The sequence below is a fragment of the Chinchilla lanigera genome, unplaced genomic scaffold (assembly GCF_000276665.1).
Source record: "Chinchilla lanigera isolate Chin_1 unplaced genomic scaffold, ChiLan1.0 scaffold00112, whole genome shotgun sequence".
NCBI lineage: Eukaryota > Metazoa > Chordata > Mammalia > Rodentia > Chinchillidae > Chinchilla > Chinchilla lanigera.
The window spans coordinates 3,872,995-3,942,926 of NW_004955513.1; the positions used below are offsets into that span (position 1 = coordinate 3,872,995).

General features: G+C 56.0%; 1 protein-coding gene and 2 long non-coding RNA genes across 4 annotated transcripts; 1 reads left to right on the forward strand and 2 right to left on the reverse strand.

The window, feature by feature from the left end:
• Nucleotides 1-5,656: 5,656 nt before the first annotated feature.
• On the forward strand, nt 5,657-7,859 carry LOC102026902. 2 transcript variants are annotated; one of them, XR_264469.1, is made up of 3 exons: nt 5,657-6,609; nt 6,731-6,938; nt 7,771-7,859. It is a non-coding gene; the product is annotated as an uncharacterized LOC102026902 (long non-coding RNA). The 2 variants fall into 2 exon arrangements; XR_264470.1 differs by lacking the exon at nt 7,771-7,859 and adding an exon at nt 7,070-7,242.
• A 26,105-nt stretch (nt 7,860-33,964) lies between these two features.
• On the reverse strand, nt 33,965-36,709 carry LOC102024835. Its single transcript, XM_005408645.1, has 5 exons — nt 36,661-36,709; nt 35,990-36,307; nt 35,735-35,837; nt 35,164-35,360; nt 33,965-34,669 (listed from the first exon to the last, which is right to left on the reverse strand). The coding sequence occupies exons 1-5, from the start codon at nt 36,707-36,709 to the stop codon at nt 34,350-34,352; spliced, it is 987 nt and encodes a 328-aa protein (XP_005408702.1). The 3' UTR covers nt 33,965-34,349.
• Nucleotides 36,710-39,975: 3,266 nt separating this feature from the next.
• LOC102027217 lies at nt 39,976-42,178 on the reverse strand. The gene is made up of 3 exons (XR_264471.2): nt 42,097-42,178; nt 41,860-41,916; nt 39,976-41,389 (listed from the first exon to the last, which is right to left on the reverse strand). It is a non-coding gene; the product is annotated as an uncharacterized LOC102027217 (long non-coding RNA).
• Nucleotides 42,179-69,932: the final 27,754 nt, after the last annotated feature.

Consider the following 69,932-nt stretch of genomic DNA (forward strand, 5'->3'; position numbering starts at 1 on the left):
CAATTTAGAAACGAGGGATGAGGTTCCAGGAAGCAGGAGTGTGTCCCCTGCAGCAGAACCTGGCTTCAATCTGCGGGCCCAGTGCAGCACCCAGCACCTCGGACACTGGTGCCTAGCAGGGCGGCTGGGGAGCTCTTGGCAGGCCGGTGTCTCACGCCCAGGACCTGCGCGGGTCAGAGGTGAGAAGCCCCTGCCACCCTGTCTTGCCCCATGGTTATTGTCCGGTACCCGTTTTCCCCCAGCAGTGCTGAGGTTGGGGCTGCAGGGACCGAGCAAACCCATGGTCACGTCGCCACGGAGCAGCATCATTCTGAGGTTGACGGCGCTGGCTTATTGGGGTAGGGACGAACAAAGACTGACACTCACCAGCGTCCTTGCAGATGGTGGGAAACCCATCAGTAAGCATTTATGGACAGCTCACTGCGTACTCAGCCCCGGGTGCTCCCTGGGTTCTGTCCCGAGCCTGGTTACACGGCCCGTGGAGTCCACAGCAGCAGGCTTTCCTGTTCGGGTCTGAGTGCAACATCTGATTACTGATTTCTTATCCTTTCAGGGCTTCAAAAGCCCGGGCCATCGGGAATCCAGGCTGGGCCAGGGGGACTTTGGGAGCGCTGGTCTTGGGCACCCCCTGCCTTCTCCTGCCCCACTGAAGGTCCTGTGTGAAGCGCAGATTCTCCCTGCCGTGTTTGCAGGAGGGGACACTGCCCATGTCCACATGCCTCAGGACAGGTTGCCACTGTGGCCCCCGGAAGGCTTGGAGGGGCTGTTTGTTGGTGAGCTATGACGGTGCCTTGTCTGCAGGGGAGGACAGTCGCTGCGGCTGTGGCTGGGGCTGGGGGAGGCACTGATCTGGACCCCGCCAGGAAGCTGAGAAGAAAACCGGCACTATGGGGTCACCTGGAGCTGGGTTGAGTCTGCTCAAAAACGCCTCCGCACAGTCCCCCACTGTCCCCCGCCCAGAGCTCAGAGCTGGAGAAGCTGTCAGGGGCCGAGCCTTCCCCTGCCCATCGCAGGGCTCCCTCCTGAGACGTCCTCTTCCTCCACGGTGTCCCCTCTGCGATGCTAAGGACATGCGTGCCTTCTCCATGTGGCATTCTTTCGTTCTCAGCGCAAAGGATAAAACACTACAGAGGTGTCGGCAGGCTGCTAAAAATAGCCCATCTATTAAAAGGTGAGGACTGGCTGGGAAATGCAGAGGGCTGGGAACAGCAGACACCTCTGTTCGCTTCCTTCTGGTGACAGCCCACCCGCCCCAGACCTTTTGGTTGCCCTGACCCTCCAGCCTGTGAAGCCAGGCAGGGCCATCAGCTACCCACCGAATGGCTGTGCCCACCACAGCCACGTCGAGGGCCTCTTCATATGGCTACCTTGGCACACACTGGCTTTGAAATCATCTGTGTCCCCAGAGGAGCCAGCTTTTATTAGGTGCCATCTTTCCTCGAACAAAGAAGCAGTCCGGCCCATCCCACTGCCAGCGCACTGTAGTCAGCTGTGGCAGAGAAACAGGCACCTCTGGCACCAGTGCTGACAACACCAAGGGGTCCCAGGGGCCGAGAGTCTACAGGGCCGTGGGCTGCGGAAGCAGTGACACACAGGAACCCCCACGGGCTGAGGGCTCTGGGCTCAGGAGGCAGGCAGAGAAGAGGCCCAGCAGCGAGGCCAGCGGTGCCTGGGTCACCCGCCTCCCTGGGCAAACTCCTCCCCATCCTGCTGCACCCACCTGCCGCCCGCTCCCCAGAGCCAGCTGTCCGTCTGGCCTCTCTTGGGGCCTCTGCTCTCCCAGTCCTTGAAGATGAACGAGGCTTCCTCCTCTCTAGATCCTTCCTGATGACCCAGGCTTAACTCCGGGAGCTCCGGTGGCACTCACAGCCCTGGCCCTGGAGAGCGCATCTCCCTGCCCAGCGGCAGCAGCACTCATCCACCTCCCCCTTAGGACAGAGTCTCTCAGGGTGCGGGACAGCCCGCCAGTGCGCCAGACCCAACCGTCCCCCCACCTGTCGTCCTGCACCTTGACTTCCACCGTCTCAGAGTCTCTGCGAGCAGGGACCACTGCCATCCTCTCACGCTTGCTGTCCTCTGTACACCCCCTTCCCAGCCCTTGTTGTCCCCCTACCCACAGAGCCAGCCTCAGACCGCACTTCAGAACGAGGTGCCCCGACCCTGTGGGCTGAGCTGGTCCCTGGGCTCGGGGCTGACGTCATTCCAAATGTCCACACTGTGTGTTTCTTGCTCCTGGGGGTCAAGTCCCTCCTGAGAGTCTCGGGTGGAGGGAAGTCAGCGAGTTTCTCAGGGTGATAGAGCTGCCGCATGAGCGGGGTCCACTCTGCCCCCGAGCCACAGACTCCTGGAAACATAGCCAAGCCCGCTGCACCCAGGCATAAAGCGCCCCCCACAGGGCCACCCGCGCAGTCCAGTCACGCCAAAGGCTGCTTCCATAGGCTGTCCTCAGCTCAGCTCCGGAGGACCACAGCCCTCCTTCTGCCCCGGGAGGGGACGCTGAGTGAGGAGGGCAGCAATGCCTGGGCTCTGCACTTCAGCCCCACTTAGCTGCCAGCTGCTTAAAAATAGAAGGAAGAGATTAAAAAGGAGCACGCGAAGCGGCTTTGAGGAAAGCCATCAGCGGCCCAAATGTGCAGACTAATTCAATTTCCGCATCTTCCCGGCTCTGAAGTGCGTGGTGGCAGAGCCCTGGAGCCCTCTGTCAGGGCGGGAGCAGAGGAAATGTCAGGCTGAGCTCCTGCAGGCTCAACGGCCACTTGTAAATTTCCCCAACTTCCTCCAATGCCAGCGTCCTGCGTACAGCTGCCAACAACACTTCAGCCCAGTTTGGGAAAGCCCCCCGCCCCTGCCTCCGGAAGGAGCCATGGAGGGACAGCAGTGTCTCGGCCACACCTGTCCTTGGCAAAGAGACTTCTCCATGGGGCTGCTCACAGGGTGGCCGTCGCCCCGTCCGTGTAATCATACACTGAGCGGGGAAGAGAGATGGGCACCTGAAACGGGAGCGGAGGCACCCTTCCTAACCTCATCTTGGCAGGGATGTGCTCCGTCTGCTTCTGCTGCGAAACCCGAGTGAGCTCCAGGTGTAGGTCACCGGATCCTGCTCAGAGGCGGTACTCCTGCTTCATTTCATGGATGGACAAACTCAGACCCTGCAGGCTGCTTGCCCGAGCTGACAGACCCAGCAGGACAGAGGTGGCATGGGCCCTCGGACTCTCCCCTGGCTGCTGCTTGCCCACCGGGGACCTGTGGCCTTGACAAAGTCACCCAGTGACCTGGACTTCAGTTCCCTGTCTCTTCAAAGGAACAAATTCTGCACGTCACCATGGCCCCAGAAGCCCAAGGTAACGTGAGACAAAGGATGGGGAGCTTTGGGGAGGAAGATAAATGGGTCCAGTGTCTGAGGGCCGGCCGAAACTCAGTGCTCCAGATGCTGGGAAACGCCACATTTCCACTGGCCTTGGGTGACCTAGCATCTTCTAGGGCCTGTGAGACACTGCACTGTATCCGTCAGGGCAGGTGAGACTGTCCCAAAGCAGCAAACAGCCCCCAAGGCCCTGGGGCTTCAGGGAACTCAGTGTTCCATGCCCAAGGGAGGAGGCCAGAGGAATTTGACTTGCCAGAGGAGCTTGGAGACGCACGAGGTGGAATCCCATGCCTGCACGAGCTTCCTCAGCCCCCACAGCCTGCTGCACACCCCCTTGCCCGTGCCTCAGTGGACCAAGTAGCACATGGTCATACCTGCCCCTAGGCAGGGCCCATGCTTTCTTCTGCTGCTGGACAGAGAGGCCAGGGCCAAGATCCCCTCCTTGGAGCCTGCTGTTAACACCAAGGGGGCTCCAAGCAGGACCCTCAGAAATAACCCCAAAGAAAGGAATGCCCCAGTCCAGAATGTAAACCCAGCACTTCTGGAAGCTGCCACCCAACGCAAACACGTGAAGGAATACTGCCCCGCATGTCCCCGGCCACAGGCATTGGATCCACTTTTGCACGCTGGATTCGCGCTTGTCTTCCTATGGAGAATAGCTCCCCAGCCAACTGTGACACTTGGAGACTGAGTCACTATTGAGGTTCATCCTCGTCCTCCCACAGGAGATGGAAACAAAAAAAACATGTGGACACCGAGGCTTCCTTGTATGTCTCCTGGAAGCAATTGCTTAATTAATGACTAACATGAAATAAAAACAAACAGAACACAAACACACCCGCCCTCTCTGCCAGGGAGCAGGTTGAGTGCACAAGCAGAGGAAGTTAGAGACGCCACCCTTGGCAGGGGGATCCTAGGTGCGAAGGTTTCTCTGACCCACCTGGTGGTCTGGGGCTGTTGACTTCCGGCTCTGTGCCTCAGTTTCCCCATCTGGGAACTGAGAAGGACTGCTCATCCGTGAGGGCATTTAGTCCCTGGGCCACTCAAAACGCTTCCTACCCTCTACAAGAGTCGCCTTTCCTGTGTCCACCTCCACCGGCCTCTGCTGTCCTCTCTGCCAGGTTCCTGAGCCTGGCCGTATGGCCTGTGCGCTGGGACCTGTAACAGCGCCTCCCCAGGTGGCCACGCTGGGTACAAAGGATGCTGGGGACACTACACGCGAGGGCCAGTGCCCAGCAGCAGTCGCAGACTCGGAAGGCCGTGTTGTCTCTTCTTCCTGTCCTCCATGTAAACTGATGACTGCTCTAAGGAAGTAAGGTCACGGGCTCCAGGGCTGGGGAGGGCTGAGGTCTGCCGAGCTCAGGTGGGCAGCCTGGGAGGCTAACCTGAGTCACAGGCACACTGGGGCGGAGACAGAGGCTAAAGCTTGGACAGCTGTTCAAGGGCCTGAAAGCGCCCAAGCTCATTTTGCCTCTCATCCTACAGCATTCACCTCTCCGCTGTCACGCTGCTCTCAGCCAAGGTCAAGCAGTCACAGGGTGCTTAACACAGGCTTGGCTTCTGCAGGGAGCTCAGCCGCACACCATTAGCAAAGTTCGCACATGGGCTTCGGGTACTTTCAGAGCTTCCTAGGGGCCGCCCACTCAGGAAGGGCTGAGCACTTCTTCCCCTGCTTTCTGCTTTCCATCCTCACTCTGATCTCAGGTCCCCCACCCAGGAGTCTTCGCAGCTGCCTGACTGCATGCTGGAGCTCTGGGGCCAGCACCTGGGTGTGGGAAGGAGGACAGGGACAGAGCCGCAAGGCCCAGGGCCCCTTGTGCCGGGGCGCCAAAAGGCAGCCATCAGTGCTGAGCCTCAGCCTCTTCCTGAGCTTCCGCACAGTGGCAAGACTTGGTCCCTCGCGGGAGGGGACCCCACCCCCTCCGGTCCTCACCTCCTAGAAGCCAGGGCCCTGCCCTTCTTCCTTTTATTGACTGCGAATTAAGCTGGCCTGGTGGGGAACAAAGGAAATGACATCGTAGGGGCTTGATTAGGATTGCACTCTGGACACACACAGATTCAAGCAGTCTTGCTATGCTTTTACAAGATGGCGGCTGTTTTCACAGCTTGAAACCTAAGGGGCTTGGAGTGTTAGGAATTACAACTGGAGCTGGCAGAAGCCAAGCTGTTTTCAAGACAGGGGTTTGCTCGCAGGCTGAGCCTCTGGGCAGTGCTAAAAAGGTCAGCACACCACGTTCCTGGAGAAAGGGTTCTTTGTACAAAAGAATGTGTAACATTCCAGGAAACCTCGTTTGGCCCCATCCCAAGGTCAGCTGGCGTGCAGGTTGGGCCTGTCTGCAGCCCAATTCCAAGGGTCAGCTGGGAGGGTGAGTCTGAGACCAGACCTAACGATGTCTTCTGAGTCCGTTTTCAGTGCCCTGATAACTCGGCGCTGCTCCATCTTGATTTTCTACCAGGACCCTTCGGAAGACTGGTCTCCACGGCTGATTTTGAAGCCCTTCCTGCAGGGGCAAGATGGCACCTGGCTGGCTGTGTGTCCCTCTGAACCTGGGTGATGTGGACAGTATGCAGCAGGTGCTGGCTGTGCCTGGAACCCCTCTGACCTGGAGACCCCAGGACCCTGGGCTCCAGACCCCTGCCAGCCTCCGCCAAGAAAACTACGGCACGCCAGGAGGGCTGGGAGATGCTGCAGTCCATAACTCACAGGCCACTAAATTAATTACCATGGCAGAAACAGGGAGACTGCAGCCCCGTCTCCTGGAAACCACCTCCAGTTTATACAGCACTTGGATTTGTTAAAATATTGAACCTGTTAGGAGGAAAATGGAAAAAGCCAGACAAGATGCTCTTCAGCCTGGCTGCGGGGCATGTCGGGGAGGGAGAAGGCAATCTGCGGGCTCCTTGCCCCGAGATTGATGGCTTGGGGTGCTGGCGAGGGGCAGGTCTGCAAATGCCGGCTGAGGTGACGCCAGAGGAAATGCGATATTTTGCAATCTGCGGACTTGTCATGTAAATTAGTGTCCTTAAAGGGCTTTTACATGTCTGGGTTTCCGTGCAGACGCCAGGAGCACCAGACAGAGGGACATTCATCATCCTAAGGAATGGCTTGTCCAGAGCACAGTGACCGCATCTTGCTCTGCAAGGGCAAGCGTAGGGCTTCCTTCTCCTTCTGCAGGCGCAGCCACGTGACCCAGGAATTAGTGGTGACCGCCAGTCTTGCAAGACCAGCTGTAGCACCTGGAAGGGTTGGTTACCCCCCAAATCTATGGCTTTCCCTCCATGGCCAAAGGAGATGGGGAAATAGGGTCATCCCTAGGACCCCTGGCAGCTCCTTAAATCCATCTTCTGGAACGTTCTGTTGGCCAGGACAAGAAGGCTGATTGACCATGGGCCAGACATCAGTAAGAGTTTCCACTATGCTGATCCCCAATTGTGGCAAGTTTGTGATTGGCCCCCATGGGACACTGAGGAGAGACCCCAGCACCTGCCTGGCCTCCAGGGAAGCTCGGAGATCGAGGGGCCAGTGGTGGCCAGCCGTCTTTGCTCAGGGCCATCACACCTGCCAAAGCACTGGGTAAGAATCACTAAGCAGCCCGCTGCTCTGCTGAGGTCACCCGATGCAGACCCCCAGGGAGCAGCCTCCCCAGCTGCATGTGCTGGCCCCCGATTGGGTCAGGCTAACAGTTCTGAGGCACCATCCCACAGACACAGAAGGGCCGTAGAATGGACAGAAGCTGGTGCTGCTCCTGGGACAGGCACCTCTAGGTACTAGGGGATGCCCTCCAGCCCCTGCCTACTTTGGGGCTGTCAGGTGAGCCTCAGGCAGACTGGCTAGGGCCCTGTGCTCAGACCTGGTGGGGGCGAGGAGGGGGCAGTGCCACCGAATCCCGATAGGACAGTTCCAAGGGATGAGCAGGCAAGGGTGTTGTCCCACGGAAGAGAGGAGCTGAGCGGAGAGGCGGCCACCTCTCTGGGCCGCTCCATGCAGGCACAGACCTTGCTGTCCCAGCATGGCCACAGCTCTGCTCCCCATCTGAGCAGAGGGTGTGGGCAATGGAGGGGAGCCGCCAGCTGACTGGGTATCCCCGTCCAAGGGGACCTGGAGAAAGGTGCAAGACCTCAGTGAGAGGTGGCCCGGTCTGGGGACCCTGGCTCAGCTGGAGACACTGTTCCTGGACCCTGGACAGGGCATTGCTCCACCAGCCCCCAGGACCTCTTCCCCCTCTGTCTGTCGCTTGGTGTAACACTGGCCTGCATGGTTCCTAGTGATTTATAGCAGCCACTGCACTTTCTATAATTTGGATGGGGTGCTCTGTGGTTAAACACACTGATGTCCACACAGACTGCTGAAAGAAAGGGATCAACAGAATTAGAAACTAAGGTTCTCTCCATGATGAACTTATTAGGACCAAGGTATGAAGTAGTTTCTGAAGCTGTAAGCTGAATTCACCTCTGAGCTCCCTGGAAGCCAAAGGAATAAAACTGTGGAGGAAACACTGGATTCAATAGCTCTCTGTTTGCTAAATGTGAGCAAAAGATTCCACAGAGGACAACATTTCTTTCCGGTCCCACATCCTGGAATTCACAAGTACCTATGAGGTGCTGACCGCTGCCTTGTTCCACATTCCAGCTGGAGCTCAGTCCAGCGTGGGCCACTCGGAATCCCAGCCCTTCATCCTGGCGACCACAGCTCCCTACCTGGACTCAGTTGCCCGGTGCTGAAAGGTGGGGACGGGGTTTTCGGGATGTGCTTAAGAGGACACCGGACTGTGCATGAGTCAGAGCCCGTAAAACAGAGGCCAGCACCAAGAATGACCCCACCCACCGTGTGCTCCGCCTTGCGGAAATGGTGATGTTTGGGTATCGGCTCATCATCTGTGGCCAAAGTCCGCACGGACACAGGATGGGCTGCGGCAGCAGGCGCGGGTCAGATGGGTACACTGTGGCCCTGGTTATGCTGAGGGATGGATCAGTGTGCCCTAACCAAGGTCACACATGCACCCTGGGGGCACTGGTGGGGGACGCTGCGCCCAGGGGACAGAGGTATGGGACATCTCTGCACTCTCTGCTCTATTTTGCTGTGAACCTAAAACTACTCTAAAACATACATTGTTTTAAAACACTGGAGAAAAAATCCTGGTGAAGCAAACTTTAAGGTAATGATAATCTCAGGAAGGCCAAGCAGGGTGCTGGGGCCGTGTACAGGAAACCCGTGCTGTGCTGGCCAATTGTTCTGTAAACCCGCAGATTTTCTTAGGGTGGGTTAAGAAACGCCCAACGCCTGGGCTGGCTTTGTCTCTATTGTCTGTGAGCAGCTGGGAGCCAGGGTTGCCGGGGCTGGCAAAATGCTCGATCCAGTTACTAATCCCTTCCCCTGACTGTGGTTTCACTGGATCCTATAGCTGGGTCTGTGACCTAGAGCTTGGGGCTGGGTGTGCATCCCCCAGTGACGACACTGTGGGTGACCAGGCACCGTGTGGTGGAAGTTTGCTCCCTATGTCTGAGCTCTGCATGGAAATCTCACTGCTCTGGACATTCTGGGCTGCCCTGGTTTGTTATAATCATTGGAAATGCACAATTGTCCGAAGCTGTGTAGTATTTCAGTTTGTGAACTTGGGAATTTGGGCTTCTGTTCTCTCGAACCACAAGAAGGGAGGGAGGAGAGAGCACAGCCCAGCTGAGCCAAAGGGTTGGGGCGGGGGCCTCAGGCTCTGTGTGTGTGGCAGGTGGGGCTGAGAACGGACCTGCCTGGAGCCCCTGGTGGTAGCCGCAGGAGGCTCCCCTAAAGCCAGCTGCGGGGTCCCGGCAAGGTTGCAGTCTGCTTCCTCAGTGTCTGGCCCATCTTCCAGGTAAGAACCAGGCCGGCCGCCTCCCTTCCTGTCTCCTTCGCATATGGCCCCGTGTAGTATATGGTTGTAAAAGCCCAGTGCCAGCTTCCACGAGCTCCATCCCGAGCTGGCTGCTGGGCCCCAGGGCGGCTGCAAGGAGCAGCGAATTCCCATCTACAGAAGGGGCTTGGGGCGCTGGGAGCGCCTGGGCCTCCCCTACCCCAACGATGGCCTGAACTAGGTCCGGGCGGCACGACATCTCCTCAGCGCTCTGGGCAAGTCCCCGTGAGGCTCACCTCCCACCCGTTCCCTGTCCCCAGCTACAGATGTTTTGGGCCTGTGTCCTAGCAGAGCTTGAGGTCCATGGGCTCTACTCCCTGCCTGAGCCCATACCCGAGATTGGTCTGAGCCCTTTGCTCCCTCAGAGCCTGACCTGAGAACCAGGGGGAGGCAGGAGGGCCCCGAATCCAAATGATAGCTGCCAGCTCTCAGCATAGTGCTGCTTTGGAGTGCTGGCCAGCTGCTGGCCAGGTGCCCCTCCTACCAGTGGGCGCCTTGGTTGCAAGTCCCTTTTATCATGGGACCACAGTGCACCCTGCTCCTCCGAGAGCCCACTGAAGGATCAGCTGGACAAGTTGGTGGACTGATCCATTTCTCCAGTGTTATGACTAAATGCCTGACAGGAAATGGTTCACCGGGCTCGCGGTTTCAGAGGCTGCATCATGGAGCACCATGGTAGAAGGGTGAGGGGTTTGAGAGCTGGGGAACAGGGCCAGTGGGGAAAGGGCTGAGACCAGACATAGTCCTCAAGGTCCTCAGGACTCACCCAGACATACCCTAAGTGTGCCCTACTCATCCACTAGGCAGCTCTCCAGCCAGCCGAGCTAACACCCAAGCTTAACCACCGCCCTTGGAAACAGAGCAGTGGGCCATCCCTCACGGTCAGGAGGGGCCACCCTATAGGTGGTTCCTGAGCACCTGATGCTGTGGCCAGAGACCCCCACTGCCGCCCAGTGCATGACCTTTTGGAGTCTGTCGCAGTGAGATGAAGGACAAGTGCTACGGCCCTCTCTGGAGTGGGGTCTGTCTGCAAGTAGCTTGTCCCCAGCATTGCCAGGCAGTGGCAACAGCCCCTGCTCCTCAGCAGGGACTTCCTGTTTCTGCTTGGTCTCCTTCCTCCCTCTCCATCATCCTTGTTGAGACAGCCACTTCCGCCTTCCCCATTAGGTCTTACCAGGTGAGGGGGCCTCCAGTAGCTGCTGGGACAGAGTGGGGAGTGTGGCGTCTCCCATATGAACTGGCAGGGCAGCGAGGGCAGGAACAGCATGCTCCGGCTATGAGTGCCCACCGGGGTGGGTTTTCCTACGGCATTACAGATGCACCAGCTCGATGTACTTGTGCCAGAGTGAATAAATACACATGGACACGGCCCCCGCCCCGCCCGTGCAGCTGCGCTCTGGCCCGGCGCTGACTCTCCTGAGCTCCCCACGTCTTTAATCTCACTGATTCATTTTCCTGCCTCCGACGTGGCATATTAATGTTAGGTCAAAAAGTAGTTCATCAGTTATGCTGAAGGTCTTATTTCATTTTTATTCAAGAATGTGTAATCCTGAGAAAAAATAATTACATATGAGATCAACAGAACAGCTCTGGCCTGAATTCACAGACTCACAGTCTGAAAAACCAGGAAGGGAAGTTAGATCCAACTCTGATAATTTACAGATGGAAAACTGAGTAGGAGAGGGAGGGAGGGAGCGGGGAGAGAGGCAGACCCTGGCCTATGCAGCTTGTGAGTCTGGCACCCAAGTTGGTACCTGCTTCTCCTGATGCCTACCCTAGTATCCTCCTGTGCAACATTTGTTGGCACTTTTTACCTTGAGCATCTCCTAAGAGGCGGAGCTTCCTTGGCCTGGAGGTGACTCAGCAGACCAGACAGCCACCTCTCAGAAAAGCAGTGACCATCACAATTACTGCCGTCGGCTGGGCATTCATCAGCCAGGCCCTGTGCTAAGTACTTTACTGTCTACCACTTAATTAAATCCTTAGCGGCTGGATTGTTCCCATTTTATAGATGACACAAAGTTTGGGTTTGCTTGTCTTCCATAAGCCCATGTTGAGGACTTGGCCCCCCTGCCATGATGCTGTTAGGAGGGGGCAGAACCCTTAGGGGGTGGGGCCTAAAGGGAGGACTTTGAGTCATTTGGGGTGTGTCCTTGCAGGGGATGGTGGGGCCTCATGCCCTTCCTCTTCCTTGCTGTGCATCCTGGCCAGGAGGTGGCTCTACTCTACCATGTGAGTGGGCATCAGGATTTGCCGCCCGGTGTTCTGAGTAGGAACCTGTTCCCTTGACCATCGCTGTGTGGCCACAGGGGCTGTGGCACTGGACAACACACACGGCTTCCAGACCATATTCAGCCAGGGCGTCTTGCAGTCAGAATGGATGGTACTCATTTTCTGATGTGCTGGGGCCACAAATCCAGGCATGGAGACAACATAGGCAGGACATCATGCAGCTCTGCCGGCCAGGGTCCCTGTGGTTTGGCTGGCTTCTTCATGCCGGTCCATGGGCCCCAGCCAAGCTGTCACATGGCTATGGCTCTTCCTGGTGTCCCTTGGAAAACTCTGTTCCCTGCTCACTTAAGGGACAGCCAGCCAAGAAACAGGGAGGTGTCCTGGGTCACACGCACAGGATTCGGCAGGATTTGGGCCTGTGCAACCCAGGAAACCTCCCTGTTTCTTGGCTGGCTGTCAGCTAAGGCCATTCCAGGGGTCAGTCATGATTCCCGGCCCCTGGCACCTCCTTTTCAAAGTCCCTGCCACACGTGGGTGGGCTCCTTTTGCCTCCTCCTGGCTCTCTGACCCTTCCGCTGCCTCTTCCACATCAAAGGGTCCCTGTGATTGCATCTGCAGCTCAAGGCCAGGCCTTCATGGCGAGGTCCGTGGTGCCACCGGTGCTGGGATCAGGACGTGGCATGCATAGGGGCTGTCACTCCCCTCAGCACGTCAGCAGAGGGGGGCTTCTGTCCCTCAGCACCACAAAGAAAAAGCATATGCATTTGTTTCTGTGAAACTTGGTTACAGCCGGGCTCCAGGGCAGTTGTTTTTGCTAAATCTAGCAGGTCTGTGGGGAGCGGAGCACGGAAGTGGGGTAGAGATGGGCTGGCATTTTGAACCTGGGCTTACAGTGACATTCCTGATGCAGATTTTAAAACCACTGAGAAGTTGGCCACATTTAAATAGACACATAAGTAACAGGTCAAAGGATTTTCTAAGGTGAGGATCCCTTTCTTAGCTACCCCACAGACCCCCAACACGCCAGACCCTGAGTGCCACACGGTCTTTGGGTCTCTGCAGGACCCTGGGTGACCGTGCCAGCACTTCACTCTGCCACTGTCTGCCACACGAGGTACAGCAGCCCTGCCATCCCCAGCTCCTGGAGCATCGGTCAAGCATGCTGTCACCCCAGCAGAAAACACTCCTTTCCTTGCGGGGACCCGCAAAGTCGGGGCATGCAGGACCCAGTGCCCTTGTTAATCTGCAGTGTCTAAACAACAAATCCCCAAGCCCCAAACGCAGACAGGCCCAGAAGCTAGTCATCCCAGAAATCCTATTCACAGAGCCCCATGCTCCCAGCCCACCCCCAGAAAAGAGTCACCCTACCGCCCTCACCGAGAGCCAACACCGGCTGGGGTCTGAAACTACTTCCACTGGCAAAAGAAGACTCTGTCAAGGAAGTATTTGTGTTTTGATTCTTTTCCTCGACTGCCTTTTAGATTTAGATTCATACTTGGAAAGACCGAATAGGAACCTCTGCTTTCTGATGCATCCTGCATCTTCCTTCCATCCTCTTCCCTCTACACCATCTCCTCTCTCTGCCCAGACAAACCTGGGGACAGCCAGGGGACCTCGGACCCAGACGGTGACCTTTCCTCCTGGGGCCCCCAAGGAGTCGGGTCTCACAGGGTGGCGGGCTCTGGCTCTTGTCCTCAAGTCAGGTTCGGCCTACTCATCTGTGGGTCAGGGGACTGAGTGGGAACCCTGGGTGACATGGTTAACCTGTAGGGACAGGGCTCTGTAGACGAGAAAATAGAGCAGGGGCCTCCTCAGTCTTCCAGCTAATCTCGACCAGAAGGAGTCAAAACAAACTTTACTGGAGAGACTCCCCTGTAAGGCAGGTCAGAGATGGTCGGAAGAAGAGAGAAGCCAGGTAAAGAGAGGTGCAAATGGCCGTGGGACCTCCACCAAGAGAGCCGGGAAAGAGCGGCAGGCAGCGCACGGGGAAAAGCAGGGCCCAGACCTACGCCACCCCACCTCCCATAAAATACACGGAAGCAAGAGGCTGAGTGACTTTAAGGCAGTGTGTGCTCACACCCGTGCCCTGACATACACACTTACATACGTGTGTGTTCACGCTACCGTCACGGTGCGTCCACTCTAGCGTCACTGTGGAGTACAATTGTTATCCACACCCGCTTCCTAACTCTAGGCCAACCGTGAGCAGGGCGCCCCTTGCCAACCAACTACCCGCCCACCCCAGAGATAAGGCCTTTCCAGGTGCATCAAGGGCAAGCAGACAGACAGACAGACAGACAGAAGCTGCATGCAGACCACTGGAAGAAATCACATTAGCAGAGGCGCCTGGAAGCCGGTCCAGCTATGGCAAGTTCCAGATGGAAGGGAGCCGCCCCCCCTAAAACAGCTGAGAACCAAGGGCCCCGCGTCCTCCGTCTCTCCGGAGCCCCCTACCCTGACCCTTTCTTACCAGGGCCACTGTCTTCTTTCTCCGTTCTTTTCCTCTTTACAAGGCAGGTGTCTTCCTTTCCGTAAACCTTCTCCCTCTTGTTTGCTATGGGGGTTGAGGTGGGGTCTCAGCAGGCCGCCCGGACAACAGAGCAGGGTGCTGGTCCTCCAGGTGCAGCAAGCCCAGCCTCCCCGCAGAGTGAAGAGGGAGAGGACCATACTGGAAAGTAACCAGCTTGGAGAAGCTGAAGGGTGCCGTGTCCTCCCCCGCTCCTGGGTGGGTGACCAAGGAGTCTGGCTGAGGCAGCACCACCCTGACGGGGCTGCCTCCAGCAGGACATGCGTGTGTGCTCCTCAGTGTGCCTTTGACTTTCTGTGTGCACAGCCTGTGTTGTGAAAATATCGGTAGTGCCATTTCACATGTAAGACTAAACAAATATAGTATGATGCAGGATACGACAGTGCAACACAAACAGGGCTGGAGGCCGCCTGGCCACACTTGTCCTGGCGGGGAGCCCAGGTGCTCCAGCTTACACCCACACTCTGAGTGTGGGACCCGCAACAGAGAGGCCACACAACAGCCCTGGTAGTGTGAGGCCAGTTCCCTGCAGATTCAGCCCCTGGGGAAGGCGGGAGCTTCCAGAGCAGGGAGCCCCCAATTGCATGCCCTAGGACTTTGCCTCCTATGCTCCAGCCTGACACCCCCCGTGTCCTCAGCTGCTGCTTGTCTGCTATCAGACACCCTGAAGCTCCTGCTGTCAGAGCCCAGCTGCCCCAGAGGTCAGCTCAGCCTGGGGCTGGAGGCAGCAGGCGGGCAGCAGGGCGGCAGGGCAGCAGGGCAGCAGGCTAAGCCCTTAGGAAGCATCCCAGAAGTGCCAAGTTCAGTTCCACTGCCCTGAATCCCTACTGCAGGCACACAGATGGGACCAGGGAAGGAGGCCATTTCCCCATGACCCTGCCTACCCTCCCTGCATGTTCCAGAGGCTTCAGGGCGGTGCCTGGGGTCCTGCCCTGGCCAACCTGGCCCAGCCTCTGTAAGCCGTGTGGCTGTGGGCAAGTTTCGGGCCCTCTCTGGTCCTGGCTCTGTATTTGAAGTGGGAATTGGCCACCTTGTGTGGTGGAGGAGTGGTGGTCTGGCCCAGCACCTGTCTACTGTTTATCCGGTCATCACAGATGGAGGGGGCCCGGCGGGGACAGGACGCTGGAGCTGTAGCACAGCTGGGTGGCCCCGGGTTGGGCCTGGTTTGCTTCCTTCAAGACGGAGCCCAGCCATGAGCAAGGAGAGGCTGCATGGAGGCTGCGTGCGGGGCACACACTGTGCTTTGGCGATGTCTACAGGGTGCCAGGGCTGAGGTGGGTCCAAAAGGCAGAACGTCTCCAGGTCACAGACAGCGCGGGTGCCCACATTTGCAGTGTCTCTGAGCGGAGCTCACAGTTCTGCCTCTGAGGGTCACCCTGGGCTTGGAATCCCTGTGGAAAACCAGCTGGTCACCACTGGTTTGCTGCCGTGTCCTCTGGACACTACCCACCTGGACTCCAATGCCAGCTCCTCTCACTTTAAGGTTCATCCTTAGGGTCCCTGAGCCCCTGCATCCTTGCTTACGAGTAGAATTACAACATTTCCTGCCATATGGGGCTGCTGTGAGGATTACAGTGCAAACGGTGTGGAGCGAGGGCTCACTGTCCACCACTGTTCTTGCAGCTGGTATTTGAAATCCACCCCGCGGGCTACAGGGAGCAGCTCACCCCACCCCGTGAGGCAGGGAGGAGGGAATGTGTTGTCTCTGAGACACACGACATGCACTGCCCAGGCCTTGGGCTCCAAGGCTGCCTGTGGCTCCTGGGGCTGGGGTCCCACCCTGCTGGCCCCGATCTGCAGCGTGGGGAGGCGTTGCGTGAGACTGTGTGTTCTGTGACCTTTCCCATCAGCACTCGGGAGCTGGTCCTCAGGACAGACCCAGGTTTCACGCTAGAGACTCCTCACCCCTAGGCCTTTGAGGGACAGGTGGCTGCCACCCTGAGGGCCAACAGCTGGCAGAGGAAAGACAAGGAACCGCAGGTCACGAGCAGAGGGAGCAGAGGGGCTCGCTCGAGCTCCCTCTTGTGCTGTCACCCTTTCCTACTGGCAGCGGAGGATGAGACTGCTGGCTGCTCTGGACGGAGGTCTGGCAGGGTATCTAACCTGCGGCACCATCCTTTAGGGCAGGCTGTGGGCACTGCGTGGCCTGGAGAATCCAGCGGGCACCTCTGAGTAGCCCTGTGCACGGAGCAAGCCAGGGAGTCCCCGCCCTGAGCCCTGGGGTCCCGGGTGTGAGACCAAGGCTCGTAGAAGACGGTGTGTTCCCATGCTCTGGGGGCCTGGCCCCGTGAGGCTTGTGGTGGTGGGGTGAATCCCCAAGTACCCACACCCTGCACAAGCTACTTCCACTGTCGCAGAACCAGGGGGGCAATGGGGACGAGCCCCTCACCACGCCCCTGGTAAAGGAGGCCCTGGAGTGACCCACACAGAGCGCCTCCAGCACCAGCCTCCTTCATCTTAATGGACAGGAGACGCTTTGTAGCAATAAAAATAGATTTAATAACCAGATAGCGAAATTGCATTTTTTTTGAGGAAAAAAAAACAAACAAACAAGGTAGTAAATATTCATTGATGTTCCCTCTGAGATTGCTGGGGTCATGTTTCAGAAATAGATTGCGATGTCCACAGACGTCACGGCCGTCTCACACACACACACACACACACAAGCACTCTCAACACCAGCCCGGCCTGGCTCCATGGTCCAGAGCCATGCGATCCCCGGCTACGTGAAGGGGGGCTGCACCCTGATTCTTCCGCCCTTCCTTGACCTAGATTCCTGCTGGCTGGCTGAATCACATTAGAGCAATTTGCCTCTGTGTGGAAGCTGAGGGGAGCCACTGGGTAGGCGGCACTGGAGAGGGGGCTGGGCGCTTCCGGGGTCCAGAGGCCTCGCTGCTGCGGTCTTCTGTCCATTAGATCAATAGGAGCAGCGGTGATGGCAACAGACCCACCCAGGGTGCCTTCCGGCAGGCGGGCACTTGCTCAGGGCTCCCTTGGGCCACCCTCACGGAGCCAAAATTGCTAGAGGAAAAATAATCCATCCTATCTGCAGCCGCTTGCTCCTCACCTCCTGGGGAAATGCAGTGCATTTGTGATTAGCATTTTCATCCATTCAAAAAATCCTCCCCTGCGCCTCTGCCACATGGGCGCTATGAGGATCTGTGGGCCGGCGGAGGACCTTGGACCAGAGGGAGCACAGGCCTAGGAGCCCAGGCCCTGCCAGAATCAGGGTGTGAGCAAGGGAAGAGTCGCTGGTCTGCAGAAGACCCAGCAAGGACACCAGATTTGGGCTCCACCCTGGAGGCAATAGGGAGCCAAGGAAGGTACAGGAGCCGGATGACAGTGCAGGGTGTGCTTGTGGAAGGACCATTCCCACAGCACCACCTGGAGGAGCTGGGGCTTGGGGCAGGGGGCAGAAGGCAGGGAGCACCACTGTGGGGTAAATGCCACCTGCGTGAGAGAGGGGAGAGGGTGAGCCTGGAGAGGGAGCTCCTGGGCAGCTGCTTCTCTGAAGGGGGTGCAGAGGCATGGGTGTCCCTTGGGCCCCTGCAGGGTGAAGAGAGGCCAAGCAGGAGATTTGTCCTCACCAGGGTTTGCAACTCGAAAAGCAATCACAGCTGGGTGTGGTATGTTGAAGTGACCCAGGGCAGGCATGGTGGGTGCAGGGCAGTGGTGTCCACCTCCTGGACAGCGAGTCTGGGACGGATAGGACCCCAGACCTGGGGAAAGCAGGGCCTGTCCTTACCGAAGGCCCCTGCCCTGAGCTCCTGCAGTTTGTCCTGGCCCCCAGCCCTGTGCCCTGCTCCAGCATGGGGCCTCTGCACGCCCTCTGCCCCCTAGCAGTCTCTCCGGACCCCTGGGGCTCTGCTCTGAAGACCAGCATCCCCTCCCCCACGACAGTGAGAGGCTGGGACCTTCCTCTCACAGGTGCAGTGATCCAGCACAACTCCAGGGGGCGCTGGCAGGAAGCTGGACGGAAATGGGGTGGCAGAGGGGCGCTCCTGCCCTTCACAGAACTGGTTCACATCCACCCATCCTCTTGGCAGACAGGAAGAGGTACTGTAGCGGCAGACTGGCCTAGCGGGGAGCCCCAGGCCCACACTTGAAATAGAATCATCACACAGGGATCGTGGTGTCTGTCGCTCCTGGTGAAGGCCCTGACATTAATCTGCAGACCCTCCCTGTGGCCCCTCGCCCCCACCAGCTGGCTCCGGCATCAGTCTGTCCCACACTCGGAACTGCTTAATTAAAAGCCCGAGGAAGCTCTGACCCTACCTGGCCTGGAGCCCCTGCCTGGCAGCGCACAGAGCAGCCCGGCACGCAGCAGTTTTGTTTTAAAACCAGCCAGCACTCCGGCTTCTCTGGAACGCACTGAATAAATTTCCCTTTATTAGACACAGACTCGCCCATTACAGCCTCTTTCCCCTCATTATTCCTGCATAAGCTCGGGCATAATGGGCCTCCAGTCCCCGTTCACATTCAGAATCCCGGTCCCTGAAGGAGCCCAGTCAGGCGCGGCTTGGTGCAATTTATAGGAACAGGGGCTGGGCGGGAGGGTGCAGGGCAGGGCCTGGGGCGCTGCGGCTTGCTTCCCTGAGCCTCCTCCTCCGGTCATGGCCTGGGCTCCTCAGCCCCCAGCACTGGATAACCCAGCTCCAGGGGGCCGGGCCCCGGGGTGTGGAGGGAGAGGGTGGGGTGGGAAGGGGCTCCTGGTAGACAACAGAGCGGGCAGGAAGGGGCGCCTTCGGTTCCCAGGCCCCTCCTGCTCTATGCACCTGCACACACACACACACGCACACACACACACACGCATTCTCACTCACCTGCACACTCACACACAAACACACACTCTCCCATCTCCATGCCATTTGCCTGAACCCGATTTTCCCACAGAATCCAACACTTGGTTGAAGGACCCCAGGCCCTCGGGGGTCGCAGCCCCCGATGCCCAGCCAATCAGTGGTCTCCCCTTTCCCCGCAGCCCCTGCTCAGCCGTGTGGAGTCCACCCTGAGCCACACAGCTGCCCAGGAGCCCCCCGCCCAGGCCTGTGCCTCACCTGTCCCCCAGTTCCCTGTGAACACATGTGCCCCCGTCTGCCCCACATCCTTGCACACCCAGCCCCATGTGCCCACACGCCACACTCTGCCTGGATCTGTGCTTCCCTTACACCCCTTCATCCCTTCCATCTGACAAAGACACTGTCGTATAGAAGGGGACAGTGCCCCACTCTGGTGTAACTGGGCCCCTGACCTGCTGTGGTCCAGGCCTCGGTCTCCCCTCCTCTACCGTGGGGGGGGGTGCCGCCCTGGTCTCCAGACCCCCACTGCTTGGACTCTGGCCTCGTGGGGCTCTGCCACAGCACTGAGGATCGCACGGCCTCCCTTGCCGTCCTCCTGCCTTGCCCTCCCTAGCCTGTGACACCTCCTGGCCTTCTCGCTTCTCCACTGACCCCTGGCCCGGTTCCTGTGTGAGCAACCTCCCCACAGCTCTGCCCATGCCAGCGCCTGGAGAAGGGCAGGGCCTGTGCCAGGAGGGGGAGGGCAGAGGACACAGGGTCCCCTGCTGCCAGCTCCCACTGCCCTTTACCTGCTGTTCCAGAGCTGCTCCTTTCATTCAGAGGCCTCTGCTGACCCCTGACACGGTCACAGCTGCTCCCGGTCACCCAGGGCTTCCAAGTGTGTCCAAAGCTGGGCCAGGCAGGGCAAGGGTCATCCTGAGGCATAGCGGGCAGGGACGCAGAAGGCTTAGCCCCTAGAGAAACTCCAGCTGGCCCAGCTCGGGGGTTGGGGTCTCTTGTCACCTGGGGGAATAACTGGGAGCCGCAGCACTGACAGAGCTGTTGACCCGCCCACCCGTCCTGGGGCCAGCTGTGCAGTCACCTCTGCACAGGACGGGTTGGTCCGGGGCCACCAGGTCCAGTGCACCCCCTGTCCGATATACTTCCGGCACTTAGGTGTCCCCTGTGGGCCCCCACCCCAGCCAGGCAGCCAGGAGACAGCCACATGCCATCAGGGCCGCCCGCAAAGGCACGGGGTGCTCCACTAGGGCCAAGGAAGGGAGCAGTGCCTGGCCTACCTGGACAGAGGACCAGGGGACACCGCCTGGCCTGGGCAGACTGAGACCCGGCAGCAGCCCCTAGGAGGACCCCAGAGGCAGGTGCAGCTCCATGTGGCATCTGACTCCATGTGGCATCTGAGTTGGCAGAAACTGGAGAAGTCTGTTCCCCTGAACTGAGTGGGGGCATCTGTCAAGGGCTCAAAACCTCCAGGCCTCAGGCCGTCACCTCCCTGAACCTGTCCTCCCGGCACTTATTGAACACTGACTGCAGGGCTGCTCTTCCCCTGCAGACTCTGTGTAGGGAGTCATGATGCAGACTGGACATAGCTTCCAAGAAAGGGGCCAGGGCAGAGGGTGGGAACAGAGACCATGGCGGGGCTGTCTCAGGGCTAGGGGCCCAGGACGCCTGTCCTCGAGGCCAAGGTCATGAGAGAGCAGCCTGGGAGGGATCCTGGGCAGCACAAGAGCGGGGGACGCCTGTGGAGGCCAGGGCAGAAGCAAGCTGCAGACTTCGGCAAGGAGGGAGTGTGGTGGACGCTGACAGTGCAGGCAGCGAGGTAGAGACAAGGAGGAGGAGGTGCGGCCCTGGGGCCAGCCCTGAGCGGCCAGTCCGCTCCCGGCAGCCCCACTAACGCAGATGACGGGAGCCGGCCGCCTCCCACCCCCGACACTCCGAGCCAAGCCCTCAGCTCCCTCTGTCTCCTCTGACCGCTCTGAATCCTCCTTAATAAGGAAGGCAGGAGAGCAACCACATCAAAAGGCCTTTCCTCTGCCTCTTCTCTGTGGGTTCCTGGAAGAAGGCGAGGTCCGGGCCACAGCCAGACCTGGCGCTGAGAGCTGGAGGAGAACTCACATCTTTCTTCCTGGGCATAGAAGTGTCTCTCCTCTCCAGCTGGGCTCTCCACTTTCTTTGCAGGGCCTAAGAGATTGGAGCTGGGAGAGCTGGGCACCATTCCTGGAGGGCTGGGCCAGTTTGCATGGGCCCAGCAGGGAGGATGGGAGGCCGAGGGTCCATCCTAGCCAAGCGGTCCTCAGGCAGAGGTGTGCAGGTGCACCCAGGATGTGTGCCCCGGCTGCAGGCCTTGCTGTCCCTCCCCGAGGTGGCCTGGCCTTCATGCTGCAGCGCACGGCACTCTCAGAGGCATCCTGGGTCTGCAGCCAGTGCCGCTGAAATGGCCAGTCCCACCGTGGCTTGGTGTTGCCCGTGGTGTCGACGCTAGCAGAAGGAAGTTTGGGAAAAATAGCCCAGGGGCCGAGACTCCACCACAGGGTCACTGGTGGCCTCAGGTGAGCAGCCCCTTATCACCCCCAGTGCCCACCACAGCCCAGGCTTGTGGATCCAGGGAAGGAAGCAAAGCCTGGGGCTGAAGTCCTGTAAAACAGGGTAGCCAGTGCGGCGAGGACCAGGGACAGAGGCACGGAGACCGGGAAGGGAAAGCGAGAGTCCCATCATGGGCCTCAAAGCAGCATCACCTGCAGATCTGTATCATCCATGAGCTCGCCGTGTTCCCAGGACACGGGTGTGCTCAGCCACCTCTGCCAAGTGCCACACCTGGGGGCTGAAGCAGCAGAAGCGCATCCTTTCAGCATCCTGCATCCTGCACAAGTCCAGGACCCAGGTGGTGGCAGGGTGGCCTCCCTCTCCGTGGCATGCAGGTGACTGTCTCTCCTCCCAGCTCCTGTGGTCTTTCCTCTGCACCGTCTTTGTCTAAATTTCCTCTTAGTATAAACACAACAGCAATACTGGATCAGGACCTACCTTAATGACCTCCTTGTAGTTTGATTACCTCTTTAAATGTCCTGTGTCCAAACATAATCACACGCTGAGATGTTAGGGTTTAAAGTCCACAGCATGAATTTTGGATAGGAGGATACCATTCAGCCCGTAACAGTCCCCATACAAAAACCAATTGTATTTTGCATGCTAGCAACAATCAGAAATGAAGATTGTTCATACTGCCTTTTTTGTATGAAAATTTCACAATGAAATCAATGTTCTGTATAACTGATGTGCACTAATAAAAATAAATAAAAGTAAAAAGAAATTCAGTGTTTTTAAAGAAGAAGTTAAAAAGAGTGCCAGTGAAATATAGTCGGGAACAAATATAACAAAATACATTCGAGTTCTGTACACTCAAAAATGACAAAAATATTGTTGTAGGAGATAAAATAAATATTTAGGAAAATATGGACATGTACCATGGTCATGAATCAGAAGATCTGATATTGTTAAAATGTCAGTTTTCCCAAATTGATGGGTATGTTCAGAGCAATCCCAATCTAAATCTCCATAGGCTTTGCCACTGTCACTGACAAGTATATTCTAAAATTTACACGGAAAAGCAAAGGATCACGAATACCAAGGAGAAGTTTGGGGTGGGAAGAACTACAGGACCTCACCTCCAGACTTACTGCGTTGCAGTAGTCAGGACCAGGAGGTGCCCCATAAGTATAGACATACGGATTAATCAGTTGTGGTTTAGATCTAGAATGTCCCCCACAGTCTTGTGTGTTCAGAGTTGGAGCTTTTAGAAGGCGATAGGTTCACAGGGGCACTGAACACATTGGTGGATTGATCCATTGGTGAATTTATATATCTAAATATGGCACCAGGAGGTGGCCTGGCTGGAAGATGTGTGTCACTGGGAGTGTGTCTTTGGAGGGTCTGTCTCCCCTCCCTTCTCTTTCTGCTTCTGGGCTGCCACGAGTTTAGCAACTTTCCTCTACCATGTTCCTCTGCTGTTTCTGCCTTGGAGCCAGCCAACCTGAATCCTCTGAAAGCCATGAGCCAAAATAATCCTCTCTTCCTGTAAGTTGTGTGTGTTGAGCGTTGTGTCTCGGCAATGAGCAAGCTGACTAATACAATGAGACAGACTTAAAATTCAAGGTCAGCCACACACTTATGGCTATTGATTTTAGGAAAAGGTAGTGGGGAGCCAAATCTTTTAAACCAGTGACATAGAGGCAATTGACTACTTATATGAAGGCAAATAAAGGAGATCCCTATCTCACACCATTCACAAAAGAAACAGAAGAAGAAAAAAGTTAAATATTTTAGTAGACTGTAAAAGTTTTAAAGGAAAATAAAGAAGTACATTTTACATTCTTTGGGAAAGAAAAAAGTGCAAAGCAAAACATGAAACCCAGAAGGTGTAAAGACGAGGACTGACAGCTTTAACCTGAAAAGTTGTTCTATGTCTTTTGTTTGACCAAGGACACTACTATAAAAAAGCCAAAACACAAGTGACAGACTGGGAGGAAATATTTACAACCCTTAATATAAACAATCAATTATTACTTAGAAAAAACACAGAGTACTTAGAAGTTCATAAGCAAAAACTATGACAAACCCAATAGAAAAATAAGTAGAGATTACCAGCAGGCAGCTCAGAGGGCGGAGAAATGCAATTAGCATAATGTAAAGAAATGCAAATTAAAGCAGTGAGATAATATTTTGTCTCCGAACTGACAGAAATTGAAAGTCATGAAAATATTCAGCACAGGCTCCAGGGCAGAGGCAACCACAGCCTCCCACACACTGCAAGTGCAAATTGGTGAAGGTTCATTGTTGGGCAACTTCCCAGTGTCTGTAAGCGTCCCCGAGGAGTGCACTTTCCAACTGTGCAAATACATTTCTAGAAATCTTTCCCTCAGAAACCACCAAACATGGTTACAGGTGGAATGTATCGGTTTCCTATGGGTTCTGTCACCAATTTCCACAAACATACTGGCTTAAAAAAATACAAATTATTTCCCTACAGCATGAAGATCAGAAGATTGGAGTCAGGGGTGGACCGGTGATTCCATCGCGCCCACTGATAATCCGGGACAGTCTCCCATCTCCAGATGGTTCACTTAATCCCATCAGTGAAGCCCCCTTCAGACAGTGCAGTCAGAGATTCTGGGGATTGGGGTGTGTACATCACTGGCGAAATGGGGGTGTTATTCTATTGCACTGTTCCTTCAGGGTGTTTATCACAGCATCCCTTACGAAGTGAACAACAGAATCACTTGAATGTCTGCCAGTAAAGAGTGGGTCTTCAGAACGATGGGCACAGCTTCCACACACGGACACACCGTGCAGGTGCTAGGAGCGATGAGCACCACTCATGCCCCCTGTAAATGGATTGGGGCCCCATCCGTTGGCAGGCACCACTGACAGCAAGACCCCATTGATGTAAAGTGGGAGGATGAGGGTGATGACAAGCTGGTTAACAGTGGTGACTATGCAGCAGACAGCCAGGAACCAAACGTGCCTGTAGATATTTCTACCTGAATATTTCAGTAGAAAAACGGGTTTATTTACTGGCTGTGTAATGACAACATTGAAAGCAAATAGAGGATATCACTTGCCTCCCCCACGTGTCAAGCTCGCCCCCAATCCCGAGAGGACAAATTCCTGCCCCCACACGCTGGGCTAGAGTGAGCGTGGGGCAGGGCTGGCCCTAACAGCTCTCCTGTCTCTGTGGCCCATGACCTGTTCCCTCTCTGGGACCCTCACCGCCGCCGACAGCCCAATCCTGCTTCCTGCATTGCTCCCCGCTCAGCAGGACGCCCTGGCCAGGAGTCCCTCTGCTCCCAGACACGAGACAGGCTCCCCCTCGCCCACCTCACCGTGAGCCACATTCCTGGGCCCTATCTTTGGCCTGCACAGCACAACTTTTGCCGAAGTCCTGACTGGTTCACAGCAAGAGGCTCCCCGTGGACACGGGCTTAAATCCTTCATCCCCACCAGGCGCCAAGTCCGCCTGCCTTGCCAGGAGTCTTCCCTGGACGTCCACCCAGCCTCCTCTGAGCCACTTCTCAGCCTCAGAGCCCTGCCTCCGCTCAGCGCCTCCGCCAGCTCAGCACCCTTGCACTGGGGCGTCGGGCCCATCTCTGCCCCCTGTTGCCTGTGCCCTGGTCCTGAGTGCCCAGTCCTGGTCCTGCTTCTCCACAGGCAGCAGCAGGACGCTTTCTTCCTCAACAGCGAGCCCAGCAGACGCCGCGGCAGGACACGGCACACTGAGTGCACACGGACTCGAACCCAGGTCAGCTCCGAGCCGCCCACTCCCATCTCCTGGGGGGGGCGGTTCCCAGGGGCTCCCACGAAGGGGATCCGGGCCTTCCCAAGAGTGCTCCTGTCTTGCTGTGTAGCCAGTACTCGACCCCAGAAGCTTACATGAGGTTTTAGCATTGGGCGAACCAAAATGTTCATCAAGAGAAGGTAGACAAGCCCTACCCTCCTGAGATCCCCAAATGTTGGGGTCAGAATTCATGAGTTTTCACTCTGCTCAGTTTTCAGCAGTTTTTGCCCTGGTGATCTGAATACTTTTTGTCAGCATTTTTTCAAACCCCAAACCAGCTTGCCAAAGGGTAACCCACAGAAATCTCAGCACACAGCTCCTCACACCTGTTCTCTGCACCCCCCACTGCAGCTGGTGGTCCACAGGTCAGTCCACTCAGCCATCCACATCTGCCCACCCAGGACAGTGTCTAGGGCTCTGAAGGACACAGGAAGCCACCTGCAGGCATCACCCTGTCCTCAAGAGATGCTCCTGTCCACAAACCGGAGAAGGGGGTGTCCATACCAACTCCTCGCCTGGGGCCCTGGGGCTGCCGGTCCCGAGCTCAGGCGCCTGTGTGACTGCCCTGCATGCGGATCCTGTCCCTACCACGCACACACACACACCCTGTGGACCAGGATCCTGCGTGGGAGAACAGGGGGTGATGAGGGCTCCCGCATCTCATCCCTCTGTCCTCTGGGTCCCCCATGGGAGGGCTGCGAGCTGCCTCCATGACCGGCGTCCGGCACCACAGAACCTGACTCAGCAACAGCTTGGGTGCCCAGGACAGCCAGAGGCCGAGCAGGGAGCCTCAGGCTGAAGGGGAGTCAGCAGCACCTTCTCGGTCAAGGCCATGGGGGCCCGTCAGCCCCAAAGTCCCCATCAATGTGGGGAGCAGAAGCAGATGGGTGCCAGTTGCAATGCAAGGGCCAGTTAGCCCACTTTCTAATGCGGGAGCAGGGAGCTGTTTTCTTATCAGAGACCGCAGCAGCAGGAAGCAGGTGGAGGAGGTATTTTGGGGCTTGGAAGGGGCCCCCAGAGCCTGTGAAATCACACCAAGTGGGCGGCCACCTACTCTACCTAAATATACAGCCAGGCTCAGCTGCCTCCCAGCTAGCCGCCCCCACCTGCGACGCCCTCTCAGCGAGGGTCCTTGAACACCCCCAAGCTGGAGCCATCCCTGCTGCCATCCCCATGTCTGCGGGCTCCCAAGGCCTCTGTCCTCTCAGGTCATGGAGCAGGAGAGTGGAGGGCGCAAGATAAGCCGCCTGTAGCCCACCCTGACACTGGAGGTGCCTGGGGTCCTCTGTGTGGCTTTCTTGCTCTGGGGCTTACTGGACCCTCTTTGTCCCTGGCCTCAAGGATGGTCAAGGTCACCTCTGGCAAGGCTCCAGTAACAAGTGAAAGAAGCACAGTGGCCTAGATCTGAAGGTCTTGTCCCGGGCCTCTGCCTCCTTCTGCTAAACAGGGGCGGAACACAGATGGCCCCTGAGCCCCTGGGAGAGAGCAGGCATCACAGCCCCCAGCCTGGTCTGGGAGCCTGCTGGCCCGACTCATTTTAAAGCCTGGTGAATCAAGGCCATGTGAAAGGGCACTTTCTGTCTCGGCAGCCTCTGTGTCCAGCCGCTCGGACAAAACATGGAACCCAGAGCTGGAGGCTGGGAGGGGATGGAGGGACGACTGCTCAGCATCCTGTGTAGGTCTTATCCATGTAACAAAAAAACTCAGGTGGCAATTTTCTTGGGACTGGGATCCACGCAGCTGAGAGAGGCAGATGTGTCAACCCCAACCTCAGCCTCTGTGGAATTTGAGTGCACTGATGGACGAGGGAGCCCCGTGGGCCGGCCAGTGGCTGTCCCGGCCCTGGAGGCAGGGGACCCACCATCACGGGGGCTCTGGGGAAAAGACACCCGAGGGGAGATTCAGCTTTATTCCGTCTCCCACAGAGCACATAGCCTGTCACTCTGCGGAGAGAGTCTGTGCCCGAGGAGCACGTGCCGGGCACTGGTGCCGGGCCAGCCTCTCTGCTGGCTCCACGTGGGGTGGGGGACCAGTTGGTTGTGGGTTTTACATAACGCTGCAGGCTCTGCCAGGCTGCTTGTTGGAGGGGTGGGCGGGGATGGAGCAGAGGCAGGAGCCCCGCAGAAAGCAGAGCTGAGAGACGTCTGAGCGCATGGGGGCTGGACACAAGTTTAGGGTCTGCAGGTTAACGTCAGGGTAGGGGCTGTGGGACCTGAGGGCTGGGGTTGACTCTCAGTGCCGTCCTGACCCCAGACGTCTTGTGGACCTTCTGGGCCTTTCTGTCCCCCAGTATCCACTCTGGCTGTTATTGCCTGCCCCCTTCCTCTCAGTCATCAAATCCCCAGTCTCTGCACTCTCCCCCTGGGGCCTCTGCCACGCTGGCTGTCATCCTCATGACCGCCAGGCCCAGTAGGTTAGTCCCTTCCTAACTGTCTCCTCCCAGGCCACCCAGCCAGCCCATCTCCCTAAGCACAGGCAGAGGTGGCCCTTCCCTCACGGCCTCAGGACAGCCCGTGTGACTTCCTCCCAGAGCACACCCAGGCTGTGTCCTCGCTGGGTGCGCGCGGCTGCGCATGCTCCAGCTCTCTCCTCTGCTCTGTCCCTTGCATGCCATATGCATTCATCCATTCATTCTTCATTCATCATCCCTTAGCCCCCACTCCTTGTCCCCCAGAGCCCTAAGTGACCAAGGAGTGGTCTCCCTGTACCCTGTACACCCCAGGGTGTGCCTGGTCCCTGCCCTACTGGAGTCCTCCTGCATCTCCAAGGCAAGAGGGGACAGCAGGGAGTGGCCAGGTGGTCAGCCCCCAGGTCCCAGCCGAGACCCCAGCTCAGCCACTCGGGGACTGTGGGACCCAGGCTCCTCTCCCCTCATGGCTCCGTGTCTTCCTGAGAAACGGCTAGACGAGAGGGCAGAGCACAGCATCTGGCCGGCGGCGGTGGCCACCGTGTCCAGGGAAAGCTCTGAGGCTCAGCAGCTGTCAGGAAGCGGCCCCTAAAGGCCCTGTTCTGGGCATGGTGCGGACCAGACAGCCTGATAGCAGCTCAGCCACTTGCAGGAGGGTGGCCAGGGCAGCCCCGCCCCTGCAGGCCCTGGGGGGCAGTGCACTGGGGCATCCAGCAGGCCTCAGTTCCTGTCGGGAGTCAGCATCTAGTCATGGGCTGCAGCGCACTTGGGGGGCCTGGGGAGAGTCCAAATTCCTCCTGGGGGTGCGGGGGTCATAGCTTTCAGCCCAGGGTCCTCGGTGTCCTGGTGCTGCCCTATACTCTGTACAGAATTCGCCTGAACACCCTTGTGATGGGCGCTCTCTCCCTCCAAAGCCAGCCCCTGAGCCTTTGCAGATGACTCTTGCTAACCTAGCTCCTAGTTATAACCCAGAGCGGTACCCACAAACCGTCCTCTGTGGGGTCCTCGGTGACCTCTTCACCTCTGCAGGACCTCGCTGGGACAGCCCGGGAGGCTGGGAGCCATGACCGCATCCGAGGGGTCAGCCCAGGACGCAGCTTCCTGGGAGGCCGCCGGCCACTCCCTTTGGCTCCTGCACAGCTAAGAGCCTTGTTTCCCTGGGGTCCGGACAGAGTGCGCAGCCCAGCGCTCTGCTCAGCCGCAGCCCTCGGGGACAGGACGCCCACAGCCAGGTCTCAGCCCCCGGATTTCACACTGGGGCTTCCTCCAGGATGATACCTGCTGCTGGCTACCAGGGCCCTTGACCCGACCAGGCTCCGGGGCAGCGGTGAGCAGCCTGCCTCCTGTCCAGATCCCACTGGGGGCCGAGTGGAGCTCAGAAGTGGGTTGGGTGCCACTGATTCCCTTTCAGCAGCGGTGACTCACGCCCTGTGCCAGGTTGTGCGTGGCCCTATGTTTTCGTGATGAGGATTTTTTTCTCCTTAGTGATCTAGGAAGTTACTATAATTCAGCCTCTGTGCCTCATTTCTCGTGTGCTGCAGCAAAAACACTATTTGAGTTTCAGAAGAGAGGCATTAGCTTTTGGAAAGCAGTTGGCCTGACCAGCGGGTCTTTCTGCTGCGCTCCTGCTGCCAGCGCTGCCTGCCTCTCTGGGTGGTGAGTGCCGCGGCTGACGGCACCATCACACCCCAGGCTTTGAGCCTCCTGGTCCAGAGGCAGTGATAAACGGCTTGCCGGGAGCATTGGAAAGATCCAGACACCCAGCCCCAGACCCCGCACCTGATGTCTGCTGTCCTTGTCTGCAGCAGACATTATAAGGGCTTTGTGTATCAGTGGAGTTGAAGCAAAGAGTGCCCTGGAGCCCAAGAGCGTGACACCCAAGGAGTCCCTGCCCTGGCACTTGGGGACAGCCTTTGGTCTGGGGACAGCAGAGCTGTGTCAGCCCTGCACAATGTGGGCCAAGTGCTCAGTGTGTCTGAGTCACAGGGAGGTACCCTGTGGGTGTGAGGCAGAGCCTGTGACCTTTGTTACGGTTTAGACACGGTGTCCCCTGGAGAAGGGGATTTGGGAAGGTGATTGGATGAAGGGGCTGCTGTGTTCATCAGGGGGTTCATCCACGGATAAGTTCAGAGCCCAATGTGCTGTTGGGAGGCAGGGCCCGATTGGAGGTGGTCCCTGGGGGTGTGGCCTGAAAGGGTTTATCTCCCAGCCCTGCTCTTCCCTTCCCTCTGTGCTTCCTGGTCACCATAACCTGAGCAGCTCTTTTCTGCCGGCCCTTCTGCTCTTGAGCCTACTGACCACGGACTAAAACTTCTGAAACCACAGGCCGAAATAAACCTCTCCCGCTTTGGGTGTGGATGTTGGGTGCTCTATTCCAGCCACAAGAAAGTGACTCACGCAGCACTGTTACGGTAAATGAGTGTGGCTAATATTGGTGATCACCACACCACACCCCAGCCTTGAAGAACCGAGCCAAACTCCAGGGTCATTTCCGGAGCTCAGCAATCACCAGCAGACACACAGCAGACACAGATCTGGAGCGGGCCCGGTCTTCTCACCAACTGTGGGAGAGGCTGCTGCTCTAACACTCTGGCCACAGATGCATGGTCCTGCTTCGTGGGCAAGGAAATTGAGGCTCAAAGAAGCCTGCCCCATATCGCCCCACCAGCAAGTGGGGAGCTGGGACCTGGCCCCAAGTTCTGAGCCTCACGTGCTCTTCGGTGTGGTCACTTCGAGTCATGGGGCAGTAAAGGAACTGGGGCAGCCACCACTCCCAGGCATCCCAGGGGAGCCACAAAGAGGCCCCAGAAGTCAGTGTCCCCACGCGGGTGTCTGAGTGAAGCTCCACCCTGGGGCAGCTGAGCCAGCTCTGTCCCTCTGCCCTGCCAGCCCACGTCGTGCCGCCTCCCAGCCTGGCTCAGCAATCTGAGAGTAACCAGGCGCTGCACTCTGCACACGCCAGCTTTCTGTCACCTGCCGCGCAGAGCAGAGACTCTGAGATGCCTAGGAATCGGAGCCCCTTTCCTGTGAAGCAAACTCACCAACTAGAGTCAGGGCGCAGAGGGTCCCCCGGGCCACAGAGGAGCTGCACTGCACACGCCTCCAGCAGAGCTAGAGCCGAGGTGACGCTCGCCACCTCCTGCAGCGCCGGTGCAGAGCAGATGCCCAGCTCTAGCCTGGCTGGAAAGTTGTTGGCTGCGTCAAGTCCCCCAGTCGGCCCTCTCTTCTCCTCCCAGCGCCCACGTCACAGTGCCCAGGGCAGAACAAACGGCTTCTGTTCAGGGAAATAACGAGGCACACACATCAGCCAGCTTTGGAGTAGCTGTGACAAACTGGCTGCCTCTCGAGGGCCTGTCCTTTGCCTGAGGCCCAGAGGCCGCTTGTCCCAGCTGGAGCAGGGACATCGTGGCTCCTGTCTGCCCCTCCTCACGCCAGCTGGCCCACGATATGCTCTGTGCCTCCAGCCTGCAGCTTTTCCCTCAGTGACAGGGACGGAGTGGGTGTCCCCAACCTAGCAGTCTCTTCAAAGCCTAGGTTACTTTCCTGGGGCTACCAAACTGCCCCCCACACACACACCAGAAGTGAGTTCTTTAACACCACAGGCCCCAGGGAAGGACCAGCCCTGGCCTCTTCCAATGTCCAGTGGTTCTGGGTGCTCCCTGACTTGTGTCTGAAATGTTTCCAACAGCTTCCGTGTGTAGGTGGCCTTGATCTGATGTCTTTTTTTTTTTTAGGTACTGGGAATTGAACTCAGGACCTTGCGCTTGCCAGCCAGATGCTTGTGCCACTGAGCTCTATCCCCAGCCCAACTAGGTGTTACTCTGTGTCCCTACCTTGATTTATAAGGAACCAGTCAGCAGACTCAAGGCGCACCTTAAATCCAGGATTATCCCATCCATGCCCATGAGCCAGGAGCATTGCAAAGCCCTCATTCTGGGGCTCCGGGTGAACATAACTTTGGGGAACCTGCATACCTCAGCAGGTTTATTCTTTGCGTCACTGCAGGGTGGGCACGCAGCAGTTACCCGCCAGACCACCAGGATCAGCACTGGGACCTCAAGAGCTGATGGGTTCATTTGCCCGGCCCCTTCATCTTCCACCTGGGGAACCTGAGGACCAACAAGGGGCGGAGCCAGCTTCTCTGGGTCTGTAGGGGAGCAGAGACCATCTGTCGTTCTCGTTCTCTGCAGGCGGGGGAGGAGCAAGTGTCTCCAGTGGCCTTCGTCTGCCTGGGCAAATAAATAAGCAGCTAAATGAATGGCCTGGGTGTGATGGTCCCAGTGGCTCTGGGGACAGTGTCCAGACAGTCTGCTTCATGCAGACAGGGAATTGGCAACTTTGGTCAGGGGCTCGGGGTCACGGGCAGCAGGGCAAGGCTGGCAGGGGTGCTGTGAGGTGCTGGGCTGATGGCCTCGAAGGCCACGGAGAAGCAGGCTGCGGTGATTCGTGGTTCTCAGCTCTTCCGGGCTTCTCTGCAGAGCCCGGGGGGCAGCAGGTGTCCCCCTGCTCCCTCCTGTGCAGCCTCCCTCTGCTGTTCCCAAATGCACACTGAGGCCGAGGCTGGACCCCCGGCCAGAGGGGGCCTGGGAAGGCCCTGCCGGTCCAGCTTTTGTCTGCGGTCAGCAGTGTGCGTGACGTGAGGACGGGCGAGGGACCGGAGGGGCTGCGGTGGTGAGAAGCACTGGGAGAGGCTGGGCTGAGCCATGAGCAAGGGGAGGAGCAGAGAAAGCACAGGAGAGGAGGGAGAGAAGCGGACGAGCCAGCACGGGAGCAGCCGCAGAGCTTTCCAAGGAGAGCTGGGAGAGTGCTCTGAATGCCAGCGCCAGCCCCCCGAGACCGGACCGTCCCCGCCCCGAGAGTCACCCCAAACCTGACTCTGCGACGGGGTCTCCACCCCTGCCTTTTGCCCCTCGTTGTCTCCTGAGCAGAACGGCTGAGGCTCTCCGCCCCCCTCCGCCCCCCAGGCAGGGGTCTGGGCCGACAGCCTGGTGGTTTTGTTTTGCTTTCTGATTTTGCAACAGACTTGGCAGAAGGAAAGGAATATTAACAAGGAGGAGGCCCACGGGGGCGAGGGCTGGAGGAGTCGCTGTGCTGCTCTGTGCTCTCAAGGAGCCTGGAGAAAGGCTGCATTTGGGCTTGCAGGGGGTGAGTGGGAAAAGATGGGTTGGCACGCACCACGGCCCCGCGATCCCTCCCAGAAGGTCCAGCGAAGAGCTCTGGGTGCACTGGGTGCTCTGGGTTTCTTGGGGAACCTCCAAGATGACTCCTGAGGGCCCAAGGTCACCTCCCTCTAGACAGTGTGCCCCGCCGTCCCACACAGACCCACCGCAGACATGACTGGGCCGTGTGGCCCTGGAGCCAACATGAGGACCCTCCCTGACCTCTGACCCGCCGCACAGGCCCTGCCAGCCAAGCCTTGTCCTGACCCCGGGTTGAGCGCTCTGAGCCTCTGGGGCCTCCTTCCTTTGTCCCAAGGAAGAGCCGCCCCCTGGGGCTCTTGGGATACCGTCAAAGTGGACATGGCCGTGGGGCCACTTATCCACTTAGAGACGTGACTCACATCTCTGCTGTGGTTGATCTGTCCTGGGATTCAGGAGTAACCAACCCGGCCCCGGACCCCACAAAGATGAAAGGAAGCAGAGAGGCCTGCAGACTGGAGGAGTGACAGCTGTCCCCATGCTGTCCCCAAATCCCAGGATGCAGGTGCAAGTAAACATGAACAGATCAATGGTGAGCCGCTCCTCCATCCTTCCTTGGCTCTTGCCTCATCCCTCCTTGGAGGCGTGTCTTGGAAAATGTATCAAACCAGGCTTTTGCAGGAGTTTTGATCTGGCTGTTTGGGAATTAGCCCCCAGGCTGGGACACACGTGGCCTCATTAGCACTTCAGATGCCTGAAGTCTGGCGTTTGATTTTCCTGCTATGGGCCTCCCCAGGCAGGTAACAGAGCAGCCAGGAAGCACTCAGAGAGCCTGGGCCGGAAGAGCCAGCCCTGAGGAACGCCCGAGGCTGGGACGGCTTCCCTGTGATGCCGCCCCCCCCCCTTGTGTCCCTGTCCCGAAGGCATTTGCTCCGCAGTGTCCCATTGTGCAGCTGCAGAAATGAGGCACAGAGGCCTCGGGTCCCCATCACAGACCCCAGACGTCAGCCCCCAGCCCCTGAAACTGCAGATAAGATGTCTCTCCTGCTCAGGACCCCATCTGGCGGAAGGTAGCCACCACATGTCCTGCTCTGCCTGAGGCCCCCTGTGGCCAGCATCCGGGTCAGCACTGAGCGTCAAGCTCCTGAGCCTCCAGAAAGCCCATTCCACACCCATCTGCCCTGTGCCCTCACTCGGTGGCCCACTCAGTGTCCCCCCAGAATGGGTGTTCAGGGCCCCAGATGTCACCTCCCACAAGGACCACCTCACAGGGCCTGTGCAGTAGTTAAATGCCTGAAAGCCGATTTTGGTCAGGAGCAATTGCAGTGGGTCAGAAACCTCAGGCCAGGACTGGGCTCCACTCTGAATGCAAGAGGCAGGGAGGGGTGAGGAGAAGGAAAAGAGCAGAGAAGAAACACTGGCCAAAGACCTGGCGTCAGAGAGGGGAGGAACTGATCCAGCTGAGGAATGCAGTCAGGTACCGGGGTGGGGTCCTCTCGGAGCACAGGTTCTTGCTAAAACTGGGCTGTGAGGGACGAGGTCAAGGCAGGCTCATGTGAAGACATGAGTGCACGGCGTGGTTAGGACAAGTCTTCTGTCTTGCGTCACACAGGAGGTGCAGGGTGGACTTGGGTCCTTGCAGAGCTCCGAGGTGGCCCACCCTGCAGCCTCAGGACCCCCACGGCCCTGCAGCCTCAGCTCCCTGCTCTCCCAAGAAGCGGGATGTCTTTAGCTGGTGAGAGCAGCACTGATGTGTGGACCCTGCCAGCTCCAAAGCTGGGCACGTTGGTCCGTGCTCCAGCAGGCTGCAGGGTGTGAAGCACGTGGACCGAGAGAGGGGCCTGGATCTTCCCCATCTGTGAGCTGCCATGGGAGGGAGGGAACTTGGTTCCAGGCTTGTCCTCATGCGTCCTCTGCTGGAGGGGACAGTGGTGGGGCCCAGTGGTGTTCTGCAGGGAAGGATGCTACACTCCCCACGCAGGCCTCTTCCTGAGGGAAATCAGCGGGAAACAATACTTCACCAACACCCCAGGCCACCTTCCTCTGACTGGACTGTACACAAACACACATGCACACAGCACAGTACCTGTTCACTCACACACCTCTGTGCAAGCATGCCCAGCTGTGACTGCACAAAGGAGCTCATGGCATGCATGTGCTCAAGCACCATACGTGCTTACACGCATGCATGCTCCCACATGTGCGACCACACATGCAGGGCACACACCTGCATGCCCACATCTGTGTGCTTGCTACATGTCTGCACACACACACAAGCGCACTTACATGGGTGCACACGCACGTGCGCGCGCACACACACACATTCTTTCCTGAAACCTGAGCCTCCTGTCACTAGCTCCAGTCTGGGAGAAGTGAGGGCTGCTTCCCCCTAGGTGCCGGTCTGGATAGAAAATTCCAGAAGACTTGCACCCCCTGAAGTCCAGGTAGTAATCTTGGGGCCTTGTGTGGACTCCAAGCCTCACCTTCTGCTGCGGCCAGCTGGGCTATTTGATGCAGGAGTGGCCATCCGGCCTCTGCGAGGGGCAGAGCTGCCATGTGCATGCAGCAGGCCAGTGTGGACTTGAGGAGGTCTGGCCAGGAGGACTCTGGAGGCCCGTGACTCAGCTGTGACCAAGGATGGGCACTTGCACGTGGCAGCCACTCAGCCGGGCCTGGTCCCCTGCAGCAGTGGTGGCACAACCACAGATTCTCAGACGCCCACCCTCTTCCCTGTGCTTGGGACAGGGTCACAGAGGGCTCTGGAATCCTAGGTAGCCCACAGGCCACCGGGAAGGGAGGAGGAGGAGCTCGGCCCAGGGGTAAAACCACCCAGAGAGACCCACTCTGGTCCCGGTTCACGGGGTCTCGGTCACCATGTGCAGTCATTTCCTCCCTCTGCCCCACGCACCCTCACCAAACCCTCAGTCCACGGGGCTGAGTGCTGAGCGTGCATTCACCCCAGTGTCCCTGGGACTCTCCTGGTCCCCTGACGCTGCTTCTGGACCACCCCGCGCTCCCTGGACAGTCGGTCATTCCGGGCAGCCTGGCCATCACCTGCTCCTGGGAGTGGGACGAGGCCACACCGGACAGAGGAGTCTCGGCTTCTGCTCAAAGGCATCATCTGTGCCCAGTGTGGCTCCCCCTGAGCCACTGGGACCTTCAGGCAACAGAGAAGGTGACACGTGAGCAGCTCCATCCTCCCCTCCACTCTGTGACTGGGACTTCTGCCCACGGAAAACAGCCCCTGATGCAGAGGTTCAGGCTGTCCTTGCTCCTGTGGGTTGCGACATCACCCTCGCGTGACCTCACCTGAGGGCGGCTTGTAGCAGGGCCAGGGCCACCTCTGTGTAGGGCCCGGTGTTTCCAGGTGTGCAGGGACCCCGTGCGCACTGGCCAGGTCCTTGTGTCTTGTCCTGGTCACAGAAGCGTGTGGGTCACAGGACGGTGCTGGCAGAAGCTGAGTGGGAAAGGCAGCAAATCCAGGCCCCAGGACAGAAGACCCCCGCACCAGAGGAGAGGGAGAGGCTCTGGCCACGCTGAGCTCCTCTCTGTCACATCCTGGGTGCGAGGACCAGTCTGCTGTGATCAAAAGGCCTGAGTGCGCAGTGACTTCCAGAGAGAGCCCATCTCAGTGCTCGTCACTCTGAGGGACAGGCTGGACTGGCCAGCAGCAGCCGCCATGCGGCCGTCAAGAGCTCAGGTATCAGGTCCTTCTGTGGTCACAGTGGGGCCACAGAGAAGAGAGCTCGGGCAGAAGCGGACCGCAGTGGAGCCTGAGCCACGTGGACAAGGGGGCTGCGGCACTGCGGCGGAGGAAGGGTGCATTCGTGTCGGGGCGGCTGGGGCCCAGCCTGCCGCTGCCTTCCCCTCATGGCCCCATCTCCTTCCCCAGTCCCTCCCGACCCTCCGGCTGGGAGCATGGACACTGTGTCTGCAAGGCCTCTGTCCTCGTCGCCTGGCTTCTCTCAAGGGTCCCGCACCATCCGTCTCTTGCTCTTCCCCGGCCCCTCTGCCTGCACACTCTCGCATCCCTCACTGGCTAGTGTGTGGGGTCCTCTCTTCTGTCCTGCATCCCGGGTCCCCGCCCTTCCTCTGGCTTCCGGGACAGAATCCAGCCCTGACCCTGCATCCTCTTGGCTCAGTGACCCCCGGTGCTGACTTCCCTATAGGACCCCAGTTTCCCACACGAAGCTCCTGCCCGGGTGACGAAGATGCACCCGACCTCACAGCCCTTCGGATCCCAGCCCCAGGCTGCCAGGCACGCACCCTCAGTGCTGGGGGTCCTCTTTGTCCCCTCTTGCCCTCATTGCCGTGTCCTGCCATCCAGGATGTTCCCCACCCTCCCGAAGCTCCTGCCTGACTCCTCCCAAACCACCTTCAACTCCACCTGCAGGGCCTGCGCAGGGCCTGAGGACACTGTGTGGACCCTGTGGGCCCCCGGAGGGAATAGCCATGGTCCAGCCTGGTGCCCCTAGGGCTCCCACTGTCCTCCTCGGCCCAGTGGCAGAGTGAGATGTAACCAGGCCAGGGGAGGCCATGATCCACAGGATTCTTCTCCAGCTGTAGGGACCCAGGCACTGAGTGCCACCCAGCGAGCAAGGGCGGCATTGGGTCTCCTCCCCCAGGGCTTCGGACCCCAGGGCTGCATCCAGCCTTCATTTGAGAGCCTCAGTTGGTCAGTGAGCTCCAGGAAGCTGTCTGCTCACTCCGGAAGCTCTGAGGCCTCCGGCTGCTGTCCCCAGCTGTGTGTGTCTGTGTCTCTGCCTGCACCCTGCACCCCTCCTCACCCTGGATGGGTCTGGCAAGGTCAGCAGCATGTGGAGGAGATGGAAGTAGCTGTCTGAAGCATTCCACAGCAGCCTCTGGCGGAAGCAGCCCCCCTGGGAGAGCACTGCTTCAATCAGGCGTTGATGAAGCCGTAAATTATCAGGAACTAATTTTCCTGAATGGAATCGCTTGCACAGACCTGCTTTAGGCCAGAGCCCAGCATAGGGGCCCCTCACCTGCTCACACAGCATGCGTCCACCAGGAGGATGAGGCAGGCTGAGACAGGGAGGACCCTGGGGACGTTGCACTGATGCCTGCCTCTCAGCACACTTGGGCCTCTCGAGCAGGGCCTGGACAGTGGAGGGACGCAGCTCCCAGCGGCCTGGTCCTGCTGCCTGTGGAGGGGCTGGCTGTTTCCTGGGGCAGCCCTGAAAGCCCCGGGATGATGAGGCTTTCTGGAGCAAGCACAGCCCCGGGGCACAGTGGGTGATGTGAATGGGCACAGAGGACAGCCCTTCCCCACAGAGACAGGAAGGAAGGGCCCTGGGGCCTGGCCTCTAGGAGGGAGGGGTCAAGATGATCACAGGTCTGCGGGTGTGGAGCCAGTGGAGAGACTTGAAAATGCTGCCCTCGAGGATAGAGCAGCGTGGTGGCCAGCCGAGGAGGGCCTGGGCTGCCAGGGGCTGGCAGAGGCGGGAAGGATCCTCCCTGGCAGCCTCCGGAGGAAGTGGTCCAGGACACCTGGATGGCAGACACCTGTCTCTGAAACTGGGCAGCAGGCACTTCTGTGGCTTTATGGTCCTTTACTAGCAGCCTCCCACCGGACCTGCTGTATGCCGGGCTGCCGGCATAAAGGAAAATCCAGGTGCAGCTGGACCAAGGCTGGTACTGCTGAGTGACGCTTTGCTCTCCCCAGCCCTGGCACTTGCGGGTTACCAGCACCCCTCCTAGGAGGCCCTTTCTGGTCACTCTCTGCTGGCCACCAGCCCTGGCTCAGGGCACATGTGATGCATGGATGGAGAGTGAGCTAGGATCCGCAAAGGGCAGGTGCCCATCCTTCCACCTGCCGCTGGTCGCAAGTACAGAGATCCGGCACCATGGGCATCCTTTAGGGTTCTCCAGAGAACAGCCAGTAAGATTCAAGGGTGCACAGAAAGGGCTTACTGCAAGGAATCGTCACCCCGAGCTGCGGAGCCCCACCCTGCTTTCACACACAAACACGCACCACTGCTCAGTGACCCCATCTCGTCCATCAATCAGACGACCGGACATGTGAGGCTGGGGCTCCATGGTGGGCTCCAGTGTGCCTCCCTGGCAGCTAGAGAGAGGTACTGGCCAGAGAACGCAGCACAGACATCAAGTGGCTTGTCCTTGTCACCCGCCCCTGCCCTGCAGGTCCAGCAGGTGCTGGCAGGTACCACGGGTGTGCGCTGCATGGCATAAGCAGAGGCTATAGCTGCTCCCCCATCACACACGCATGGTCACATCCATGCACACACTTGAGCAGGCATGCGTAGATATACACAAGCATGCTTACACACAAGGCAGACGTGAGTGCACAGGAGCACACATGCAGATGTGTGTGTACACAGATGTGCATGTACACAGATGTGCTTCCAAGCCCAAGAGCCACCCAAGCAACACCTGGAAAGCAAGCGATTTCTGGGGAACTGCAGAGCGGTGCTCCGTGGCAGGCCCTGACATTCAGTGCCAGATGACAGTCTCCGTGGGCTGGAGCCAGGACTTCCGGCCTATCCAGGGAGGCCCAGGGTCCACAGCCCTCAAGTCCCAGGTCCTCTTCCCCACTGGTTCCCCCTGCATCCTACCACAGCCTAGTGCCTCCTGCTGCAAGCCCCTTCTGGCCAGAGTCCTCTCTCCCTGAGGAACAGGCTCAGCCTCTCTTCCAGCCTCCCGGTGCAGTGATCACCTTGAACTCCGCTGCTCGACCTTGAGCTTGGCCTTCCCTCTGCCTCAGCAGAGGAGCACCGCTTCCTTCTCCTGTAGGTCCACCCAGCTCCAGCCCAGGATCGTGTGTGCAGTTGGGACTTTATAAGCGCTCATGGTGTGCACAGCTGACTGGTGAGCTCATCCCCCCGGCTGCTGGTGCACGGGTGGCCTGGACCCTGCTTACCAAGAGCAGGCTGCGGGTGAGGGTCACACTGACCAGACCTGGCTGGCGGGCGGTCTAGAGACTGGAGACTCCACCTCCTCCTCTCAGCCCCTTGTCGCTCCCCTGCACCTTGTCCCCACTCCTCGCCAGAGGACCTGGGGACCCACTTTCACTCTGGAGTCCTCGGTCTATCCCCCTCCATGTGGTAGGGTGACTGCTGCCTCCCTGAAGCAAAGATTTCCCTCTAAGCTTGTGCCGGTCAGTTGATAGGAACCAGCACAGCCCATCTGACAGCAGGCCCGCTTGAATCCCAGTTCTGCAACCAGGAAGGGCAGAATCTTTTCAAATAAAGCAATGTTTGTTTTTAATTATTGAATTAACTACAGACATCTTTGCTCAGCTTCCAGTGCTCTGGAGGAATCAGCATGAGGGCAAACTGTAAACATCTGGCATCTGCCCAGCCAGCTTCTTACAGAATTCAGGGGGCTCTGCAGTTAGTATAGAGCTCCCAGCACTCACTGTGAGTGAGGGTTTCATGCAGGTCGGCTCCACAGAGCTTCAGGGGCTCAGGAAGTTTTCTTGGAGCACTCACAGAGAGCCCAGGCAACTTGAGCAGAATGTCAGGGACACACAAAACCTGGTCACCTCCCCCTCTAGGATGTGGACATCCCCATTCCAAATCTTCCTCAGAGAGATGATCTCCCTGGCACACTCAGGCAGGACAAGCTCACTAAGACCGTCCCACCGTGGTGACCTCCTGAGCTAGCCGCATGTGGGCCTGTCCCTCCCCATGGGACCTTCTCCTGTCAGCACCTGGGATTTTCTTACAGGGAGTCGCTGTCCAGTGGGAGCCCTGGGCAGTGAGTCACTGGCTGCCCACCAGGATCTGACAGCACAGGGGCAAAGAAGATTTGGAGCAGACAGTCCAAGAGGCGGCTCTGATACCAAGACACAGGGGCCTCAGGGGACAGTGGTGGATGAAAGAGGCCAGGTGAGGGGGTAAGGAGACCAAAGGGCTCGCAAGATCCCCAGAGACCCCAGGAAACAGAGCAGGGGTATATGTCAGGGGACTCAAGAACCCACAAAACAAGCCAGTGCCCAGATTTGAGAATCGATGTGGATGAGAGCTGCCCCCAAGGACAGCAGGACTCAGACTAAACCAGCTCTGAGGCCGTGGAGGAGCAGTGCCAACCCCCATGTGGACATCCCCAAGGCCAGGGCCTGGCCTCACCAGGTTTTAATGACTCCTCACCTCGAAGGTGGCCCTCCAGCACGGAGCCGCGCCTCTCGATGCTTGGGGTCTCTGTCCCTCTGAATCCGACCAGGCTCTTGTCCTTTACTGTGCCAGGGGCCTGGGATGGATGGGCCAAACGTCCAACCAGGGGGTTCAGCCGGGGTATTTCCATGCCCAGGGCCCTTGTGGTGTCTGGAAGCAGTGCTGGCTGCAACAGCTGCAGGAGCAAGCTCCCAGCATCCAGTGGGTGGAGGCCAGGAAGCAGGTTACAGTGCCCTGGACAGACCCACCACAGTGACTCATCCACCTGAAATGCCAGTGACACCATGCCAGGGAAGGGGTGGCCCACTGATCCCTGGAAATGACACTCCCCCAGGACTCAGGGTCCCCAAGAGGGTGACACGCATCTTCAGGCCTGATGGCGGGGTCTGCACAGCAAGAAGCCACAGCCCTGGGTGAGGAAGTCCCCTTCCCGGACACATCATCCACACTGCCTATCGTCTCCGGTGTGGAAGCAAAGTCCACCTGTGCTGGAGGTAGCAAGCCCACCGGGCCGATGAGTCAGCTGCCGGGTGCATGGTGGTGGCCCTCCGTGCTCCTGCGGGTCAGTGTCCAAGAACAGCACCCCTCAGGGACACAGCTGTCTGCCCTGCCCTGCCATGTCCATGCCCACCACACAAGCACAGGTGTGCGCACACACACACCATGTGCACACACCAAGCCCACACCTGTGCTCCTACATGCTCAGGCACCTGTGCACACAAACACATGCACAATGTATCTGTGCACACGCACAACTACACAAATGCCTGCAGCATGTGCACACATGCACACATGACACCACATGATGTACGCGTATACAATACAGTGCACACATGCTCACACTTGTGTGCACAACACATGCCATATAGATGTGCTCATGCATGCCTGATACACGCACCACACACACCCACATACCCAGGGCAGCAGGCACATGCTCCTGGACATGCATACAAAGCCCGCATATGCACGCACAACATCCTTACACTGCCTGTGCACCCGTACTGTGCTCTGTGCACACGCACGCACCCCTGGCTGTGAAGGGCCGCTCCGTCTCCCCTTGGCCGCCACTCTGGCTCATCCAGGCTGCAGAAGAAAAACGAGCTCCGATTAAGATGTCTTGATGGAATGCGCTGCGGCCGCCCCCATTACTCATCCAGCTTCCGCAGACTTTAGTATTCCGTGCACTCCCTCCTTACTCCCTCCCCGCCGTCCCAGCCTCACAGCCCGAATCGCATCCCTTTCATCCCTAATATTATTGCTCACGTCCTCGCTGAGCTATTGTGGCATCCGCTGTCCTTCTGAGGCTGAGGTTTTACAAGAATGAATGCACACGATGGAAGCAGATATTTACAGTGCAGACCCAAGGTAGCTGGCTGGGACTGGCGGCTTTTATCATGGAGGGTGAGTGCGCACCGCCCACTCCCAGAAAACCTCCCAAACTGATTTTGCTTGATCTGTTGATGGCAATTTTGTTCAAAGTCTCCTTTCTTATTATATTTGCTCTTCGGGGCATTTTTGCCCTCGATCTCTTTGTGATCACAGGATTATAAGACCCGCTGGAATTCGTACCTTCCACTGCCAAGCCAGCCTCAGAGAGAGCAGCTCCACACACGGGACTGCTCCAGGCACTGGGGTCACCAGAGGCCAGCCTTCTGTCCTAGGCCTGGCGGGGATCACCGCAGTTAAGTGCCACCTGAATCTAATCACAGTCTCCCCTGCTGGAAGATTGCCATTGTCCTCTGTGTTGAGCTCCGTTCCTCTTGGCAAGCCTCCTGGTCTGCTCGTGCAGAGAGGGTCCAGCCTGGGCTGGCGGCTCCAAGAGTCCGCAGGATGGGGGAAGAGCAAGTTCACCCTTGGGGACACAGGGTCCTCTTCCCAGAGACCTGGCCTGGGCTCTGAGCTCCCAAAGGCCCTCACACACTACTGGGCCCCCACCTACCCGCACGCCTGGCCAGTACACGTCCCCTGGCCCCAGCCTGCTCTGTCTACCCCCAGGGGAATATTCACCCACAGCCTTGACTGTAGGTGTGCTTTTTTTCCTTCTAGCTCTGAGCTTGGGGGGAAAAAAAAATCTCCAAAATATGAATTATGTATTGAAAATTCAGGCAGAGCAATCACAGGCAATAAATAATTCCAAGCTACAGACACATTAGTTAGCTGTACAATTCACTCACAGGCGAAACCAACCTTCTCATTAACAACAAGCAAAGGCAGGAGCCTCTCTAATGTGGATTCCAGCTGCGAGGTCGCGCCCAGAGGGAGGGACCGCGGCCACCTGCTTCCCCGCCGTGTCCCCTCGCATGCTGCTCCTGTTCTTAGGCTCTGAACGGAAGAGCTCTGGGCCACAAAGTCCAGGCTCCTGCCGGCTCCATGCATTTCCAGAATGTTCCCAACGATCAGAGAAGGAACGCCCAGGACGACCACGTAAGTGATTTGTAGCTCCAGGGCACGCACTGAAGTACTTTTGGGACCTTCTACCCTCTGAGCTGTGTCTGCTGTTCTCCAGGAAAACACGCTGGTGGTGATGGCTTTGAAACGTTTGGAAAAATGATTTGCTGAGCAGGGGTGGGCCCCGAGATCCAGGGCCTTCTTAAATGATCCCACATTGGCAGGCGTGTCCTGGCAGGAGTAGAAGGGGCGGAGGGGCGTGATCACCCTGGCTCTCTCCTCCTCAGGTCAAGGGAGGCATGGAAGCTCGTAGAGTAAGGCACACCATCAGGTGCAGTGGCATCTCCCAGCCGCATCTGGGGGTGCAGCGTTTCCACCCTGTGTGTCCTTGTCCTAACTACCAAGTGGATTTTGCCCTGGGCACCATGCACTCGATATGAATTATCTAGGTGGATTGTGGCACTGTCACGACAGGACTTGCCCCCATTTTACCTAGGAAACACACAAAGCTCAGGTCTAAGCAGCCTGCCAGGGTGCCAGGCTCGAGACGAGCCTCTGAGCCATTCTGGATCTCATCCCCCTGCAGCAGTCAGGAAGGTGGCTGGCTTCTTGATAAGGAAGCTGAGTGCCAAGACATGCCCCTTGTGAGTGGGTGGCAGGGCCAGATGAGGTGCAGCAAGCCCCCCCTTCCGCTCCAAACAGCAGCCCCTCACCCAGTATCGTGAGCAAATGCTCAGGGCCTCTCGGATCTGCGTGCGGTGGCCCACGATCTGCAGGGCCCACTGTCACCCTTGCTCACCTTCTTCTTCCAGCTCTGGGGTCAGTTCGGCCAAGGCAGCCCTGACTTGGCCCAGCGCTAACTCACAGGCTCCTGCCTGTGGCCCTGGCCACACAGTGCTGGACCAAGCAGGAGGCTCTGCAAGATGACCCGCTCCTCCTCCAGCGGAACGCACGCTGCGCCCACCCCCGCTCACTCAGCATTTTAATGCCTTAAAAGCCTCTTCTTTCTCTTTGCATCAATTTTCTTCCAACAAAATATTAAAATTAAGCTTTGAAAGCCTGCCACCATGGTCTGGGCCCAGACCAGCTAGCAGAAGCTGGGCAGGCGAGGAGCATCACACCGGCTTAAATATTTAAAGAGACGCTGGGTAGCAAAGAGCTCTCAGGAAGCGCAGGGCTGGAAGGCTGTGGGGGCCAAGAAGGACATCTGAGGGTTTGTCCCACTGTGACAGCAGGAGCCATCTGGCAGGGGGCTGCCGGGGCCCTGGGTGGCCCAGCCCAGCCACTCGGCCCAGCACCCGTGATGGCAGTGAGGCTGCCTCTGCAGCCACCTGGCCCCGGACAGGGAAGGTAGGTTTGTGATAGAGCAGACTTTACAGAAAGGGGAACTGAGGCACAGAGAGGTGGAGCCACCTGCCTGGTAGGATGCAAACACTGTCTCAGACACCTTGGAGTTTTGCTTTCACACTGCGTTTTGGGGAGTCGCAGAACAGCACCATGGAGCAAAGGGGCCAGGACGGTTCAGCCCCAATGCCTGTTCTCCCAGGCAGGAAACTGAGGCCCAGATCTGAGGCCACCCAGGTGGTGCAGGGAGGAAAGCCAAGCAGGATTTTGTCTCTTGAGGATTCATCTGTTTGTTCACAGACAAGCAGGGCACATGGTGGGCCCCAGACCCTCGCGGGAGTGAGGAGCGAATGCGCAAACAGGCAAACACACATCTGCTCTGCACCCTGCACGTTACTGCGCATGGGGACTCCGAGGGGAGGACCGGGGTCCTGGGCCTGCAGTGTGAGGCAGGGCAGGCAGCTGGCCCGGGACCCCTGTCAGGGGCCGTGTGGAGAGTCACCTCCCAACCCACACGGCCCGTGAACAGGATCATGGGGACGGCAGGGGGCGGGGACAGGAAGCTCCTGAGCCAGCCACAGCCACTGACCCTCACCTGAACAATCCACCAGGCCGGTGCACACACATGCATGGACGTGCGCATGTACACACACACACACACACACACACACACACACACACACACACACGGGCTGCCCTTGGAAGCCAGTCTGGTGAGCACCTGCATCTGTGGGCATGTGTCAGGACGGGAGAAGCTCCCGAGCCTCTGAGCCGAGAACTCCTCCTGCGCTGGCGTGATGGAAACTGTCTGCCACCTGGCCAGCGCAGGGGCAGAGTAAGCGTGATGTCAGGGCACACGGTGAGGGTGTTTCCAGGTGGTCTTAGCACTGAACCAGGGCACTCAGAGGCCCAAGCACAGCAGAAAGGCCAAGTAAGGGGATCCTGTCATCGCCGCCCTGCCCCCCGTCGGGTGGGACCTTGGTCTTCCACAGCTTTCTGAGGCTGGTGCTGAGGGCTCCCTGCGCCCCACTCCCTCTGGAACTGGCATGGCCTTCCCTGGGCTTCCAGCTTGCAGCCAGAGGTCCTGGCCCCTCAGCCTCCTCCATCTTGTGGCGAATCAGCTCTTCATCAGCGTAAATCTCCTTATCTATGGCCTCCAAACTCGGGTTCTCACCCCATCTCCACCTGCCCCACAGCAGTCCTGCCTCCACACGCATCCCTTCGGGGGACGCCATCCTCGCCACCATGGCCCCAAAATGGGGGAGGGACAGCTTTGAGTATGAGCCACTCCTTGCCCTGCAGCCCCGTGAGCTTGGCCGCTCTCTGCCGCCCTCGAAGCTTTTCTCCTCCCCCGGCCATGTGAGGCCTCTATTCCCTCTGCCCAGTGCCGCACTGCAGAGGCCTGCCTGGGCCGGGACAGAGGGGACTCACAACTGGGACAGACTGGCAAGACTGGCCCCAGCCCCGGGGCACTGCCCGGTAGTAGCCCAAGCCAGACCATCCTCAGTAACAGTCACAATAGCTGAAAGCTCCGATCCACCCGCAGTGGCAAGGAGCCGGGCCAGCATGTGGCCTTCTGTTGGCGCAATGGACAGCACCTCCCGGCCAGTACACCAGCCCAGCGCCTTCCTGGGGAGCTGCAGTGGTTGATTGATCATGTCCACTTGAGAAGTTTAGAAGCATAACTAAACTTGGCTCAGCAATTGGCCCAGCAATTCTACACCCTAGGGTGTAGAGGAGCCACCTAGGGTGGATCATCACCTAGATAATATAAAAGGGAAATGAAGAAGGACAGAGGTACTTCCATTCCTTTTGGAGGAGCTCATCTTCACCTTCAGCTTGGACTTCGTCTCCTGGCTTCTAGTGCAGACTCTTCGGCTTCCACCTTGGATCCTTCAGCCTTCCGTCGCAGACTCATCGGCCTCCTGATGCGGACTTGCACGGAACTCTGCAGTGAACTCCAGACCCTGGACTGATGCCTTCGGTCTTCAGTGTGCAGACGCCCTCTGCACACTTCCCCATACAACCCTCTGGCTGACCGTCGTAAGCCAATCTTGTCATTTCTTATAATTTGTACATCCTGTGTTATATGTGTTTCTCTGGTAAAACCCTGACTGATGCAGGAGCCAAGAACCGCTGGCTTCGCGGGCGTGCAGGGCCACTCATGAGCGAGGACATGGCTCTGTGCCACACGTCCCTGCACGTGACGAAGTGTCCCGCAGAGCCTGCCTGCTCTCTGGGGAGAGGACTTCAGCGCCACACCATCCAGGGGCTGGGAGGTGTTCGTCCTGGCTCTCCCAACTGGCCCTTTATCTCCTTGGCGGTGCCCTCTGTGCCCCCTGGTTCCTCTGCCCTCCCCGACCTTGTCCACACAGGGCCCCGTGCTCTGCCTTCAGCCCCTCCATCCCGGACATATACCCTGGGTCACCAGGTAAAGGCCAACCGTTTGATGAAGGTCCCCTGACCTCTGTCCCCAGGCCAGTGCCCCTGCTGCCCCTTGCTCAGGCACCCAGGCTTCGGGAAGCTCCCGCCTGAGATCAGGCAGGCGACCAGGTCCGGGGACAAAGTGGAAGCCGAGGTCTCCCCGACCCCGTGCTGACCCTGGTGCACTGTGGCTTCAGGGTCTGCTCTGACGGTCAGGCCAAGAGCTGGGGGGCCTCGTCAGCACCCCTTCTTCCTGCCCACAAAGGTGCTGGAGGCTTGGCTCAGCCTTGAAAACACGGTGCATGCGGCCAGCCCCTTTCCCGGAGCAGTGTGGCCCCAGGTGTGGCACAGGCCGGCCCTCTGTGCTCCTGCATCCTCAGCCCACTCGCTGCCCACTTCAGGGAAGGAAGCCCAGCACCGCCGCCAGCGCCCTGTGGCTATCCTAGCAGGACGGCCTCTCTGCCCGCTCCCTCCAGGTCCACAGCTCCGCTGCCTCTGGCTCCTGTGGTGGCCGCAGCCACTCTGCACCCACATGAGGCCTTCAGACACACACCAGAGGGAGCGCACAGGCTGGAGGTCAGGTCTGAAATGGGGCTCGCTGGCCTTGCTTGGGGCACTGGCAGCCACGTCCCGTGTTCCGTGTCCCATGTCCCGTGTCCCACGTCCCGTGTCCCGTCCCGTGTCCCTTGGAGGCCGAAGCAGAGTCGGTTCCTGCCTTCCCTGCATGTGCACGTGCAGCATCTCCGTGCCTGCGGCTCTGACCTCGGCTTCCTGTAGCACTGCCCTGCCTCCCCGCGTCCACAGAAATGGCACGGTCAGCAAGATCACAGCCGCAAGGCGATGCCGGCCAGGGGCTGGCCAGCAAATGCCACTGGCAGATCTCAGAGGACGGAGACAGGATCTGCTCACCCGAGGCAAGAAGAAAGCCCGTGAGCTGGGAGTGACACCCACCCTGCTCAGATTCTACTTTCAATGGCCTCGGGCCTCCCGGCCTCAGGTCCCTGCCTGACCCCACCAGGCCCCTCCAGGAGCCCGCTGCCCCGGAGCCCAGGCTGGACGAATCACGCCACAGAAGCAGCTTCTGGATGTTGGGGGACTTGATCCAGGTGATTCACAGCAGAACAATAGTTGTCAGCTGGTGCTGCTGAGCAGCAAGCCCCGGGGAACCCAGCATCGTCTTCCTGCTCAGACCGGAAAGACTTAGCGATATCTACCGAGGCCTAGCCCTCTCACTGTGGGGCTGCGTCCACTAGGTTTGTCTGCGTGGAGCCGGTGGATGTGCACCAGTGTTCCTCTCTCCCTCTAACCCTCCCTGTGTCCTGTCCCTCCCTCCACCCTCCCCCCACCCCTCCCCCACTCTTCCACCCCTCCCTCCTAGGCTGCAGCACAGACCAGTGTGTGCTCAAGTCACTGAGCGTCAGCTGAGCAAAAGGCTCTCAGGGCTCCGGATTACTTCACAGAAGGCTTTCCAGCTGTGCCATTGGCCTGGAAATTGTATTTCCCATTACTGGGGTGAAAGGCTCTCCCATCACCAGCATCCCCGCTGCAAAGTACTGTCAAAAATCGATGCTCAAAATCCTCTGAAACGTCTTGGCTAGGGTTCATGGCAAAGCACATTTCTGGATGGTGAGAAACCGTTTTCATCACCAGACAAATAATGACTGAGCATATTTCAGCAGCCTGTGGCTTCTTCCTGCATAATTCCGTCGTCAGTATGAACATCGCCGAGTGTTGGCCCAGCCACAGCTCTTCCATGCCCACTCTGCTCTGGGCACAGAAAAAACAGGCAGGCCTGGTCCCAGCCCTCAGCACCAGGGCCTCGAGGGGAGGCCTAGGCAGTCCCTGGGGAAGCGGATGCCCAGAACCTCAGGAGGGAAGGAGGAGATGGCCGTGGGGGGCTGACACACCTGGAGTGGGAACGCGGCTGTGACTGTGGCTTGAGCTGACCATCTGCAGGGAACTTGGCAAGGGGCTGGGGTACAAGGGGCCTACTTCCCGCAACGGAGGACTCAATCTTCTCAGAACAACTGGAGTGACCCAGAGGGGACATGGGGTGGCTTGTTCCAGGTCCCCGGGCCTTTGTGGCTCCTCCAAAGCTCCCATCACTACCCAGCAAGAGTGTCAATGCACCACCCTAGAGTCAGGGAAGAGTGACGACAGTCTGGAGCTTCCTGGACTATGGACCCTGAAATGACCTCAAGGAGCCAGCACACAGGATGGGCATCTTGAAGAGGTTACTGCACAACCTGCTATGGGCACCGTCCATCCTGATGCCCAGGGAAGGACAAGCCCAGTGTGTAACCAGCTCCTAATGTGGCTCTGACAATAATGCCTGAGCTCAGTGCCATCCTGACGACTGTCTGAGACCCACAAAACACAGGAGGAGAGATTTCTTTTGGCTCAGGGTTCAGTCCATGGTCACTGGCTCCAAGGCAGAAACAGCATGGCGGAAGGGCCTGGCGGAAGAGGCTGCTCTGGCAACCCATGGTGGCCAGAAAGCAGGGAGAAAAGGGAGGAGCTGGGGACGAGCAGGCACCCTTCCTTCCAGGTGACCCCAGGGACCACCTCCAGCCAGGCTCCTCCTCCTCACAGCACCGTCAGCTGCGAACTCATGTATGGGTGAAGCCACTGATGAGCACAGGGCCCCTGGGACCCACTCACTTCCCCAGCACAGAGGCCTTGGGGACGTTTTCAGTCCAAACCGTAACGACACCCCTTTCAGGCAAGGAAACAGGTCCACAGAGGTGGGGAGGCAAAGGGAAGCCAGGGCCAGCTGCAGCTGGTCTGCCTGGGTGATGACGTGGCAAGGTGACCAACCCAGAGCAGGTGGCCCAGCAGCATCCCCTGGGCCCGAACCACCCTGTAAGATGTGGAGGGGGCATTTCTAACCTAACAGGGCTTGAGACACCCAGAGTGGTCTCCCAGGGCTTGTGACGGGGAGAGCCAGAGCCTTGGGAGTCCAGAGACACCGTATCCTTGAGAGGCAGGTGCCCCCTTCTGTCCCCTGCCCAAACCACACTTTTGGGCTCACACTTGGGCTGGACACCTGCAGGGTCACTTCACTGTCTCCTTGGGATGATTTCCAGAGCCAAGAGCTTCCTGGGCCCTGGTCGTTTACCTGCTGCATAGCTTGGATGCTGGCTTCCTGGGGAGCTGCTCCTCCGGGAACCCTGAGGCCAGACCTCCTGCTGTGGCGCAGAGGTACACGGAGCTTTTCCAGGAGCTTCCCCGGGCCTGACGAAAGGCCACAGCCGCCTGATGCAATTTCGCGGTGCAGCTGACAGAATCCTGTAGGGTGTAGGTGGAATTCCCCGGGGTGTCTCACTCAAGTCCCCCGGGCCTGTCCATGTGAAGCAACAACACAGAGGAGAGGAGCCCCATGGATGACAGCCACGGGACCCCAGCCTGGCGCATGAGCTCTGTGCCCTGTGCACGAAGGTGTGACCGGAGCATGTGAGCCTGGGCTCCGTGAGGGCTCCACTCACCTAGGACAGCTGCGTGCCCCGTGCAGGTCCCTGGGCCTCTCTAGGTCTCTGTGTCCTCGTCTACAGGCGAGGAAGAAACATTACTCCCCTCTCAGATGGTTGGAGCAAGATGACAGCTGAGACGGGGTGACAGCGGCCAATCTGAAAACCAATCTAGACGTGAATGGCCTTGCCGAGGCCTCACAAATGTGCGCGGCAGACACTGCTGTCCCCGAGATGCGGCTGAGGCCCAAGCTGAGAGAGCCCCAAGGATCTGACTGAGGTCACACGACTGAAGGAGGCCAAACCAGACCCTCGACTGGCCACAGGTGCTCCCTACAGGGCCTGCTAGCTGGCTGGTGCTGGGCCTCCAGAGCCTATGCGGTTTGGGTCTGTGCTCTGAAGGCTGCTGGGTGCCCAGCTCTGCCAACTCCCATGTTCAAGAGGCTTCCAGACACAGCCCGGTGTCCGCCTTAGGGGAATGGGGTGCAGTAGGAGACAGCCCCATCTACGTGAGGTCAAGGGGGCCCGCCAGAGCCTCACGTGGGTTAAGGTCCCACTGCACTCCTCACTGGCCCAAATGCAGGGCGAGGTCCCTTTGTTTCCCTGCAAGTGTTGGTGGCAGGCTCTCCCCGCCGTGGGCTTATGAGGACAACTTTGTCCTCCTTGGGCGGAGGACTGGCTCCCAGCCCGTCCTGGGACCCAGGAGCATGGTCCTCCATGCCATCCCTCCTCAAATGAGGTGGCTGTTGGTTCTAGGAAGCAAAATAACCACCACAGCAGGGGGGATGTCCTAAAACCCCAAGCCAGGTGGCAGCAGGCGGGCTTGGGCAGGGCCACCCTGCCCAGCTCTGTCCTCCTCCCAAACAGCACCTGGGGGCCCGGAGACTTTCGGGAAGATTAAGCTGAAAACTCGCTGTGGAGGAGAGGCAGTTGCCATGGAAACAGCACCTGGTCTATTAGCAGGCGTTTCAGAGGCGAACAAGACAGCAGAGAGGCGGCAAAACCCCACATGCAACGCCTTGCTCTTTTGCGGACAAGGGTATGCGCAGCCCGGCAGGAGAGAAGGGGAGGGTTTCCAGCTCTCCAAGACAATGTGTTTAGGATTTGTTCGAGGCTTTTCGATATCCAGAGCACCAGCCAGCTCTGAGTGACGTGGCCAAAAGCTACCATCAGAAGCTTGGCGGAGGGACAAACAGTGACAGGCTAGGCGCTTCTTTTCCGTGTCCCGGGGGCCCCAGTCAGGACAGGGGGGCCTGAGTACTGGGGATCGGGGCCGCCACAGACTAGGAGGACCCTGGGCCCAGGGCCAAGGGCAGGGCCTCGTGGAATTGCCACCGGAGAGGACAGCGAAGCAGGCAGCTGGAACAGCGCAACGCACGGCAGGGGTTCTGGAGGTGGGGGCATCGCGCTGAGCTCTGACCCGACTGGTGCTGAGCCTGGCCAGGCTGGAGGCACCAGGACAGGGTGAAAGAGGCAAGCAGGGTCTGGCACACACACGCACGTACACCTGCACCCGTGCCCAGGGCCCCACAGTGGCTGGGATGCCAGCTGCTCACTGACCTGCTGAGCGCCCTGCAGCTGCCGCTGCTCTTCCCCAAGAGCTCAGCATTGCGCTCTTATTCTACAGTGAAGGAGCCGAGGCGCAGGAAGCTAACCCATTGCCATGGGGGAGCCCCCCAGGCTGTGCAGGGACCTCGCACCTCTCCAGACAGGGCTCCTCTTCCAACACCAGCCCTGTCCTCCTCTGCCCTCCAGGACGGCCCTTGTCTGTCTGCTCCTGTTGTTTCCGCCAGCAGAAACCCCCAGCTCTGCTGGGAGGAGGGCTGGGGCACAAGTGAGGTGGGAGCCAGGCTGGGGGAAGCTTGACCTCCCAGAGCCCTCGCCTGCCCCGGTTCCTCTATCTCTCTCCCCGCCTCCTCCTACCGCCTCTGTGTCCTCCTCTTTCTCGTCCTCCACTTCCTCCTCTCCCTCCTCCTCCCTGGTTCTGGTCCGCCTTGGGCCTGTTCGTCTCTTTCCCGGTCCATCTTCCACCCACGCATCATGCGAGTTGCTTGGAAGCGCACCAGGGGTCCTCTAGCTCTGCCACACACAGTGCTCCGGGGCCCCCAGAGAGGGCCACAGAGGACACTGCACAGGTGAGGATGGCCTGCTGAGCCAGGCTGATGACACAGGACAGGCACGGGAGGGGCCCGTTGTTCCACACGCTTCTCTTCTTGCTGAGTTCCTGGCAAGACGGAGTCCAGCAGGGTGGACGGGTCGCTCTGACACCACCTCCAAGGCTGGCGGGGACACGGCTGGAGCAGTGTAGGAGGAAAGCCTGGCCTGCAACCCGAAGGACCCATGCTTGAAGGGCCTGTCCACGTGCCAACACCCCTCTGACTGCAGTCGGGGAAGTTGAGGCTCAGACCTCTCCAAGCACCCTGGCGAGTCCCACAGGCTCAGGATCAGCGGCCCATGGTGATGGGGTTGGTAACAGACTCAGCCACCTCTTCCTGGCTGGCCCCAGGGGTCAGGCGTATCACTGGACCCCATAAATGCCCGCTGTGCAAACCAGGAGGAGCCGCCCCACGCACAGGTGCCGGCCGGACCCCAGCCTCACTCTCCATCTGTAAAGTGAGTGTTGGAGCAAAGTGGCCTCTGAGGTCCTCCTGTCCTGCTTTTCCTCCAGGACCCCCACCTAGCGACGGTGAGATCCAGTCTCATCCTCCTGCACAGGCCTCAGCCGCAGAGGTGCCCCCTCCCTCCGACGAGACGAAGGTAATGGGCTCCGCGGTGACGGAAATGACTGCGCTCCGGACGACGGCCTCATCAACCTCGCCGCGGTGTTTAATCTGGGATTAAGCTGTTTGATGTCCGGGTCGGCGCGAGCGCCTCATTAAAAATTGATGGTTTCCCTTTACGAGGCTGCGACGGCTAATAGCTGGGCGCTGTTGTCTGGAAGACAAAGCTCCGGAGGGAGCGCGGCCCTACAAACCCGGTGTCATCCGCCCAATTCTGCAGCAGGGCCGGGCGGGGAGGCCACAGCTGTGGGCCTCGGGGTAGGCCCCGTTCCCTGACACTGGCACCAAGTGTCTGGCTCCTGTCCCCGCTGCCCACTCTGCTCCCCGGCAGTGCAGACTCCGGGTGCACATCTCCTTAAACGTAAGGGAACGTGAGGGCTTCCGGAAGAGGAAGACACTCCTGGAACTCCAAGGGACCAGAAGATGGGTGTGAGGACCTCTCAGCCTGTGCTGGCCTGACCCGTCCTGTGTGGAAACCAGAGACTGAGGGCTCCATAACCACACCTTCCCCGGGGAGGTCAGGAACCCTCCCGTTTGTCCCACTTTAGGACTCCTGTGTCCCAGAATACACAGTGTCCTTGTATTTCAGAGGGGTGTGTGTGTGTGTGTGTGTGTGTGTGTGTGTGTGTGTGTGTGTGTGTGTATGTTACTGAATAATGAACCCAGGGCCTTTGCACTGAGCTATAACCCCAGCCCTTTTCTTAAATTTATATTTTGAGACAAGTTCTCACTAAATCACTAAATTGCCCAGGCTGGGCTTAAATTTACAATCTACCTGCCTCAGCCTCCCAGAGTGCTGGAATTACAAAGGTGTACCTATGCCTAGCCTCTTGCATGAGTGTTATGGCTTATATCTAGATGTCCCCCTGAAAGCCTCATACATTCATAAATGAGGCTTCTGGGTGGTGGCTGGATTATGGGTGTATGATACTGGGTGAGTCCACTGATTGGCTTAGCATAGTTCTGCAGACAATGAGAAGGCCCACCCCGACTGGGGGAGGCACCAACCAAGAGGCTTGTAGCCTGGACGGAATAAAAGGGACACCCAAAGGAAGGCCTCCTGCTTTTTCCTTCTGCCCTGCTGAGGACTGTCTTCCGTCTGTGATGCACCCCTGCCATGCCACCCTCCCTTGAAGCCACCTGACTATGGACTGAAACCTCTACAAATTATTAACTAAAATAAACCTTTCCTCCTTTAAATTGTGAATGTGCTGTATTTTGTCCCAGCAATGAGGAAGTAACTAAGACACATCAGTTAATAATTCTTAATATTAAACTGCTTTATTTAACCTACTATGTGCTTTCTGTTCCTAACTAGAGTCTCACCGCTACAAAAACAATCAGCAAGTACTTATTGAGCACTTACTATGTGCTGAGCTGCATGAAGTGGGACAATGACAAACACCAGGGACATCAGTCAGCTCAGCCCAGGAAAACCCTGCCTGCCCCCTCCTCTGCGCAGGCTAGTACTTAAGGAGTATGAAGACAGGAAAGCAGATAGAGCCCCACAGCAAGGGCCTTCTGCTCACACACAGCCAGGGACCCCAATGTGAACAAACCTGCTGGGAGAGCTTAATAGATGGGAGGGTGGCCACCACCCCAAATAGACTCTGTCCGTTCAGAGCGGGCTCCTCAGAACTGTGCCTCAAGAGGGACAAGTCCTGTGATCCGAGGACTTCAGGCTGATTCCCAGCTAGGAAAGTGGCTGGACAAAGATAACCACACTGCTGTTCTGCAGAACCTTGGAGGAGTGAGTGTGCACTGCGGTCCAAGCAGCATTGCCTGAAGCTGCTTAATTACAAAATGTTTCTCCCTACGATGACTCTGACAGCTCCGGTGGAGAATGTCCCCCCGAAAGCCTCAGGTGTGCAGAGGTGGGGCTTTATGCAGGGGGCGGGGCCTCAGGGCATCGTTCATGGATGAGTTCCTGGCTCTGTGCAGTGCGGAGGCAGGGCCTGGGTGGAGGTGTCACTGGGTGTGACCCGAGAGAGCGCGTTCTTGTCTCCGTCTCACCCTTTTCTCTCTGCTTCCCGGATCCCATGGGCCGAACAACTTGCTCCTGCCTTGACCTTCCCCCAGGCTGCTTCTGCTTTGTCATTAGGTGACTGTGGACGGACCCCTTGGAAACTTTGAGCCAAATAACCCTCTCATCCTTTAAATTATGTGTGTTAGAGACTTTGTCCTGGTGACGGGAAAGTGACTCAGACAATGTCTTCGTTACTTTGCTATCAGTGCTGAGACAAAATACGCAACACCCAAGGCTAAAGGAGGAGAGGTTTATTTAGCTCATAGTGTGTGGAGGTTTCAGTCCGTAATCAGCTGGCTCTGAGGCAGGGTGGCATGGCAGCGGGGCAACAGTTCATGGTGGCAGAAGAAGCCAAAAGCACCAAGAGAGAAGGAGGGAGCAAGCCTCTTTCTGTCCCACGTACTGTAGGCGGGCTGCCCACTGCAGGCTGGGTGCAGTACTCACACTCTTAATCCCAGCATTAGACCATAAATCAGTCACAAACTCTAGATTCAGCCACCTCTGAAAGCCTGTGCCCCGTGGCCACATGAGGTTTTGGGGGGACATCCAGACACAAACCATGACAGACAGTGACCACAAGCATCTCACAGACGCCGCTCTGCTGAGGATGCACTGGAACGAAGAATTGAGCATGCACGACACCATCCATATCACCAGCAATCGCGAGGGCTGTGGGGGAGGACAGACCCTCCTTCCACCCTCTCATGTTCAATCTCAAGAGCCTGCAAATTAACCGACAAAAGATCAACAGCGGAGTAAAAGAACACAAATTTTAGTAATATGTATGTGCACTACAGTTCAAAGAAAAGAAGTGAAATTGAAACACACAAGTTAAGACTCAAGGGCATACGTACCATTTCAACGAAAGAAAGGGGATTTGGGCTCCGTGGAATAATAAACTGTAGAAAAGTGACAAAAAAATACATAGGAAAAGTGCATGGAAGATGAGGGTTATTTTAGTGAGGTCTGTTTGTGCGGCTGCATCTCAGTGCCTCTCTAGGCTTGGTCACTGTCCTTGTCCTTGTCAGGCAGTTTATGTCCTGCTTTTAGGCAGAGGGGAAGGAAAAGAGCTCATCTTGTCTCTATTACCACTAATTATCTTTGGCTCAACATAGTCCCCAGAGTGGCATGCTTTAGCAGGTGCACCCTGGTGCCCTTCGGGGATATCTTAGTCACTTTTCCATCACTGAGACATACAGTAGCCAACACCCACAATTTAAAGGAGGACAGGTTTGTGTTGGCTCTCGGCTTGTAGAGGTTCAGTCCATGGTCTACTGGCTCCAAGGCATGGCGGCATGGCACAGGAGTAGGGTGAAGGAAAAGCTGCTCAAGGCATGGTGGATGTGAAACAGACAGACAAGGGAGGAGCCAAGGAAGGAGATAAATCCTTCCAGGTCAGGCTCACTGTGACCTATTCTTCAGGTGTAACCACCCCCAGCATGATCCAATGGCCTTTCTAAAGGCCAGCTAGACTGCATGAGGCTTTGGGGCCATCTGCATATAAACCATAACCAGAGTCCGGCGAGGACTGTGGACCCTGAAGGCCATGTAAACAGAGCAGACCACACGAGACAGGGTCCTTGTCAGATTCTAACATGAATCCAGCCCAGTTTCTAGCTCTGCTTGTGCCCCTGGCTGAGTTTGTAGTTGCAGGAAAATGGGGGGAAGCTACAGGCAGACCATAGGCACCAATTATCAAGATGAATCCTCTGCTGCCGGCCGGATGCAGTGGTCCGGAGTCTGCGGTAGCACACACGGGCTGTCTACTGCTGCGCCTGTGGACAGGATGGACCGGGTGGGTAGGGGCCCATACCATGTCTTGGGGGTGGGCGGCTGGGACTCCATCTCAGTGGGTCTTATGGCCCTGTTGTTATACAGAGCACTGACCCAGGAGATTGACAGGGAAGCTCCAGCTTCTTTAGCTCTGCTAGCTTAGAGAAGCTGATGAAGATTTCCATACCTCATGCCCTGATCTGCCCTGGGAAAGCCGCTCCAGCTGGGCCTCCTAGGTATCTGGGTGCAGCGTGGGAAGCCCATAGGCCCAGGAGATGCCCAGCAGAGGGGCACCAGCATGACTAGGCACAGCCACCAGCCAGGGCTCCCCGAGGCCAAGCCCCCAGCTTCCAGGTGAGACAGACAAGGAGCAGCTGGCTTCCTCCTGACCTGTCCCTTCTGAAGGCATGTGGCCAGCAGCTGTCAACCTCTCCCCTTCACTTCCTATTGCTCCCCTTGGTCCCCTCTAGGATGCATGGGGACATCCTGCCTCAGTGTCCTCCCACCACCCTTCAGGTTATTTGTGGCCACATTCCCAGCAGCTCTAACAGGAGGAGCAGCCCGGCTGTCAGCAGCCATCCTCTCCCTGGCTCTAGGCAAAGGAGCAGGGAAAATGCCCTTTGTGTGGCAAGGATTAGGAAGGGTCTGGGCCCTTTATTAACAACACCAAGGCCCATGCCATGAGCACACAGTTAGCCCTCCCAAACAGTCCCTGATTTTGTCCTGGCCATTTTTCGGAAGACCTGACAGCTGTCAATCAAATTGGCTCCTGAGGTTCCACTGAGCTGTCACCATAAGGCAGGTAGTAGAATTAATCAGTAGGCTCAAATCAGCAGGCTTGAATTTAGACCAGTTTGGACCAATCAGCAGGCTTGAACTCAGACCAGTCAGTAGGCTCAAATCTGAACCCATCACAGGCCTGCAGCTGCTGTATAAGCCACACTCCTCTCAAGTTGGAGTTAATCCCTGGCATCTGACACTGACAAGTGCTGCTTGCCATATCAGGGCTCAGAGCTCTGGAACTGCTGTCCTTTGCCAATTTGTGACTTCTGTCTGAATTGAGCAAAAGAACCTTCATCTGCTTGGGAACAGAAGGAGGAAGTGTTGTCCAGTGTTACCTTCCTATGAGAGAAGACAGAACCTTGGTGTTTATTCTGCAAGTCTGCCTGTGCTTTTCTTTCAGGCTTCGGCCTGGTGTTGAGCATCCATGTCCCGGTCCTGCAGAGCCTTCTGGAGATGAGCCTGGCTTTGGGGTGCCCAGTGCCCCACCCAGCGGAGAGGGGAGAGACTACCACCTGAGTCTCCAGCCCAGGCTGTGCCCTGAACTTGCAGGTTTAAACTGCAGTGCACACTGCCAGGAAAAACAAACCTGCTGTGGTAACTGGAGTGTAATAGAACTGCTTTCACCTTGAGACTGGGGCACTTGGTCAAAATACTGCGTTTTGTTAGGTCTTCTATCCCTCTCCTTGATACTATGTGATTCAGTGAAGGAAGCTAAGTTCATGTGTTTCTGTTTCTTCCAGCTTCAGGTGAGCCCTCCTTAATTCAGGGTATATTTATAAAATAGGAACAATGTTACTAAATATTTGACAAAAGTTAGAAAAGTGTCACCACCGCTATCCCTCTGTTAGGTTCCCAGCTGTGTGTCCCTCCAAGGACCCAGGTTCTGGTCCTGACCCGTCCTTCTGCATTCCCATCTTTTTCCTCCTCTTCCCTCTTCTCCTCTTCTCCTCCTCCTCCTCTTTTTAAAGAATAAGTACCTGATTTCTTAGATCTCTTCCATCTCTGCCTAAGATGTAGCAAGACACATAGACACGTGCATGCACACACACGTAAGCACCCACACACACTCCATTCGGTGTGCACACTTGCTGCTTGACGCGTGTGCCTGCACTGTGGGCTGTTCAAGACCCTCCCCGCGCAGGCTGGGCTGCTGTCACACACACACACCACTGCAGCAAAGAGCGCTGCATGACACATTTTTGAACGTGCAGGTGTAGCCTCAGGTAAACTCCTAGCACTGGAAAGGTGTGTTGACCCGGGTGGGCGTGGGGACCCGGGTGGTTGTGCTGGACACTGGCGGTTGTGTTCTCCTCCATAAGGATGGAAGCAATGCCGGTTGCTATCGGTCCGCTTCTGCCAGTTTCGAAGGATTCTGGGTGCAAGTGGAACCTGCACGTGTTTCACTTTCCAATTCACATAAACTCTGCTGGTGGTTCTTCATTTTCCCTTGGCCCTTTTTGGTCGGGTGCCTGGCCTTGCCTAGGGCCTCTCCACAGAGTAAGGGACCTTGCTCCTGTCTCCTGGGGGACTGTGCTGGGCGCCTTTGCCATGTGCTCTTGTTTACTTTCCCATTTCTCAGACTAGGACCCCAAGGTGCAGTGGTCGAGAAGCAAGGGCAGAGCAGGGAACCAGGGATGTTCACCCCAGAGCTAGAACCCTCAGGTGTCCCTGTGTGTGTCTCCGCTCCTGCAGAGGCAGGACTGCGTCTGACCGAGGTGTCTCAGCTGATGACCACAGACGCGGGCACAATGGCTGCCCAGCAGTAGCCAGTCCCTCAGCTCTCCCTCCAAAGCCCTGATGGCCAACTGGGCACCGTTTCAAACACTCAGGACTAACGCAACAGTGCTGGAGAGGCCCCCACAGAACCCACTGCGGCTAACCCCGGGCAGTGTCCTGGAACTGCGGCTCTCTGAACTGAAGCAGGAGAAACAGCCGGGCTTCGCTTCCTCAGCACCCACTCCTCTCCTGCTGGCCTCCTGACCATGCCCTTAGCCTGCCCACAGCCATGTTCGTGTTTCAGGGCACACGTGTGACATACAGCACGACACACGGCAGGGCCTGCTCGGGCTTTCCTTCTGCAGAGGTGGCAACGTGGTGACTCTGCGCTTGGGCAGCAGGATGTCCCCATTTTCACTGCTGTCTGGTTCCCATTGTGGGAACTCTTCTCCTCCCCTTCCGGGATGAGCAGCTGCGTCCCTTGTCTCATTGAGGCCCAGGGGCGCCAAAGCAGGGCGGATCAGGAATGGTTTCCCCTCGGGTCAGCCAGGGAGCTGTGTGACCCGCAGGTGACTGGTCAATCTTCGCTGTCCTTGGGGGCCAGTGCTTGTCACTTGCTGCTTCATCTTCCAGTTTTATCCCCAAATGCATGGTCCCGGGCAGACCACCACGATCCTTTTGGGTCACTCCAGGTTCCTCTTTTTGCATCTCCTGGGCCCATGCGGTCCTGGCTGGGCCCAGCAGGAAACAGAAAGGCTGGCAAAAGAGGGTGGCATGGCTGGGGCCTAGGCAGCCAACTCCAGAGCCTGGGGACAAGCATATTTGCAATCTCTGTACCAATAAGGCATTGCTAACCAGAATATATGAAAAACTCAAAAAACTGAAAAGCGCAAGGTGTGACTGTGCACATCTATAATTCCAGTATTTGGGAGGCTGAGGCAGGAGTATTGCAAATTCAAGGCCAGCCCTGGCAATTTAGTGACTTTGCAAAACTCTGTCTCACAATAAGACAATGACGACAACAAATCCCAACAAAAAATTCAACAGCAAGATCTAGAGAAAAACTGGAACAAGTAAAAAGCATTAAAAAGACAGTTAAAGTAAATCCAGCCATATCAGCAATTACAACATACACAGACTAATGGTTCTAATAAAAGCAGTAACTGGGTAGATGCAGAAAGATGGTCTGAGAGAGACCATATGTAAAGTGTAAGATCAAACGGGAGAAGGTGCGAGGACGCCAGGCAACTTCTAGCCAAAAAGGTTGGGAGCAGACCCAAGGGACCTTCCAGAACAAAGCACTACTGGAAATAAAAAGCCCTGGACACAACACACAGCTCAGGCACAGGGAGCGGTGAAGACTGAGCATCGTAACTGCTGAAGCTCATCACAGCTCTCTTGGAGCTGACAGATCAAACACATCAAAACCTCAGTAGAGATACGGGGTTTAAATAATACAAATAGCAAGCACAATCACCAGGTGGTTAAAACCTGCGCCCAAAACTTTGGACTATGCCTTCTTTCTCAACATGAAAGGAAATATTTTTAAAAATTGATGACATACTAGGCCCCAACTAGTCTCAGGAAGTATGAAAGCTTTAGTAACACCCAGACTATATTCTCCAAGCACAAAGCAATTAACTTAGCAATCAATGATCCAAGAAAACTAGAAAAACCCTACGTTGGGAAATCAAACAAAAAAATTTCCAAATTACAGTTCAAGAAGGTATAAAATAGAATTAGAACATATTTTTCCTGGAAATCAATAGAAAGACTACATGCCAGAATGAGCTATCAGCAAAAATAATAATCTATACAAGCAAAATGATAGTGCTAAGCAATTACTTTAGAAAACAGGAAAGTTAAAAATATGTGAAGCAGGTATCAACCTAAAAATATTCAGGAAAACAGACTAAAGCAAAATGGTAAGAATGAAATAATAAATAATAAGAAGACACATACATCAGATAGCTTTCACCAACCCAAAACCAATTCACAGGGGATAAATAAAATTGACAATTTTTTGGAAATATTGATAAGGAATAAAAGAAGGTATAGAACACATAAAAAATATTAGAGGTGAAACTATAATTACATAAAACCATGATCAGGCAGTTAATAAGAGAATATTGCATAAGTTTTATGGCAATATATTTCAGAGTTTAAATGGCATTGATAAATTCCTAGGGAAAAATGCTTCCAAAATAATAATAAATAGAAATCAACATAGTCCCATAACTATTGTGACTGTTAATCATGACAGTTTGACTGGATTGAGAGACATCAGCAGATTAGTGAAGCAGACCTATGGGTATGTCTGGAGATGATTGGCAGCTAGACCAGCAAATTGAGGAGGAAAAGGTTCACCCTGATTGGCGGTGGCACCATCCAATAGGATTGAAGCTCTGATGAAATGAAAGGGGTGGAAAGAGGAAGTTGCTTGGTTTAAGAAGCTCCATTCTGCTTGAGTGGTGTGACTTTTGCCATCACCTGTGGACATCAGACTTGGTCTCTTCAGCCTTTCAACGCAGACTCACACCAGTAGCTACCCAGGAGCTTGCCGGCCTTCAGCCTAGACTGTGCTGCATCCTTGATCCCACTTGTTCGGAGGCTCCGGCTCCTTGGACTGAGTAGCTACCAGATCTTGCGGCTGTCCCGTGTGCAGTCCATGGTGGACCCTCCCACATCCGATCATTTAAACCGCATGCATCAGTGTCTGTATGCTGTTGCTCTAGAGAACCTAACCAGTACAGCCATTTGAGGAATTTAAGTCATAATGTAATACCTTCCCCTCCAAAAAACACACTGCACAGACAAGTTTTTCCACAAATTCTATTTTCTAAAAACTCAACAAACAATAATTAGAATTTTGAAAAATCTAGATTCTAAGAAGAGAGGGAACACTCTGCAACTGAACCCTAACCCCACCCGACTCCACCCTAGGGGGCAGCGCAAGGAAGAAGAAGCCAGGAACAACGTGGCCTTTATCGTTACTGCAGATCCTAAACAGACTCTCAGCTCCCTGAGTCCAGCCACGTGGGAAAAGGACAGCACATCCTGCCCAAGGTTACGCTAGGAATCCAGGCTGGTTTAGTGCCAGAAAATACTGTTACCAGCAACATTAATAAATCAAAGGAGAGAATCAAATTACCATGTGTTCGAAGTTTAATGCAGACGCTTATGGTTCATCTCAAAGTGTCCGGTAAAATTCTGAGACAGATGAGAAGCACCTGACTCTCGCTTTCCCTGTGCTAGCTGGAGGGAGTACGTAGCTTGCCCGGCTGCCAGGAAACCCCTCCCCCTCACCTCTCTTTGCTGCTCCTTGGACCTCTTGGGCAACTTGCCTCAGTGTCCCCTGAACATCTAGCAGTGTCTTCCCTGGCTCTCAAGCCACCATTCCCCACTCCAGCAGGAGTGCAGCCCCACTCCCAACGTTTCAGAAGATGCTGCTGCGTTTCTGCAGAAAGGAGAGGGCATGCAGGAGTGACTAAGATCAGGACGGGAGGGACCTGGAACCCCCATTTGCATACCCAGCATTCACAGCAGGCCTTCCAGAAGATTCCTGGTTTCAGCCCTCACCCTCACTGAAATAGGCCTCCAAGCTGCACTGGCCTTGTTGAACTAAAGACTCGCATTAGTAGTCCAGTAAACCTACTTGTGATGTATTTCTTGGGCAGTGTGTGCTCTAAAAGTCTTGTAAATCTAAGTGGTGTTTTCATTCTGAGCAGTGTAGATACAGTGGTCATTTCCAAAGAAAGAGAAACAAACACTCAGAGGCATTAACATCTGTTATGACTTGTATCTAGCTGTCCCCCAAGAGCCTCATGTGGTCAAAGGTGGGGCTTCTCAGAGGCAGCTGGATCTAAGGTGTGTGATGCTGAGGTTAAGTGTATGATGCTTGGATTGAGTGTGTGATGCTGGATTTAAGAGTGTGTGGTTCTTAAATTAGTTCACTGATTGTTTTGGCATAGTTCTGGCTGTGGATAATAGGAAGGCCCACTCTGGATGGAATATAAGGGACAGAAAGAAGACTGCTGCCACAACTTGCTGCTGTTGCTTTGCTATTTTGCTGCCCTGCTGCCTTCTGTCCACCATGAACTGTTTCTCCTCTGAGATGCCCCTCTGCCATGACACCCTGCCTTGGAGCCAATCAGCTACGAGCTAAAACTTCTACAAACTGTGAGCCACAATAAACTTTCCCTCCTTTAACTTTGAGTGTTGAGTGTTTTGTCTCAGCAATAAGAAAATTATGTAAGACAACACTGAAGAGATCCAGAGACCAGCAGCCAATGGAGAGCATCTCAGAGACCAGCACCTGGATGAGTGGCAGTGTCCAGCATAAGCTGGCCCTGGAAGATGGCAGCTGGCAGCAGAGGCCAGAAGCTGTTTGTGACAGCTGTTGGTGCCTAGCAATATCTGGTGACAGTAGGATGCTAGCAGAGCTGCACTTTGCCAATTCATGACTTTTAACCAAGTCAAGTAGAAGAACCCTAGGCTGACAGTTCAATATACAGACTTCTGCCTATAGCTAGATCATTAGCATGTGGCAGGCCAGCCTGCCCAGAAAGAGCAAGAGCACCTTTGAGTGAGGGAGTTGAGAGCTGCCGAAGCACCCAAGGCCCGGGGGGCTGTGATGCAGGGGTAGGAAGTGACGGAGCAGCGAGATGACAACTTGCCTGTCTGGCTTTGTGTCTTAGTTACTTTTCTCTCATTGCTAAGACAAAATTCCTGATGCCCAGAATTAAGGAAGGAAAGGTTTATTATTTTACAGTTCATGGAGGTTTCAGTCTATAATCAGCTGGCTCCAAGGCAGGATGGCAGGGCACAGGGGCAACACTTCAAGGTGGCACAAGACGGCAAAAGCAGCAAGAGCAAAAAGGGGGGAGCAGTGGCAAGCAGCCTCTTTCCCTCCCTTACACTGTATGCAAACTACCCACCCCAGGGCAGTTGTAGCACCCACACCCATAATTCCAATACTGGGCCATGAATCAATCATAGACTCTAGAAGCCTGCCCCATGACTGCATGAGGCTTTGGGGGGACACCCAGACACAAACCATAACACCGTGTGTGCCCCACACAGCCACAGAGGGGGACAGGCCAACAAAGATTCCCCACTCAAGAAGCTGATCACCCAAGAGGCTGAACACCCTAGCAGAGATTTCCAAAGTCTCAACAATTCAGGGAAATTAAACACGGAGATCAGGCCTACCAAGGAGAGTCCCTGGGATGTCCAGGGGAGAATACCCAGGACAAAGGAGGGAACCAGAAGGAAGAAAGTCAGCTCTGGAGACCTAAGTCCCAGTCTGGGGGAAGTGGTGTCTCCCCATGTCTGTGCTTACTTTAAATTTTCCAACAAACTTCCTTTCTGGATAGAATGTAGCAGCAACCAGAGCCCCAGCCTGTATTCATACAAAATATCATGGCAATTCAAGAGACAGATCATGAGAGGAAAAAAATAGAAAGAGGCTCATGGGAAATTCTAGATGTTAAACTTACTAACAGTCTTTCCATAACCGGTAAATATAATCAAGATAACATAATTGAAACATCAGAAGATTGGAATGTATATTATATATGTATTCTCCAGTTGAAATGCTAGTACCGAAGACTAAAATAATTAAAATGAAGGCTGATTTTAAAAGCAGTGTAGACACAGTTGAAGAAGGAATTGTTGACTTGGAAGACAGGTTCAGTAAGAAATATACAGACTGAAGAAGCGGTAGAAGAAAAGATGAAAAATATACAAGACAAGGATAAGCACAGAAGACACCAGAAGAGGTGAAATCTACATCTCACAAGTGGAGGAGATAGAGAAGGGAGTGAAGGCAATGTGTTCTTAAAATGACAAAAGGTATCAAGCCACAGATTCGAAGATGGCCATGAGCCCCAGGTAGAATGACAGCAAGCAAAGGGGCACATCAGCACATCACAGAGAACAGCTGAAAACTAAAGACACTGGGAAAACCTTTGCAACCACGGGAGAAAGACACCCTACCTTCAATGACAGTGACTGTGGCACCTAGAAAATGGAATAATGCATTTAAAGTGCAAAAGAGAGTAGCTGCCAGTGAGGAGCTATGTACAGAATGAAACTCTTTCAGAAATGAAGATGTTAGGACTGGTGGCAAGTTATGCTTATCAGTATAGGAAGTTCTAGCTAGCAGTGAGCAATAAAAAGAAATATAAGCTATACAGATTGGGAAGGCAAAAATCAAACTATCCCTTTTTGGAGATGGCATAATTATCTATACAGAAAACCACAAGAAATCTACAAAAATCCCCTGGAACTTAGTGAGGTTAACACAATCTTATGTACAACATTAACATGCAAAACTTAATCTCATTTCTATGTATTAAAGTGAGCATGTGAAAACCTGAATCACAAACACAATACCATTTACAAAGAAAATAAAATCCTTGGCAAAAATCTGAAACAAGTACAGTGGTACCTCCATTCACAAATTTCATTCTTTCCGTGATTCTGGTCCCAAACCGAATTGGATGAGAACTGAATCAAATTCAATGGTTAGGTTCAATGTTGACCTTATGGGGAAATCTGATTCGGTCCAATTCAGTTTGTGGCCAGAATCGTGGAAAGAAGTAAGTGTGTGAACCCAGGTACCCCTGTAGTAGTGTGTAGATGCTTTAAAAGGGCAGACGAAGAAGATCTGAATAAATGGGAAGATGTTGTGTGTCCCTGAACAGGCAGATACAACACAGCAAACGTATCAGTTGGCCCACAACTGATCTACAGATATCCTGCCTATTCCTATCAAAACGCCAGCCAGGTGTCTGTAGATACACACAATCTTATTCTCAAATATTCAAGGCAGCACAAAGGACACAGAAAAGAAGCCAGACAGAATTGAAATTTGAATCTATCACAGGTGAAGCAACTTTGAAAAAGAATAGAGCAAGAGGAACCACTCTCCCTGACATCACAGTGTATGCTGCAGCCACTGTAGCCCAGAGTGTGGTGTTGGCAGAGAGACGGGATCTAAACCAGGGGCCAGGGGCTGGGGATTTAGCTCAGCAGCACAGCGCCTGCCTGGCAAGCCCAAGGTTATGAGTTCGATTCCAAGTACCAGAAAAAACAAAATAAACAAACAACCAAAAAAAAGCCAGGGGCCAGAACCCAGAATCCAGAAGCCCATCGCACAACTATGCCCAGCAGATTGCAGGCAAGGTACACAGGTAGGCAGCAGGGGAAGGGGTCATTTACAGCAAGGTGTGCTGGAGAAATTACACTCCCACGAGAGAGAAGACAGAAAATATCACCCCCGACTTGATGTAAGGTTCGCATCTTACACCACAATTAACATGGATGGATCACAGACTTAATGTAAAATACAAAGTTATAAAACTTTTAGGGAAAAGCAGGAGAAAATCCTCAGGATCTAGGGCAGAGTCTGTTAGCTGACATCAAGAGCAATGACTATCAAAGAGAAAATTTGATAAATTGAACCTAATCAGAATGAAAACACTTGCTCTGTGAGTGACATTCTACCTGATTGATGTTCCCAGTGCTTAACAAAGTGCCTGGTGCTCTGTGTGAGGTTCAGTGAATAAAATAAATGTATTGATGATCCTTAAAAAAAACTCATCGATAAACATTTTTAAACGTTTAATTCACTGAGACCAAAGAAAGGCTAATAAAATTTTTCAAAACCCTGTATGATTTCAAAATAATATTACTATCAAACTAAATATAGAAGAGAATGTCCTGAACTTAATGAAGGTTATCTTCAAAACAAACCAACAAATAACAACAACAAAAAACAGGAAAATGTCATATCAGAGATGAGACATAAAAAGCACTGTCTCTCATGCCAGGATGAGGAGAAAGGAGGCCCCTTTTTATGGCTTCTTTTCAGCATTGACTAAAGTCCTGAGCCTAGCTGGGCTTGGTGGCATATGCTCGTAATCCCAGCACTTGGGAGGCTGAGGCAGGAGGACTGTTGCAAGTTGGAGACCAGCCTGGGCTACAGAGTGAGCTCAAGGCCAGCCTGAATTGCATAGTGAGACCCTGTCTCAAAAAAAGACAAAAAAAAAGAAAAACCAACAAGAGCAAAGACGCCCCCCCCCAAAGAAAGTAACACAGGAAAAGTTACATAAGGGTAGGGGCAGAGCTTCTATTTTATACTGGCCTAAAGGGCCCACCCAGTAAATAAGGCAAAAGAAAAACTGAAAGGTTCAGAGACTTTAAAGGAAGAAATAAACCATCATTACTCACAGGTGATACACTGTGCATGTAGAAAATAGAAGAAAAAAATCTACAAACAATTTGAATTTACCATTACTGGATAAAGATCAAATGTAAAATATGTCGTATTTATATATAGTAGCAAAAAATTACCATATAGCTAAGAATAAAAAGAACTGTGAAAGGTGCAAGATTTCTCCACTCAATACCACAAAACACTGCTGAGAGAATTAACAACCTACGTAAATGGAGAGTTATTCTGTGTCTCTGGATTATCAAATTTTTGTCCAACTGATCTGAATCTACGTCTCAATGTGTTTGGTGGAAATGGACGAGCTGATTCTCAGAGCCAAGGATGGAGGACATCGGGGACAGCCGGGTACCCAGAAGACGCGGGTGGGACTGGAGGTTTCCACACCGGGAAATCATGATGTATCGCAGGTTACAGTGAATAAGGTAACATCTCCTGGACACAGGACCCAGAGGCCCTCGGAGTAGAGGTGAAAACCCAGCACACACACACACACACACACACACACACACACACACACGCATGCACACATGCACGCGCACACACGCACATGCACACAATCAATGATCAAATTTAGAACAATGCCTCTGCCATTCAGCGGAGGAAAAGAAAAATCTTTCCCAATAAATGGTGCTGGATGAATTGCGAATCCGCATGAGAAAGAATACACTGTGTCCCCCTGCACCTCACACACAGATTAATTCGAAGAAGGTGGCAAATAAAATAGAAGAAAGAACCGAATAGCTTCCTCACCTTTGTATAGCCTGAACTCTGATGGCACAAAAAACGGTAACCTCAAAACAGAAGCCTGAAAAAAGTTAGACTTCATCAAATTCCTGTTTATCAAATGGCATTGAGAAAGTAAAAAGAGAAGAGACAGATGAGGAGATCGTTGCAAAACACATATCCAAGAAAGGGTTTGGACGAAGGATAAAGGACCCTACAAAGCTATAGAAAAGGGAGGTAGCTTAAGTTTTTGACATGGGCAAAAGACCATAAGCAAATAACCAACTAATACATGCAAAGGTGTTCGGTACAATTCATCACCCAAGAAGTGCAAATTACAACCATCAGGAGATGCTCCTACACCCCCATCAAAATGGCTGAAATTAAACAGATGCTGACCAGCACTAATGAGGCTTTGGAGCAGTTGAACTCAGCTTCTGCTGCACTTGGAAGTGATACAACCTTGGAAAGCTCATGTGCGGTACCCCCTATAAGGCAGCAATGGCACTTTTGGGTATTTGCCCCCCAGAGATGAGTGTGCAGTCACCAAACAACACATCTGAGAATACTCATAGAGCTATGTTAATGACACCCAGACCTGCCAGGAGCCCCCGTGACCATCCGAAGGGGGACAGACAGGTACATTCTGGCATGGGTTCATACCATGGAAAATTGCACAGGGGAAAAAAATATAAACCTGGAGGGATCCCACCGATACAGTGCTCAGTAAAAGAAAGCAGACAGCAAAGTGTACATAATATGTGCTTCTACTGACACAAACATTTAGAAGAGGGCATAATTCAATAACCTAGATAGACCGTATCCAACCCTTGGAGGACACACTCTACCAAGATTCATTCAGATTATTATAGATAATCTGAGTAGGGCTGTACTATTAAATAAACTGAGTCGATAAATTAACAACTTTCGGAAGCAGAAAGCACCAGGCCCAGATGGGTGTCCTGGAGAATTTTATGAAATGTGTGAGGAAGAGAGCGCACCAATTCTCTACACCCTCTCCCAGAAAACAGAAGCAAGGGAGATGTGTGTTAAGCATTCTGTGAGGCCAGCCGTGACGGGCGATTCGATGTGCCCCCTGGGTGGGGGTAAGGGGTGCCCAGATAGCTATCGGGAAACCTGATTTCCAGGTAGGCCTGGGAGGATATTTCGGGAGGAAATGAGCATCTGAACGAGCAGACAGGAAGTAAATTCCCCACACACTGGGTGGGCATTGTCCAATCTGCTGAGACCTGAACAGCACAAAAATACAGAGAAACGGTGAATTCTCTCTGCTGGAACTGGCTCACCCATCTCCCACTGTCTTTGGGCATCAGAGCTCCTGGCTGTCTGGCCTGGACTGGAACTGAATCACACACACGCACACACACACACACACATGCACACGCACACACACACACACACACACACACACCAGC

Coding starts and splice junctions, on each gene's coding strand:
- LOC102024835 (XM_005408645.1), bottom strand. CDS start 36,709: ATGCGAGAGTGTGCAGGCAGAGGGGCCGGGGAAGAGCAAGAGACGGAT. Junction 36,308..36,660: donor GGAAGAGCAAGAGACGGATG/GTGCGGGACCCT, acceptor ACGAGCACTGAG/ATGGGCTCTCTCTGGAAGTC. Junction 34,670..35,163: donor CCAGCTGGCCGCAGCAGAAG/GTGAGGCTTGGA, acceptor GATTTCCCTCAG/GAAGAGGCCTGCGTGGGGAG.